The sequence below is a fragment of the Megascapheus bottae genome, unplaced genomic scaffold (assembly GCF_031878675.1).
Source record: "Megascapheus bottae isolate mThoBot1 unplaced genomic scaffold, mThoBot2.hap1 HAP1_SCAFFOLD_37, whole genome shotgun sequence".
NCBI classification, from domain to species: domain Eukaryota; kingdom Metazoa; phylum Chordata; class Mammalia; order Rodentia; family Geomyidae; genus Megascapheus; species Megascapheus bottae.
In genome coordinates this window covers 5644910-5712275 of record NW_028327804.1, presented here as the reverse complement: position 1 = coordinate 5712275, position 67366 = coordinate 5644910, and the positions used below count along the sequence as shown (strand labels likewise).

The 67366-nt window shown below is 39.9% G+C and overlaps 2 protein-coding genes and 2 pseudogenes across 2 annotated transcripts in view; 3 read left to right on the top strand and 1 right to left on the bottom strand.

Annotated features, from left to right (window-relative positions):
- Positions 1 to 4859, top strand: part of LOC150039193 (uncharacterized) — a 16572-nt gene extending 11713 nt beyond the window's left edge. Inside the window, 3 exon segments of the mRNA XM_090327981.1 lie at positions 3081 to 3430; positions 4113 to 4803; positions 4806 to 4859. Coding sequence (XP_090184107.1) covers positions 3081 to 3430; positions 4113 to 4803; positions 4806 to 4859 — 1095 coding nt within the window.
- A 6812-nt stretch (positions 4860 to 11671) lies between these two features.
- LOC150039192 (E3 ubiquitin-protein ligase RNF139 pseudogene) lies at positions 11672 to 13797 on the bottom strand (annotated as a pseudogene).
- Positions 13798 to 15867: 2070 nt separating this feature from the next.
- On the top strand, positions 15868 to 49352 carry LOC150039190 (uncharacterized). Its single transcript, XM_090327980.1, has 13 exons — positions 15868 to 16110; positions 18673 to 18765; positions 20331 to 20424; positions 22163 to 22236; positions 24641 to 24776; positions 27808 to 28003; positions 29905 to 30037; positions 32394 to 32531; positions 35419 to 35492; positions 35853 to 35967; positions 45327 to 45520; positions 47349 to 47577; positions 49088 to 49352. The coding sequence occupies exons 1-10, from the start codon at positions 15868 to 15870 to the stop codon at positions 35914 to 35916; spliced, it is 1245 nt and encodes a 414-aa protein (XP_090184106.1). The 3' UTR covers positions 35917 to 35967; positions 45327 to 45520; positions 47349 to 47577; positions 49088 to 49352.
- Positions 45958 to 47160, top strand: LOC150039191 (mitochondrial carrier homolog 2 pseudogene; annotated as a pseudogene).
- Positions 49353 to 67366: the final 18014 nt, after the last annotated feature.

Here is a 67366-nt window from a genome sequence, read left to right as displayed (position 1 = left end):
TGGATTAGATGTGAGCTACCAGAATTGGGCTTGGTTACATTCTTTCTTTTCTTTTCTTTTGTTTTTGCCAGTCCTGAGGCTTGAACTCAGGGCCTGAGCACTGTCCTTGGGCTTTCTCAAGGCTAGCACATTACCACTTGAGCTGCAGTACCACTTACAGCTTTTTCTATGTATGTGGTACCAACAAATCAAACCTGGGTCTTTGTGCATGCTAGGCAAGCACTCTACCACTAGGCCAAACTCCCAGCCCTTGGTTAGTTCTTAATCTTCATTTTCCTCACCTTGAAACTTTATGTTAGAATTTCAGACTTTTTCTAGCTGGCATAAATTTTAAAAGATATTTGTCACAAATTTTTCTTCCCCTCCCCCACTTTTTTTCTGGTTTCATGGCTGGAACTTATTGTTCTTAGCTCAGTGTGTGTGTGTGTGTTTGTATGTGTGTGTGTGTGTGTGTGTGTGCATGTGTGTGTGTGCATGAGTGTGTGTGTGTGTGTGCGTGTGCATGCGTGCGCGTGCTTGAACTCAGGGCTATCACTTAGTTTTCTCACTTAAGGCAGGAGCTCTACCACTTGAACCACAGCTCCACTTCTAGTTCACCTTGTACATGGCCTTCCCAATCGACATTTGTCTCCAATCTGGCTCATCATCATCATCATCATCATCATCATCATCATCATTATTATTATTGCAGAGAGAGTTTCGTGGATTTTCCTGCCTGGATTGGCTTCAAATTGTAACCCTCCAGGACTAAGCCCCCCAAGTGGCTAGGATGATAGGCATGAGCCCCTGGGGCCTGGTGGCTCAAACAAGGCATTTTTGACTTACAGAATTCTCATTTCATTAATACCTAAATTCCTTGGTGTTAGAAATTAATGGTACTAGCAATTTGCCTGGCACTTGTAAACTATAAAAAATCAGTGCCTTAGAAAAGAAATAAGTAGCTAAAAAATTCCCACGTGGCTGAGTCACTAAACTTTTCCTACTGTTAGGTGTTAATTCCTAGTTGGCTGTAATTTCTGTGGAATGTGTTCTTATACCTGGGAGAAACCTGTGAATTGGTATCCCCACTTCATTTTCATTTCATGTTCTAAGAAGTGCTTTTCTTCTGTATTGCGAATGTTCTTTGGCGATGGGGAGGTAGGATCATTATCCTTATGATAATGGAAGAATGGAAAGAATGAAAGAATTATGGAAAAAAAGAAAAAGAAAAGGAGAAAAACTTCAGCCAGGGGTCTCCATTCCCCTCTGAATTCCAGGATGAACTTGCAAATTCCAGTTGAATTGCTACATTCAGCATTAGCAGCCAGACTTACATATCAGAAAGAAAATAATATAAGGATAGAAATGTATCTCCAAGGTACAGCATGTACTCACTTATGAAAGGCCCTAGGTTCAATCTCTAGCACATCTCCAGCACAGAAGGTTTTTGTTTTCTTTATTTTTTAATTTGAAAAAGGCAATGATGTAAAACATTATATTTGGCTTCTAAATATAAGTTAAATAGTCAAGATTTGGGCCAAATCAAAAGTTAAAACAAAATACCTAATCTCTGCATTAGACCCAATCTTCTAGATGTTTTATAAAGATAAGGAAAATGTCTAGATAAATACCCTACATGGCGTACAGACACATGAAGAAATGCTCAACATCTCTGGCCATAAAAGAAATGCAAATCAAAACAACTCTAAGATTCTACCTCACTCCAGTTAGAATGGCCAGGATCAAGAAATCTAATAACAACAGATGCTGGAGGGGATGTGGCCAGGAGGGATCACTACTATACTGTTGGTGGGAGTGCAAACTCCTTCAACCACTATGGAAAGCAGTATGGCATTCTTCAAAAGATTAAACATAGAGCTCCCCTATGAACCAGAAATTCCACTACTCAGCATTTACCCACTTGTCTAGAAACAAGGACATACTAAATTCACTAGCACAACAATATTCATTGCAGCACTATTTACCATAGCAAAGATATGGAACCAGTCCAGATGCCCCTCAGTTGATGAGTGGATCAACAAGATGTGGTATTTATACACAACGGTATCCTATGCTGCTGTCAGAAAGAGCGACATTGCCCCATTTGTAAAGAAATGGAAAGACTTTGAAAAAATCATATTAAGTGAAGTAAGCCAGACCCAAAGGAACACAGGCTCAATGGTTTGTCTCATTTGTCAGCATCAGTAGTAACCTTGGGCTCACCTAACAGAGATTTACAATAGAGTAAAACCTAGATACATAAGGCCATATAAGATGATGCTAAATGAAAGAACCTCCAGGATATAGAAACAAAAGCCATATAATGAGTGATTGTTGTCCTTAATGTACTATGTTCTCTCTCATCTCTTTTTCTGTCTCTTGGTTAACTCATACTGTTACAGTATTTCACCTGATTGTCTGATATATTATATATATGCATATTTGGTTATTTGAAATAGGATAGGGAAGGGGGTAAAACAAGATGAGGGTTGGGGGTGGGGGGAGGGAACTGGGGACCAAGACATGAGAAAGGGTATCAATGTTTGTGAAGTAATGCATCTTCTATCTGGTGAATATAATGTAACCCTTCTATTAATTACAATAAAAATATATTAAAATAAATATATCCATTCACAGAATAAATAAATAAATAAATAAATACCCTACATGCATTGAAATAACTGAGGCAAGGTAAAGCTTATAAAATGCATATAGGCAGGTCCTGATGGCTCACATCCGTAACTCTAATCAAGAGGTTGAGATCTGAGGAACATGATTTGAAGGTAGCCTAGGTAAGAAGGTCTGTGAGACTTTTATCTTCAATTAACAACCAACCAAAAAAACTGGAAGTGGAGGCCATGACTCAAATGGTTAGAGCACTATCCTAGAGCACAAAAGCTCAGAGACAGAATGCAGGCCCTCAGTTGAAGCCCCCAAACTGGCATCAAAAAAGAAAAAAAATCATACAATGTGTTGGTTATATATATGAGAGGTCCTTCTCTGCTGCCCTGTGGCCCAGGAGGTCACAGCCTTGGCTCTGGGGTCTGGAAGCTGAGCTGCGATCCTGAGCGTGGCCTCTCGGGCTCTTCCCTGGACGCCAGCACCCTCCACCCTGGGCCTCGGCCCCGCTGCTGACCTTTCTCCAGGTTAGACTCCCGCAGACGTCATGGCCTGGGCTGGTTTCAGAGCCGCCCGCGGGTGTGTGGGGTGCAGTGCCTGTGGATCTCCGCGAGGACAGCGGGGTGTGCGGGGAGCGGGAAGTGGAGACTGTGAACTTTGAGGATGTGGCCATCAATTTTACCCTCGAAGAATGGGCTTTACTAAGTCTTTCTCAAAGGAAGCTCTACCGAGATGTGATGGGGGAAATCATTAGAAATCTGGCCTCTATAGAAAAGAAGAAAGAAAAAGAAAAGACTGAAGTTAATTGCAAAAATCCCAGGGAGGAAGTAAGGTAATTGCACTAACCAGAGATAATACTATGCAGAGTGGCAGGAAATTTTTAAACCAAGCTGCTATACAAATGCACACAGGTAGAAATTGATTTTATCTTAGAAAATTTTCCTTGTAAAGTGTATACAAATGGAGCTCCAAAACTGGAAAATTCAGGAAATCTAAAAAAATATGCCAATATTGGGAGCGTTTGGAGAACACCATGAAAGCTCAGGAGAAACTTTCTAATGGTTTCCTAGTTTGCAAGCAGTTCTCAGTTTCTGTGTGTGTGTGTGTGTGTGTGTGTGTGTGTGTGTGTGTGTGTGTGTGTTTCACAGCACTCAATTTGTAGAGAGAGTGTCTGAACATGAACAGGTCAGTCAGTGTGAAGAAGCCTTCCAATAGGATGCGGAAAGCATTTTGAATAAGAAGACTCTACCTGGTGTAGCACCCTTTAATACCCATGTGTTTGGAGAAATCATCCTTACTCCTTCCCCCATGGGTATGCCTTTCAGAGCTCACACAGGACAGACAGCCTTTGTGAATCAGGAATGGGAGAAAATCCCCACCACTCATAAAGAATGTGGGAGAGCCTGCAGGAAATCCCATCAGGATCAAACTGGCCATAGAATGCACCATGAGGAAAATCCATTTGCAGCTATGCAATGTGAAAACTCCTGTAGCCACTCTTGTGTTTTTCACAGACATGAAGAAATTGACACTGAAGTTGAACCCTGCTGTGAATGTCTGCATTGTAGAAGACCCTTCCCTAACTCCACTACCCTCCAGGAGCACAAAAGAACTCCTCCCATGGAGAATCCCTATAAATGTGAGCAATGTGGGAAAACCTTTAGTTTCTCTAGTTATCTTAAAGCACATGAAAGAATTCACACTGGAGAGAAACCCTATGAATGTAGGCAATGTGGAAAAGCATTTGTTTCTAGCAGCACCCTTGGAAGACATGAAAGAGGTCATACTGGAAAGAAACCCTATGGATGCAAGCAATGTGGGAAAACCTTTCTTTTCTCTAGTTATCTTAAAGCACATGAAAGAACTCACACTGGAGAGAAACCCTATGAATGTAGGCAATGTGGGAAAGCATTTATTTCTAGCAGCACCCTCGGAAGACATGAAAGAGGTCATACTGGAAAGAAAACCTATGGATGCAAGCAATGTGGGAAAACCTTCCCTTCCTCTCATTACCTTAAAGCACATGAAAGAATTCACACTGGAGAGAAACTCTATGAGTGTAAGCAATGTGGAAAAACATTTGCTTTTTCCAGTGACCTTCGAAGACATGAAAGATTTCACACTGAAGAGAAGTCCTATAGATGTCTGCAGTGCGGGAAAACATTCATTCTTCCTTATTACCTTGAAAGACATGAAAGAATTCACTCTGGAGGGAAACCTCATGGATGCAAGCAATGTGGAAAAACATTTGCTTTTTCTAGTGACCTTCGAAAACATGAAAAGTCTCATGCTAGAAGCAAACCCAAACCCTGTGGATGTAAACCATGTGGGTAAACCTACTCTTCCTCTAGATCCCTTGAAGTACATGAAAGAATTCACACTGCAGAGAAACGCTGCACACGTGCGTAGTGTGGGAAAACGTTTGCTTTCTCCTGTCTACTTCAAAAACATGAACAAATTCATACTGGAATGAAACCCTATGAATGTAAACAGTGTGAGAAAGCATTTGTTCTTCCCTATCATCTTCAAAGCCATGAAAATATACACTCCAGAGAAACCGTATGAATGTAAGCAGTGTAGAAAAACATTTGTTCTTATTGTCTGGGTATCTAAAGTTCCAGAGTTCTAGGCATGTGTTCTCTGCCTCTGGCTCGTTTTGCTCTTTTGAGACAGCCTCTCACTGTTAGTGTAGTCCTGGGTAGCTTAGAGCTAGTGATTTTTATTTAAGAGGAGAAATTGTTTCCTGTGTATCCTTACAGTTGCCATTACTATTTCAGATCCTGAGATGAGGAGAGCTATAGGCATAGATTGATCTTTTTCAATAATGATAAACCAACCCAGGAATAGTGCCCAATGAACCTCTGTGCCCTGAGATTTAGGAGCATGGGTGGCTGGCTGTTGAAGTACAGGCATCTGCCAAGTCTCCAGCTAGGGATGGGATTCCTGGGTTTTCCAAAAGAAAGTGGACAAATACTAGCAGCCTGCCTGGAAGATACCAGTCTGGCAGCTGGATGAGGGGTGGATGAGGAGGTTCTGGTAGGAATGTGCCTCAATCTTTTATTCACAATGTGTCTCACTGACCCAGGGTGATATGAAACAACAAAAGAAAGCATTAATTTTGTACTACTGAACATGTAACTTTTCTCTCCGTGCGTGTGTAAGTGTGCATTTGTGTGTGAGTGTGTACGTGCACACACAAGTATGTGTTGAGACTTGAATTTAGGAATTGGGCACTGCTCCTTAGCTTTTGAAGTCAGGGCTATAATTCTACCACTTGAGCCACATCTTCAATTCTGGCATGTTTTGCTCATTACATAGTGTTGAAATCAGACTTTTCTCCCCCAGCTGGCTAGGAACCTCAATCTTCAGATCCTGATTATCTGGAATTACATGTGTGAGCCTCAACCACCGGCTTTTGTTTTATGTCTGAATATGAGGTACCCAAAACCATAAGAAGGAAAAGTATTGACTGTTTCAAAACATGAACAGGCTGGGAGCTGGTGGCTCCTATCTGTAATCCTAGCTATGCAGGAGGCTGAGACCTGAGGATGGAGGTTCAAACCCAGCCCTGGCAGGAATGTCATTGAGGGAGGAATTATCTGAATATATTAACATTCAAAGGCATCAGCAAACCATCTGGTTAGTGGTGAATTTTTTGGCTGTTAACAGTTTCTATGACTAGTTTTTCTTTATAGTCATCTCTAATCATCTAAATTTTTCTATGAAATGTTTGTGTAACAATTAAAAGACAAAGTTAGTACTTGGCCTTTCTAGAAAACCCAGTGTCTACAAAAGTAGCCTCACTAATCTTCAGCTCATCTCAATCTTTTAAATTAAGACAGTCAAATATCTATTGCTGAAGAAAGAAAGTACATTTAATATATAGCTTCTTTTTTTTAATATATAGCTTCTTTCTCATGATCTTTCAATCTAATGCAGTTAATAGTATTTCTGGGAATTAGTCCCTTTACTAGCCGCACTTCTCTAGGATTTTGAATCAGCTTTCTTAATTAATGTCTGAAAAAGCAGATTACTTTGAAAGGAAAGGTTGGTTTTTTTTTTTAACATAGTACCTGGGCTTGAACATAGGGCATAAATATCCTTTCCCTCTTTCCATTCAAAGTTAACACTCTACCATTTGAGTCATAACTCAACTTCTGACTCTGCTGCCAGTACTGGCTTCAAATTGATCCTCAGATGTCAGCCTCCCAAGTAGCTAGGATTACAGGCATGAGTCCCTGGTGCCTGGCTCAAAGAAAACCTTTATGTATCAGAATAGAAATTGTCATCATCAGTGTATGGTGCCAAGGGCACATTTTACATCATCTGCATCCTGTAGATGGTAGTGTGATCATGTTATTGGTATAAAATGTTATTTTTTCTTTCACTTTTTGTATTTAATTTGATGCTGAAAATCAAAAGCAAGGGCTTCATACACACTATGCACACTATTAACCTATACTTTATTCTCAAGGAGTAATCCTTTATTCAATACCATATAATTTTCAACCTTCTGGACATACTATTTTCCTACTTCCAGCCAAGCAGTAATCTACTCTGGCCACTAGATTTAGCAGTTCTGAACATTTCATATTTTTTGGCTTCAGACTATCAAGTTCCCCAAACTATTAACCCATTAGCTTCATATTATATTAATACTGTATATCCTATATGTACAGGGTTCATTTGATTACCTTGGTTTTTAAGAAGCTCATTATTAATGTAGAATAAATGTAAGCCATCATCAATTAAAATGTCAGGCTCAAACCACTATACTTCTAGCATGAGAGATAAAATTTAAAAAGCAAACAGTACATGTTATCACCAAGTATACAGAGCAATTGGAATGCTCACACATTATTTTGGGGAGGGTCAAATGATATGTTGGGGGAATATATGACATTTTCTTAAAATTAGCATTTATGTTTTTTGTGCTAGTAATTCCATCACAGTATTTCCCTGAGCAAATGAAAAAAATATCTGTCTATCTATCTATCTATAGAATGTGTAGCCAGGGTCAGCGGATTATACCTATAATCCTAGCTACTCAGAAGGCTGAGATTGAGAGTATCACAGTCCAAGGCTAGAGCAAGCAAAGTGTAACCCTAATCGCAATAATTAAAAGCAGGACATGATGACTCATGCCTGTCATCCCAATTCTGTGAGAACCATAAATATGGAGATAGAGGTCCCGGATGGCCTGGGATAAAGGAAGGCCTATTTAAACAATCACAGAAGCAAAAGTGGCTAGGGGTATGGATCAACTGCTTAAAAAATCACTCCCAAACCTTGGTTGGCAAGCACAAGCCTCTGAGTTCAAACCCCACTAAGGAAACTAAAGAGAGAGAGACAGACAGACAGACACCAGGAAAAAGAAATTATCTGAATTATCCATAACAGTATTGGATCTTGTATTAGATTGGGAAAGACTTATCCATTTCTTTCTGAACAACATTCCATACATTGGTTCTCTTTCACGTTTGAAAATGACACTCATTTGTCATTTAAAACTGATTTAATTCCTGATTTAAGCAATCATGGAAAAATAGACATGCGTGAAGAAATAGGAATTTTTATAAGCAATCTCTTCTGAAAGCAAAAATGGGAAAGGCAAAGGAGTGGAATTTGACATAGTCCACATCCTGCATAGATTATTTTCTTAGAAAGAGCTTCAGGCTGCATGAGCACCTGACTGCAACAACTGCACAGGGTGTGGACCATGGAGTGGTCTTTTCTTCCACTGAAATCATGTTTCAGGACCTCAGTTTCTTCCAACTGCAGGGGCAGCAATGAGAAAACCTCACAGGCCACTATTTGTTATTTTCTATCCAAAAAAGTGTTCAGATAATTTAGTATTTTTTCCATTAGTTTTCCCCTCATTTTCCATGCTAGTGTCTGAAATGTTTTAATAGTCATAGCTCTACTTCTGGCTTTTGGGTTTTGGTTTTTGGAGGGCTTTTTTTGGGGGGGGCTAATGATAATATTATTGAGTTTCCTGTCTGAACTTGCTTCCAATCAGGATCTTTAGTGCCCAATGTCCCAAGTATTAGGTTTACAGATGTGAGACACTAGCAGACAGAAAATATTATTAACCTGATCTAAAATATATTCACAATAGATACAAGTTTTAGGTATGTAGGTATGGACATAGGTAGGTACTTACAGAAATAGATAAATAGATAGATCCTTCAATAACTCTTCACTGAAACACAGAAAAATACATTCTCATTTTTGTGGGGTGTGAAAAAGAAAAATGGAGCTTGTATTTAGGTCACCAAGTTGGATTAGTAGGCATTCTGCTGTTGAGCCATACTTTAAGCCCTTTTTCTGCACTGATTATTTTCTTTGAAAGGTAATAAGATCAATATTAATTGATGCCTAACAGCTTGTTTTGAAGAGAACTCCAAAAATGATTTAAAAATTATATGAAATTGGATACTGTAAGAAACTGGCATTGTTTTCTAATAATTTCACATACATAGTTATTATTTTGATATTCACATTCAAATAGGAATAGACTTACAAAGTGTTATTTAGCTCTCTAAAATAAAAGGTACAGATTGTATCGTATTGTAAGTCATTAAAATGTGTGAGCATAAAAAGCCAGACCATGAACACATTTTATACAAGGGACTTGGCTCTGGGTGGGGAAATGGGGACCAAGACATGAGAAAGGGTATTAATGTATGTGAAGTAATGAACTGTCTCTCTGGCGAATATAATGTAACCCTTCTATTAATTACAATAAAAACATGAAAAAAAACAAGGGACTTGGCTCTACATAGTTCAATTTAGCTGTCCTTTCAGCCAAAGTCTGGAAAAAATGCTTAAAATATCATAGAAAAATTATTCAACCTACATTAATGAAAATAATGATGCTTTTTAAGATTAAATACAACTCAACAGAATGTCTATATAAGAGCAGAAATGGAATTAACAAGTACATGTCTGATGCCAGAATTATCTGTATTTTATTTTCTTTACAGAGTAGACCGACAAATGAAAATATCAGAGGGAACTTCCAAGAGAACATCATGAACGTCAGGCAAATTTTCTAATAAAGACACTTTTGAGGGCCGGGAGATTGACCTAGAAGTAGCGTGCTTGCCTAGCATGCATAAAGTCCTGGGTTCGATTCCCTGGTACCACATACAGAGAAAAGCTGGAACTGATGCTGTGGTTCAAGTGGTAGATGCTAGCTTTGAGAAAGTTCAATGATAGTGCTCAGGCCCTGAGTTCAAGCCACAGGACTGGCCATAAATAAATAAATAAAGAAAAAAAGAAACTTTTGAAGTTCTAGATTTTTGCAGAAACAATATACATGAAAATGTAATATATTGCATATATTGTTCTATCATTCAGTGAAACTTCAATTGTATTTCACACTTGTATTTTCTAATGCTATATGTACCTAATTGCACCAGTTATTTTAAGACAGGGTTTTGGTTTTTGCCCAGGGTGTAGCTGGACAGTGACTCTCCTATTTCATATTCTGCCATTGGCCACAGATGAAAGGAGCATGACACCATGGCTGGCTTTCTCTGTTAAGATGGAGCCTCAGTAACTTTTATGGCATATAGTCTGCAATCATCATCCTCTCAATCTCAATTTCCCACAGAGCTGAGATGGCAGGCATGAGCTACTGCGCTAAACTTTAATGTTTTTCTCTTATACTTCATAAAAGTGAGAACAAACTTCTGGTGTCTAGTTCATTCATGATCCAGTGGTGAAGCTAACAGTTACTGATGCTTATAGTTGAGTGACCTGATGCAAAGACAAACCTTCTGAATCTCAGATACAAAAGAAGCGTCCATGACTCTTACAGTAATAACTCAGTACTTGATAGTCACACCGGGTCACATTTTCTTCCCTTTTACTTTTTACCTTGTTTTCTGCTAGGAACTTGGATTCCTCCCTCTGGTTTTTAAGTTTTGTTTTCATTTCTGCTGCATATAGTATTTTTATTTACTTCAGGAAATTCATTAAGTGGTCAGGTACTGGTGCTCAGGGCCTGTAATCTTAGCTACTCAGGAGGCTGACTTCTGTGTATCATGCATGGAAGTCAGCCCAGGCAGGAATGCCCATCATTCTCTTCAATTATTCAGAAAAAAAGCTGGAAATGGAGGTGTGCTTCAGTTAGTGTGCCAGCCTTGAGCAAAAATAGGCAAACAAGTGAGAAAGGCCCTGAGTTCAACTGCCAGCACAGCCACCCCCCAATATATGTCATGAATAGAAATCCAGAGGTAGCCCAGTGGTAAGCAAGTAAAAGGCCTTGCTTTGATTCCCGGGATGAAACACACACACACACACACACCACTTGAATGGCCCTTAGTTACCATTAGTTCATCTTTGGCTACTGATGCGCTGTAAAATGTAATGACTGGATTTCAGTTATTCCCTTCATATAGAAATTCTTTGATAAAACTGTCTTTGTCTTCATATTCTGCTTTTAGAGTGTGTAAAATAGTATGGGTACAGCTTGTAACACCTCAGGCCTCTTTATAATTTACATGTTATTTACACTCCCTTAGGTGGCCATATTTAATGGTTTAAATAAGATGTAAGAAGTACATTTGGAAAACTTATAGTAGGGTATTTTTTTTGTGGGTCATGGGGCTTGGACTGAGCCTGGGCACTATCCCTAAGTTCTTCAGCTCAAGGCTACCACCCTACTGCTGGGCCTGGACATAGTCCCTGAGCTCTTCAGCTCAAGGCTAATGCCCTACCCAGCTTAGTAGTGCCTTTTTTTTTACATATGATCAAAATTTACACTTTGTAAATTGTGAGAAACTTTACACATATGAGCAGATAGTATTCTACTTTATATTGCAGTATGAGAACATCACCAGGTAACAGTAGTAGCTCACGCCTGTAATTCTAACTACTCAGGAGGATGAGATATGAGGATTGTGGTTCAAAGCCAGCCTGGGCAATAAAATCAACATGACATCTTTTTTTTGTCATAAAAACGTGAAAACATTTTATTCTATGTACAATAATGTACACAAATTTAAATAGGTCACCAAAGAGACCAGAAGTAATTAAAGAGGTATATTTACAGTAGCACATCACAGTAAACAGAAAACCATTCACAGATTCAACATTGATACTGTTTTTTGTGCTTGGTTACACACTGAAGTGAAGCATATTACTTCATTTTGGATGAACTGAATTTTAAACGAATACCTCAATGATTAGTAAATGCTATTTTAATCAGTGTCATCATTAACAAGTTCTTCAGCTGCTGCGCCTGTGGGCCGAATCCCTCCATTTCTTTCTCTTTGAACATCATCATCATCACCATCATCATCACAATCAGTACTGTCATCTTCATTTAATTCTCTGTCAGATTCAGCAGCTTCTTCTCTTATAGCTTCCTCTGGATTTTGATTTTCATTGGGTACAATAAATCCATTGTTGTTAGACACATTTGAATCATCCTTGATATCATCTTCAATGTATACTTTTTGATGGCACATTGGACAAGTATCTTGAATGTACAGCCACTTCCGAAGGCAAAGTGCATGGAAATAATGATTACAAGGTGTAATACGAGCAGATGTTGTAAACTCATGGTAGCAGATTGCACATACATCACCTATTTCTTGCAAGCGGCTCCCTTTTACTTCAAGAAGTGAATTGATTTTCTTAATGGCAGTTCTACGGTTCATGAATGTCTTCCAGCCCTTTTTTGCTTGTAAGGAGATGTTAAAATAAGCATGTAGGCACATCATACAAGCCCGAATTTTACTTCCTGACTCAAACATCATAGTATAAGCCCCATTTTCAAACATCACTACTCCAAATATAAATTCAATAATATTGCCTGTTGAACGAACGTAGTAGACATAATCATCAAGCTTTTCCCAGAGGACATTATAGTAGCCATCAATCATGAATAATGTATAAACAGTGAGAGAAACAATTACTTTTAAGCAGAGTTCCACCCAAAGGCTGTTACTACAAACAACCATGTATTTAGTGCATAGTGATGCCAGAGAACATAACTGAGTAAAACAGGAAGGACAAACAGGCAAGCAGAGACAAACAGCATGGGAAAATGTCTATGAAAAGATGACACATGGGAGGCACTGAGAGACATTAATACAGGATCTGTCATTCCATGGATGAAATGCAGGACTGCAGTTAATAAAAGGCACATGTTTCTACTTAAGCGAATAAGTCTCTCTTCTGGCCTTAACCCACTTAAACCAGTCTGAAGAGCCAAAATAAAACAGGTGCTACAAAGCCAAGCCGCCTGTCATCTTCTTCAGTTGATCCAATAAAGGCCAATATTCCAAGGCCCAAGTAATGGGCTACTGAAGAAATTACAGCACTCATGCCCAGTACAGTTAGGGTAGAATCACATCCACTAATTATAAGGTTACAAATGAGGTCCCAGAAATCATCCCAAGAAATAAAATAGGACTCAGTTTCATTTGCCATCCTTAAAATGTATATTAACACTGTAGCCTGGGCTGTAACTCTTGTTAGCCAGAAGACGCGAAGTAGATCTGGGAAACGAATCCTCTTCCATGTGTCTTCCATCAATAACTGTAATCCATAAATTCGATACATGTGCCTCACTAAAAGATAAACATATCGTGTAGAATAATAAAACCACTTAAGTTTCACTGCCAAGACCAGCACTGTATTTCATATGAGGATCAAGGATGAGGTAAAAACTAAAGTCTCTCTGATGTGTAATGGTAGCTCTGTGATTAAACCTGTTACAGGAACCAGCAGATCCAAAATAATTAATTGTGAATAGATGGACTGAGTCTGGAGTAGTGTGATGTATCCAATCCAGATGTGAGCTGTAGAACAATGAGTGCCGTCCGCAGTGAGGGCCCCTTCCGAGGAAGCAGCTCAACCCGGAGAGCTGACGTGTTGTAGGCACCATAGAAGTCAGTGTGCAAAGCAGCATAATAATTCACCAGCACTGAAGTTGCGGCTCACAGAAAGGCTGCGCTGTGCACGTAAACTTGAAAAGTGATCGCTGTGACAAGATGGGAACAATACTGGATACAAATATCCCGAGGAGCCGGAGGAGGACCTGGAGGCCATACAGAACCGGCTCTGGCTGGAATCGTAGTAGGAGTTGAAGATGGCGTCGATAATGTCAAGGCAGGACACCCGGAGCGCCACCTCGAGCGCTGTCCACATCTGCTGACGGGCCATCCACACCTGCTGCTGCGGGGGCCCCTCCGCCACCCAGAGCCGCTGCCACACCGGGGCCGCGTGGGGCAGGGCCTGGGCCAGCGGCCGGGAGGGGCGGGGCTCGGGCGGCGGCTCCGCCCCGTCACCCTCCTCTCCTCTTGGCGGCCCCATCCCGCTGCCCGCCCGTGTCTCCCCAGCTGGAGCAGGCAGAGGAGGCCGAACATGACATTTTTTTTTTTTTGCCAGTCCTGGGCTTGAGCTCAGGGCCTGAGCACTGTCCTTGGACTTTCTCAAGGCTAGAGCTCTACCACTTGAGCCTCAGCACCACTTCTGGCTTTTATCTATGTATGTGGTACCGAGGAATCGAACCCGGGTCTTCATGCATGCTAGGCAAGCACTTTAACCACTAGGCCAAACTCCCGGCCCCCCGAACATGACATCTTATATACAATAAACTACTCCAAAAAGTCAGAAGAGGCACTGTGACTCAAATGGTAGAGCACTAGCCTTGAAAGCGAAGTGGCTCATGGACAGTGCCAAGGCCCCGATTCACACTTCAGGACTGCAAAAGGGGAGGGGGGGACAGGCCTGGGAGTTTGGCCTAGTGGTACAGTGTTTGACTAGCATGCACTAAGACCTGGGTTCAATTCCTCGGTACCACATACATAGGAAAAATCCAGAAGTGGTGCTGTGGCTCAAATGATGGAGCTCTAGCCCTAGCCTTGAAGAAAACCCAAGGACAGTGCTCATGCCCTGAGCCCAAGCCCAGGAGTGTCAAAAAAGAAAGAGAAAGAAAGAAAGAGAGAGAGAGAGAGAGAGAGAGAGAGAGAGAGAGAGAGAGAGAGAGAGAGAGAGAGAGAGAGCGAACTCATCGTGAAGGGAGATTTGGGTAAAGCAGCTAGATGGGTAGTATAGGTTGGCAGTAGACTAACAGAAACGGAAAAGAAGATTTTAGAATTTCAATGACTGTAGTTTCTTCTCTATATCCCTTCCCCTCTTTCTTTCTCTCCCCGTATTCCTCTCCCTCCTCCTGCTTTTCTCCCTCCTTCTTCCCTTATCTTTTTTTTTATTATGGCATCAATTTAGGGCCTGGGCCTTTTGTTTGACTTTTTTCGCTCCTTATTGGTTGTTCACCCCTGGAGAAACTCCCTCAATTCTGCCTTTGTTGCTGTTATTGTTGTTTTTAATTGGAGATGACAGTCTCGTGGCCTTTTCTGCTGAAGGTGGCTTCCAACCACTATTCTCAGACGTCAGCCTCCAGAGTATTTAGGATTACAGTTGTGAGCCACTAGAACTCTGTAAATGATTGTGTTTTCATACCGAGAATTATAGTCCTAGTATGTAAAATGTTACTGGTCATCATCAACCCCAAGAATGTATCTGATCTCATTTGTTTGAAAGAGAAAAATAAAATTACATTCTGCATTTTGAGGATAATTTGCTTTTAGCCTTTAGGTTCAAAACTACTAGCCACATGCTGGTAGGTCAGGCCTGTTGTCCTAGCTACGCAGGACACTGAGATTTGTGCATCAATGGTTCAAAGCCACAAGGGCAAGACAGTCTGAGAGACTCTTATGTGCAAGTAACTATCTAAGAGCTGGAAGTGGAACAATGGCTAAAGTGATCATGTACTAGCCTTGTGTAAAAAGCTCATGGATAATACCCAGGGCCTGAGTTCAAGTCTCAGCACTGGCACACATGCACAAGTATTAGGACAAGATAAATATGTGTCAGGCAGTCACTACATTATTGGAATTAGCTAGGCAAATCTGTGAAAGCTTTTTAGTGCTTGGTCAACACATGGTTTTCCAATGCTAGATGTTTTGAGTCCATTTTCCACTCATGAAACAAATACCTGAGAATGAACTTCCAAATCAGCGAAATTTATTAGCAGGGCATTGTTGGCTCTCACCTGTAATTCTAGCTACCCAGAAGGCCGAGAAGTGAGGATTGCAGTGCAAATTGAGCTTGGTTTGGAAAGGGTATGAAACTCTTATCTTCAGCTAACAAGAAGATGGAAAGAACCAAAAAGAACAGAAATCCTGGCCAAGTTTGAGAATTCAGTGCTGCAGCTGCAAGAGCTATTTCGTGGCAACCAGCTTCTTCCAGATGGTTTACCAGAGTTTGGCTGGATCTTGCTTAACTGGATCTTCCCTCAGAGCTCAATTGGATGCCCCTACCAACCTGGGGCTGGGAGCCTACCTGTGGGCTGGAGTCTATCCAAGCCCCGCCCCCCGCGGCCCCACCCACCCGCGCTTAGACACGCCCCTCCTGCCCAGAGGACCATGGGAGCTGCTTGCTTGGAATCCCCTTGGAAAGCGCTATGAGAGGCCAACGGACCTACAACTCTTGGTAGACCTACTAATGGAGCATTTGGAGTTTGCTTGTACATTGATTTGGCAGAGCATTACCTACAATTACATATACATACGCCTTATATGTCATACATATAATGTACATGTTATATAATTTTAAATACATAATATTAACATATTTATAAATATATAATGTACATATATTTTTATATAATTTTTGTATGTACTTTTTTTTCCTATACCTGGCTCTTGTACTCAGGATTGCAGCAATGTCACTGGGTTGGTTGCTCATGGCTATTGCTATAGCACTTGAGCCACAAAATGCCACTTCTGGCTTTTTTGGTTAATTGGAGAGAAGCGTCTCATGAACTTTCCTGATCAGGTTGGCTTCAAATGGTCATCCTTAGATCTCAGTCTGCTGAGTATCTAGGGTTACAGGTGTGAGCACTAACAACCGGCTTAAAATATTCTTAATACATAATTTTGTCATTTTCCATATGTGATCAATTACATGCAAATGATAACTTTAACAAAGATGTTAAGATTTACACAGAGTATTGTTTTGACAGTTTATAAGTTAAATTGATGAAGAGGTCACCATTTAAATTTATATGTCATGTTTTCTATCATAAAAGATTAAACTTTCTGAGTATAATCTAAAACTGTAAATGTTTTAAAATAGTCAAGACTCTTCTTTATTACAGTTTTAGATACAGAATATTATATCTTTAAAAAGCTGTGTACTTAGGTACCTCATTCATGTAATCCTAGCTAATCAAGAGACTGGGAACTGGCTTCATGGCTTGAAGCCAGCTTAAGCAGGAAGTCCAGAGTTAGCCAGTAAAAATTCAGTAGTGGAGAAGAGTGGTTCAGCCTTAAGTGACAGTCTAGGGGTAGCCTCCAGGGCCTAAGCTCAAGTTTCCATGCCAGCACCTTCCCTGCCAAAAATCCACCATAAAACAATTTGTATGTTGTCTAGTTACTGTATGGATTTCAAACTCATAATCCTTCTGCCTCCAGAGCAGCTGAGATTAAAAGCATGTGACAGTATACCCAACTTCTCCTTCTTGTCTTCCTCCTTCCTTCCCTTCCTCCTTCTTTCCTTGCTTCCCTCCTTCCCTCTTCCTTTCCCCTCCCTCTTCCCGGTCTCTCTTGTTCATCATATGAATGAAACAATGCATAATGCTCTGTTTCATATAAAAGTTCTTTCATTCTGAGATACTTATTACATAAACCCTCTGCATTCTTTTTGTATTTTGGAGTATTATTTCATCACATTTTATTTATTCATTCTATTCATGGACACTGGGAATGTTTGTATTTTTGGCTGTGATGAATGCAACTGTTATGGATATTCCCTCTTTTTTTCTGTTTTGTTTTGCTTTTGTTATGACTAGTGAGGTTTGAATTCAGAGTCTTGTGCTTGCCAGACAAGATTTGGGGTTGATTTTTTGTTTTTGTTGTTGTTGTTTGGTACATAGTGGGCTTGAACTCTGGGCCTGGGCACTGTGTCTGAGCTCTTCAGCTCAAGCCTAGAGCTCCATCACTTAAGCCATAGGGCCGCTTCCAATTTTCTGGTACTTAATTGGGGCTAAGAATCTCATGGCCTTTTCATGCCCTGGCTGGCTTTGAACTGAGATCCTCAGATCTCAGCCTTCAGAGTAGCTAGGATAACAGGTGTGAGCCACAGGTGCCCAGCTGATATTGATTTTTTTAAACCAGTAGAGCCATACCTCTGGCTAGTTTTGCTTTTGTTATTGTTTAAATAGGCCTTCCTTTATCCCAGGCCATTGTGGACTACTATCCCTCTATTTATGCTTCTCACAGAACTGGGATGACAGGCGTGAATCACTATGTCTAGCTTTTAATTATTGAGATGAGGGTTTTTGAACACTTCATTTTGTCTGGCCCTGTACAATGATACTCTCAATGTCAGCCTCCTGAGTAGCTAGAATTAGAGGTTTGACCTACTGAGCCTGGCCGACACATTCCATTAGTAGTAGTCTTGTTTAGATATATTTTCATTTTTCCCAAGGAAATACTCTAGAATCTAATCTCTGGCTCATAAAACATACATGTTGATTTATTGAAATTGATAGATTTTTCCCCAAATCATATTATTAGACACTCCTTCCCCAAATGTATGAATATTCCACTTGCACTGGCTGATTTTTTGTGTTTTTGGCTTTTTAAGTTTTATCTCTCATGCTAGAAGTATAGTGGTTTTTGCCTTGCATTTTAACTGATGCTGTGTTAATACTGAGCTTCATAGAAGTCAAGGTAATCAAACGAAGGGTATATATGGATGGTATGAGTATGAATAGGAAGTGAAGCTAATGTGTTAGTAGTTTGGGGAATTTGACAAAATCTGAAGCCAAAAATATGAAACACTTGGCTGGGAATAGGAAAATTATCTGTCCAAAAGTTGTAAACTATATGGTATTTGAAGTCAAGATTACTTAAGTGTAGCTTACTAGTGTATACAGTATGTATGAAGCCTTTGGCTTCAATTGCCAGCATCAAATAAAAGACAAAAGGAGGAAGAAAAAATAATAACGTTTTATGCCAATAACATGTTTACACTGCCATTTGTTCACAGGTGCAGATGGTGCAAACTGTGCCCTTGGCACCAGAGACTGGTGATGACAATAGCTGTTCTATTAAAGGAAACATCCCGAACTATGACACTGAGGTAAAAAATTCAGTCCAGTTTTTGTTGTTGTTGTTGTTGTGAGTCACCAGGCTTGTACTAGGCCTGGGCACTGTCCCTGAACTCTTTGGCTCAAGGCTACCACCCTACCCTTGAGCCAAGCCCCACTTCCTGTTCTCTAGAGGTTAATTAGAGATAAGAGTCTCAGGTCCTTTTGTGCCTGGGCTGGCTTCGAACTGTGATTCTCAGATCTCAGCCTCCTAATTAGCTAGGATTATAGGTGTGAGCCACTGTGCCCAGCAAGTTCAGTTTTTTTTAATATTGATCTTTTACTCAGTGGCAAGGCATATGCATATGCACATATTCCTTTTTTGTGGGTCATGGGTTCCTCAGCTCTTCAGCTGTGTCACTTTGAGCCACAGAACCACGCCTAGTTTTCTGGTAGTTAATTGGAGATAAGAATCTCATGGACTTTTTTGCTAGGCTGGCTTTGAACCACAATCCTAGCTCTCAGCCAGTACCCAGCAACATAAAGATTTTGAGCCAGGCACCAGAAACTCATGCCTGTGATCCTAGCTACTCCAGAGGCTGAGATCTGAGGATCACAGTTTGAAGCCAGTAGTGGCAGCAAAGGGTCAGAAGTGGAGCTAATAGTGAAGTGGTAGGATGTTAGCCTAGACTGGAAAAAGGGAATGCATAACATTTAGAGTCTACATTCAAGCCCCAGTACTGTGAAAAAAAAGCCAACCTTGTATTTCAAGTTATCTGCTTTTTGGACTTTAGTTAACTAAGCTGATTTAAACATCTAGAAAAGTTCTATTAGTGAAGAAACTAATTCTCGGCAATAATACTAATTGCATCCAAAGGAAAAATCATGAGAAAATATATGTTTATTTATTATGAATTAGATACTTTCATTCTTTACCTATAGTCATTGGAATGTCTTAAGTTAAAAGATTGAGATTAGCCAAAGACACCTAAGGCTAGTGTTGTAGACTCTGGGTTAGAAATGCCAAGTACTTATTTTTCCTTTTAATTATTACACAAGCATTTTATTAAAATCTTAGAAGAGATTAATAGAAATGAATATAAAGGAAAAAAATCTAAAGTCATACAAATTGTCACCATCCAAACAATTAGGCACTAACTCATATCCTTCTTTAACCATATGGTTTCCTGATGCCTTTGAATTTTAATATGTTCAGCTGATTCCTTCCTATATACAAATATATATGATTTATACTCATTATCTATCTATCTGTCTATCTATGTATCTATCATCTGTCTATTATCTGGACTCTTTCTTTGCTTTTTTTCTCAATGACTCACTTTTTTATCAATGAAATAAGCATCCTAAGTATGATTCTGTACACAGGAAAATATGTCTGGACATGTTTGGATTACTGGTCAGTGCCCTCCACATCCTAAAAAGATATACTGGATATAGAGGGCATATATGAGCCCCTGTATTCATGTGCTTTTGTTTCACATATATACTTCTCACATTTTCCCGTTCCACTCCTTCTAAAAGAGGAAGTTCAAGCATCTCGTCAGAATGTGATTCCCACATCTTCCCACAGCTTATTGTTCATCCCATTATTCTGCAGACTCCTTGCTTTGTTCTTTTAAAGAAGGGTGCTGCTCAATCCTCTGAGGCTGCAGATCTAACAACACGAAGTCCAGTAAAGGCACGAGTACTAAGTAAGAAGTCCAATTTAATTCTAAAAATTTATTTGACAAATTTTCTTTGTAACATATTGGCTGCCATGTTTCATAATCAATAAAAATGATAGCTAACAAAGGTAAATTTAAAAGGTGGATCCAAGGAACAATTACAATGGCATACTTCATTTTTTTTTTTGCCCGTACTGGGACTTGAGCTCAGGGCCTGAGCGCTGTCATTGGGCTTTGTGAAGGCTAGAGCTCTACTATTTGAGCCACAGCACTACTTCTGGATTTTCCTATGTATGTGGCAACAAGGAATCAAACCTGGGTCTTTGTGCATGCTAGGCAAGCACTCTACCACTAGGTCAAATTCCTGGTCCCCCTTTTTCCTCATAGGCCAAAAGTCACTTTGTAAATTGACCAATTTTTTATCATCAAGTTCTTTGAATAGGTTCATTAGAGTATGCCACAGAATTGGATTCCATAATGAGTTTCAATTTAATGTGTTCTTATACAGTAGGAATGTCATGGAATCACTTACAGGGGAGAAGAAGTGATAAGCTCACTTAGACAAGAGACTAGATTTAGGAAAATAAGGTATGGATATAGAAATGGCAATGAGCAGATGAAGAACTTTGTTGGAAAAGGAAAGACACAGTGGACAATTATGAGAAAATATCAATTCACTTTCTAGAACAGCATCTGTTTTAAGAAATATAATAAATCACTCTCTCAGAAATTATGGTTAAAGTTGCGAGAGCTGTTATTAATGGAGAGTCTGATCTGAAACACAATCCTAAAGGTTTATGGTCACAAGGCCGTTCCTCCCTGGTCTTGTCAGAGAAAGTGACACAGTAGGAACCACCTTGCCACTAGGGAAGTGAAAACCATCTAAGGAAATATTGTTCATTCTGAAAGTTTTAGATGCAGCGCAAATTTGATAAAGAAGTAAACTTCACTTCAAAAAATGCCCAATCTGGGCAAGTAGGGAAAAAAGGCATCTTTAATGAATGTTACAAATAGTAGATTAAGTCACAAAAGAGGAAAACTGATTGCCAAATAAGAAAAGAAATAGTTCTTGAAAACACTTGCTGTTGAGGTGAAAACAATTGGAATGAGCTGCTGATAGGTTACTTAAATGAGGCAGATAAGAATAGGGTGATTGTGGTTCTTAATGTACAGTTATTTCTTTTTTCTTTTTTCCCCTTCTGGTTAATCTCATGTAGTTACTATATCTGGCTTTGTTACCTGGTATTTTATATATACATTTATTTGTATATTTGCAACTAGAGAAGAGGGGAACAAGATGATTGGGAGGGGTGGGTGGTGAGAAACGGGACATACATGAGAAGGGTTATCAATGTGCTAAAAGTAATGTACCCACTACCTGACAAGTGTAACTATAACCCCCTATACATTACCCTGACAATAAAATAAAAATAAAAGAATATGCACTTTGAATTTGCTCTTTTTTATTATTTTTTTTTACATTTTATTTTTAGCCTTTATGTGTTGGTTCACTTGTATCAAATAAATTAATCACAGAAATGTTTCCATGTCTTCCTCTCAGATGATATTCAGTATATATTCAATTGATGAAAATCTGGGTCATTAAAGTAATTCCTGAAGGGAGAAATAAAAGTATTTTCCTCAGGGTTACTTTGAACACTTGAGGATAAACTTTTGTTATGTCTAATTTAAGAATAGACTTCTTTCTTTTACTATCATTTATCTGACTTCAGTAGATGACTGGTGAAAAATATGGTTTTCTCAGCAGGCCATGACTCTCAGTCTATTGCAACAGAAGAGCAAGAGAGTTGTGAGGGCAGGGAACATAAACAGCCTTTGGTATGTTCATCATTTACATTCTATCTTCTCCTACAAGTGTATTTTATTTATTCAATAATATAACCAAAGGAATTTATTTACCTCACAGACTACTCTAAACAATCAATAGTTCAAAATAACAAGTGCTCTATAATTATTTTACTAAGTATGAATATTGAGACATTATTGCATCTGAAGGAGATGACTAACAAGGAAGGGTTTATAATATTACAACACAAACAAATTTTTTTGTTGCCAGTCCTGGGCTTGAGCTCAGGGCCTGAGCACTGTCCTTGGACTTTCTCAAGGCTAGAGCTCTACCACTTTAGCCTCAGCACCACTTCTGGCCTTTTCTCTATGTATGTGGTACCGAGGAATCGAACCCCGGTCTTTGTGCATGCTAGGCAAGCACTCTACCACTAGGACAAACTCCCGGCCCAGAATTTTTTACTTTAATGAATGGAATCAGAAAACATAACTAAAAATTTATAGATGGATTTAATGATAACTTAGCATATGTTGATATTGGGTAATCTGCAGTGATTATACACATATGAATGACGTAGAGATTACCAAGTTGAAGAAAACCATTAGCCAATGCATCCTACAGGAACTTAGGGCTTGGTTTTTTTATAGCACATTAAAAATTGTTATGTGTTAGACACTGAATCCATTTCCTTTTCTGAATAATTACCTTTGGAGAGATAGACAGGAAACAAACAGGATGAATATTTACATGAGAGAGAAGGAATCTGTCAGCAAAGAATTTTCATCTCTAGAATCCCTTCCAGTGAAGATGTTAAAAAGGATTTCATTTTCTTGCTTGCGGAAATGGAAGCCATTAGGAAGAAAATTCTATATTCAGACAATGGGTTCCCTAATATGACATTGTATCAGACAAATGAATATCTAGGATACATTATCCAGGGAGACAGAGCAGAGAATGCCTAGGTTCATCATTTTATACTTACAGTCATAGATTGAGCAGTTGATAGTGAGATACTCATTATCCTGGCATCTACATTGTTACAATGAATAAGAAAGGAATGATGGCAGAAAGACAAGACACATTTTTCACATTTAAGAAATAGCTTCTTACCAGATACAGAGGCTGGGAATTGGAAGGTCCAGGTTCAAAGCCAACCCCCACAACAGTCTGGGAGACTCCTGGTCAACAATAAGTAGCCAAAAAGGAGGCAGGCAGTGTACCTCATGGGGTAGAGTCCCCGAGTGGTCTAGAAAGCTGAACAAGAGTAAGAGGGGCCCTCAGTGTAAAGGTTGGAACCAGCTGAATCTGAAAACCAAAGAAACAAAAACTGTCCTATTGCTTTCATTCTTAAAACTTATTATAACTTTTCCTCCTAGGGAAGAGTTGTATATTGTGATAAAACTTTCAGTATTTAAATGTAATGTAAAGAACAAAATTTCCATTGAGCTCTCTGTGATTTACTGCTTTCTTCTCATTGAAAGCTTTTCCTTAATATATAGGTTCTGTACTTCTGTCTTTGTGTATCTAGGACAATACTCTTCTTTTTTCTTTTGATGTTAATTCTGAGTTGTGATCTCAGGGCCCCTGCCCTGAGGGTATTTTTTTTGCTCCAGACTAGCAGTCTCCCACTTGAGCCAGGCTCTATTTCTGGATTTTTAGTGGTTCATTGGAGAAAGAGTCTCACAGACTTTGCTGCCTAAGCTATTTCAAACTGCGATTCTTTGACCTCAGCCTCCTGAGTAGTTAGGATTACAGTTGTGAGCCATTAGAGCCCAGCCGACATTACCTTTTCTTTTGCTTAATTCAGTATTGGGATCTCTCTTTATTATACAAATATCATCTTTTGAGATGTAAGCTATTCTTCTCCTGGAAAGTGTTTTTATATTTAATTCTATCCCAGTGAAAATAGTAGTACTTTTAAAATTATGTATTTGATACCCTATCCTCCAAAGCTCATGGGATATGCACGATTGCTGTCTATGTTCTTGAGTTAGTTGCTTGCTGAAATACTCCCACCAGCCATAGTTCTGTGCATCTGCTGGGTTTTTCTATAGTCACACGCTTGAATGACATGATCAATGACCTGACGACAACCACAGCAGCAACAACAGTTGTTTCACATGCAAATCAGAAAGAAATAGCCACTGCAAATAACAGGGTCCTTTTTAATGAACGGTAGCATTTACCCTTAATATTGAAAAAGTAATTAAATCATAGCTAGTATTCATACTTAAAATAGTATCTTTTTATCTTTATCTTATATATTTGATTCTTGATTTTTCCTCTAACCTTACATGAAATGAGTTCATTTCAGAAGGATCTTTAGTGCAAATATAAAAAGATGAATAATTACCATATTTGTATATTCGATATATGGCATTAGAAGTATTTTCAGAAACACATACACATTTTGAAATACTGTTACTTACTTTATAGACCACAGACCAAATCAATGGAACAGGTGGCACTAATGTCTTCTCTAAGTCATCTGAATCAGTCCCAGAAGAGTCTGCATTGCCTCATTATGAGCATTTCTCCATGCAAAGTAAACAACACAGAATGGAAGGTGAAGGTAGGGCCACGGAATACCTGTAAGGTCCTTTTTTAACAAGTCCTGGGACATGAACCCCAGCTTAGGTACTGTCTCTGAGCTTCTTTTGCTCAAGGCTAGGACTCTACTACTTGAGCCCCAGCCCCATTACTCTTTTTCTGAGATGAGACCATTATGGAACTTCCTGCCTTGACTGGCCTTTAACCAAAATCCTCAGAACTCAGATAGCTTAGAATACAGTTGTTGTGAGTCACCGGCACCTGGCTTCTAAGGTCTTTTAGATTACTTACACTAGCACTGCTTATCACTGTTATACAATACCAATGTGTTATTATTGCATTAGTGTCACAAATATGCCTCAGGTTAAAGTAGAATGAGGGCTACACACTTTGCCATAGAGAGATGATTCCCACTGCATCGCTCTCAGTGGAAAATCCCTCCTGTGTCTTTTTACTGTTCTTCTCCTCTATGCTCTCCCATTCTCACGGAGGGTCACACCTACAATACTACAGGAACTTTAGGTACCTTTCACTTTCACCTCAACTTAGGAGACCCTAGTCAGCTCTGTAAATGCTAATCCCATATTTAGTGCCTACCAGATCTTTTCAAGCCTTGGTTCAAAAGCCAGCTACTGTTTCTCAATGCTACAGATTTCTCTAGATTTCTCATGTACCTTCCCATATCCATACAGTATTCTTGCAGTAGAGCATTTAGTTTTCTTTTGATTTTTTAGGTGTTACTGATGCCTGATGAACTACACATGATATGAAATTTACAGTTTATTTTTTCACTATTGTATTCCATGTATGTTTATTCATGGCCACTAAAGGAGCGAATAAACATCACTCACAAAATCTCTTCATGTTCCTTTATGTGACTTTATTGGGAGCTTTCCAAAAGCCAGGCAGGGTGACATGTATTTGTTTTGTTTTGTTTTTTGGCCAGTCCTGGGCTTGAGCTCAGGGCCTGAGCACTGTCCTTGGACTTTCTCAAGGCTAGAGCTCTACCACTTGAGCCTCAGCACCACTTCCAGCTTTTTTCTATGTATGTGGTACCGAGGAATTGAACCTGGGTCTTCATGCATGCAAGGCAAACACTCTACCACTAGGCCAAACTCCTGGCCCCAGCAACATGTATTTGTAATCCCAGTGCATCTCTGGCTAAGACTGGATTTAAAGTTTCAGACCAGCTGGAACTACATAGTGAGGCCCTGTGTCAAAACAAGTGGGGAGGAGGTGAGTGGCAGAAAGGAAAGATAAAAGTAAGGAAATTTCCAAAGTTATGTAAATTCTCATTGCCATTAGCTATTAACATCAACATTACTGGTTTCCTTTTCTCTGTTTTTATAAGTACACTGTAATGTGACATTGGTTGTGAGTTTTAGCATTTTAGCTGGTCCCTGCCCTGCTGCATATCCAAGTCCTTTCATTGCATCACAGACGCATGCTGATGGTTGCTATCCTGCCAGGGCCAATTCTATTTGTGTATCATCTCTGGTGAATTGTCTTTCCACAGCTCATCCTGAAGAGTTCAGATCACCGTTACTCTAACAGCTTTCATTTTCGAGAGGATACATTTTTGGCTTTATTTTTAAGCTCTTAATATGATCACTGTGTGTGTGTGTGTGTGTGTGTGTGTGTGTGTGTGTACACATGTGTACGCACATGTGCAGAAAGTCTGGAAGTCTGAGGCTCAAATGCTTGGCATTTTGCTTTTGGTTGGTTCTGTACCACTCGAGTCTAGGCTCAACCCTCTGGGGGTTTGCTAACTAACTGAAGATAAGGGCCTCCTCTATTTATTTACTTGCCCATCCTGATCCTGTGAGCCTCCTGAGTATCTAGGATTATAGGGTTGAGCTACAGCATCCAGATCTATCAGCATATGATTTCTTTCTTTTATTAAGTTCTCCCAAGTGCAGAATAAAATGTATCAGTTGGGACTACTGAGAAAACTACAGAGTAATCACGGTGGTTAATAGATGATTAGTTATGCTCATCAACCTTCTGTATGATTTCTGTAATGTACAACTTAATTTCTTGAGCCCTATTTTTGGAAGCAAGTCACTTTCAGATAAAGTTGGTTCTTTCTGTCTTGGTTTCATAAATTGTTAAGATATTTCAGGACAAGATTTATTGAGGGTTAATTCTGACCTGTTGAAGCAAGGCCTTTCTGATGTCCTCTGTTCTATAAAGACATCAGTTCCTGGCAGTGTGTGAACAATAGGTAATTTTCTGTCATCTCTTCATGTGTTTTATTCCTCAATGCCAGGCCCCTTTCTGAACACACGTGATCCACTGCTCTGCTACATATGCAAGGGGGTCCTGTGTAGCTCTCCTGAATTCCCCTTGTTCCTCTCTGAACTCTCCAGTGCGCTGTCACATGACACTCATCCTCCTCGCTTCCATCAGCCTGTTTTCCTCACCGTTGGATCTTGGGAACCTGGAGTATGCACCACCTAGCTCTCTTCTTTCTGTGCCTTGGTCTGTACCCCTCTCACAGAAGGGCCTGGGCACTGGGAATATTTTCTTCACTGTCTCTCAAGGACACCCCTCTGCAATAGTTTAGCAGTGCATTCACTGACTCCATTCTCTCAAATATGTTATCTTCAAAGTGCTTTAGTGTGGTTTGCTTGAATATTTTTGGATTGGCTTCAGGCAGAAGCATAGCTCAACACAGTTTACTCCATCTTAGGTAGAAACAGACTGCCATGAAGCATCAATAACTATTGTAGATTGGATAAATATCAGCTCATAGTCTCTCTTCCTGTCTCCTTTTTAGTGTTTAATTATCAGGGTAGCTATTTTCTTCTGGAAAGTACTCCTGTGCCTAATAAATTCCTAGAACAAGGAGAAAATGCATCTAGTTAATCGACAGTGGTCATTTTTCTGCCTTTCCACTGCCCTAGGCTCTAAGCTAACCCAGAACAGGGATGTAACCTGCAGAGCTTTGTACAGTGGTTTCATATGGGGTAGAGTGTCCAGAGTGAGAATGAGAGATTATGGGTACATCTGGTCCTTTATGTGCCCAAAGAATTTTTTCTGTTTTCTTTCAGGTCAGCTATTTCAGACCCAGGATGCAATTCACTCATATAAAATATCTTCACAACTTAAAAAAAGACAGCGTAAAATACATATAAGAATATGTTTGGAAAATGTATTGAAATGCCAGGAAAAGGAGCGAGCAGAAAGCAAAGTATTATCACAGTTACAGTGTGAAGAAGAACAGGAAAGAGAATTTTGTCATTGGAGGTATGTATCTAGTTGTGTGGAAACATTTGAGCTCCATTTAAATACATACAGAAAAGAACTTTTGCTGTGACTGACTTCCCTCTCACTTTCTTCAGGGTTTTGTTTTGTGGTGCTTGATATTTTTTGATGAGTTATTTACCATTGATACATGAAGTAATTAAAGGAATATTTTTATTGCCAGTCCTGGGGCTTGAATTCAGAGCCTGGACACTGTCCTTGGGCTTTTTCCTCAAGGCTACCCTCTACCTCTCAAGCGACAGTACCACTTCTGGCTTTTCTATGTATATGGCACTGAGGAATCAAACCCAGGTGTTCATGCATGCTAGGCAAGCACTCTACCACTAGGCCAAACTCCCTGCTCCAGGAATATTTCCTGAACCTCAATTTTAATGATGTAAACAAAGTAGAACAGACATCTCAGTATATTGCAAAAACTATTTTTCCAGTCCTGTAGCTTGAATTCGGCCTGGACATTGTCACTGAACTTTCTCAAGGCTAGCACTCAGCACCACTTCCAACATTTTTTCTGTGCATTTGGAACTGTGAAATCAAACCCAAGATTTCTTCCATGCTAGGCCACTTCCATACTCTACCTCTAGGCCACACTCCCAGGCTGCAAACTCTTTTTGAACCTTAATTTTTTAAATTAAAACTGATGCTGATGAAGAATATTCTTCATATAAGTAATTTTATATATTTCTAATTATTTACTTTCAATAAATGTTATGTGTAGCAAATATGTCTACCTGTGTAAAATATGAGTAGATAAAGACTTTGATCAATATTTCAAAAATGCTCATAGAATGTTTCTATGAGTATGAAATTGTCATTTCTACTCAGTAAAATGTTTTTAAAAATTATATATTTATTTTTCTACAGCTGGTTCTGGGGATTAAATCCAGTGCTTCAACTGTGTTAGATTCTTCTGTTTCTCTGAGGCTGACAGGAGCAGTCACTTATTCTCACTCAACAACAATGAAAGAAAAAGTTGATTAGAAAGTAGTTCTTTGGGGTGGGCGGGAGTGTGACTTAGTGGTAGAGTACTTGTCTAGCATGCAGGAAGCCCTAGGTTTGATTCCTCGGTGCCATATATATAGAAAAACCAGAAGTGGTGCTGTCGCTTGAGAGGTAGAGGGCTAGCCTTGAGGAAAAAGCCCAAGGACAGTGCCCAGGCCCTGAGTTCAAGCCCCAGGACTGGCCAAAAAAGAATTCTTTAATTATTTTATCTACTATCCCTATTATATATGCATATCTAAAATTAATCTATGCTAGAAAAGTTACTGTTTTATTTTAGTAACTATTGTATTATTTAAGTTTATCATTTAAGTTCTTCCTAGTATTCATACTGATATTAATCAGTGACACTGTTACATAAAGGAAACATGGAAGTGTGGTTGCAGATATTAGAAAACTTAGCTTGGCTTGGGGTTCTGGTACTGGGTAGATACATGTTGTGTGAAAATATCTTAAGGGGCTACCTTACACTGCAAGTCATTCTTTGAATCATTGGAAAGATTGTATAAAGATAAAACTTTTTTGTAGAAAATGTATGCACATTTGTGCACATTAACCTTCAAACTTATGAGCTACATTGTGTTACCTAGTTTAGTTGAGAGAACAGTAGGATTATATAAAAATGACTTTCATCTCTTATGAAAAATATTAGAGTTTCATTTTCATATTTTATGCTAGTAAAAGTAGCTTCCTAAGTAACAGAATTATCTTTAATTGTTCCTTTTCTACTGTGGTAGCTTTTGGAAGAGATTTAAGTGACATACTACATAAGGCTAGAAAGGAAGGGATCATAAAAGTTTTATTGTGGTAACATGTGAAGAGATATCGGCCAATGAGCTTTACATTTTCTAACAAAAGAAATTTTACAACTGTATTCATGTCTTAAGACTAGATGACAAGAAGACAAATGCACATTGCTCATCTGAACAAAACAAGGAAAGACAAGATAATAAAGAAGGCAATCAGCAACCTTGTTCATGTGTTATGGAATTAGAAACTTTACGAAATGCCTTGATTCAGGTAAATAAATCTGCTACAGACATCCAATTGCTATGTTTATTTCATTTATTTCATTGCCAATATTATTTTTTGTATCCCTTTGATTTAGTATATTCAGCAGGCACCTGCACAAGGAACTGCATGATTAGGCAATTTCATCACTGCAAAACCATCAGAAGGATGCACTTCCACACACTTAACACACCTGCTTCATCAGTAGACTTGCTATCCTGTGGGTCCACCTTTGTATGCCTGGCCTGTGTTTGACCAAAGCTCTGTTTATGTGATTTGTTATTGTTTCACTTAGGCAGGACACAGTGTGTCTCCTTCTAGAAATAATGATATTTAAAACAAATAATTGGGACTAATTCTTAACATCTAACATATGTTTAGTATATATTGTCCCTTCCTTCTTTCCTTCCTTCTTTCCTTCTTTCTTTTATTCTTTCTTTCCTTTTTCATCCTCTGCTCCCCTCTCCTTACTTTCCCTCCTTTCTTTTTTCTTCTTCTTCCCTTCCTTTTCCCTTCTTTTTTTTGCACTACTTCTGGCTTTCTTCTATGTATGTGGTACCGAGGAATCGAACCTAGGTCTTTGTGGATGCTAGGCAACCACTCTACCACTAGGCCAAACTCCTGGCCCCTCCCCTCTTTTTTTGAGCAACTGAAATTGAATTTAGAGTTCGAATTTGTTGGACAAGTACTCCACTGCTTCACTCACATTACCAATCCTTTCTTTTGTTTTTTGCGTGATTGTCCTGAGGCTTGAACTCAAAGCCTATTCACTGTCCCTGATCTTTTTGCTCAAATCTAGCACTTTATCACTGAGCCACAGCTCCATCTCTGGTGAGGTGTGTGTGTGTGTGTGTGTGTGTGTGTGTGTGTGTGTGTGTGTGTGTGTGTGTGTGTAATTGGAGAGAAATATCTCACAGACTTCTATGCTATGGCTGGCTTTGAACTATAATCTTCAGGTTTCATCTACATGAATTGCTAAGATTGCAGGACGATCCACCAGTGCCTAGCTGCCAGTCCTTTATGTGATTTAGTTGCTTTTCTCTTGGCATCCATCTTGCACAGAGATGGCCACAGACTATGGTCCTTCTTATCCTTGCCTATCATGTTCTGGGATCTCGAGTACATTCCAACATGCCTGGCTTGCTGGGTGATAAGGGAGACTCATCACATTCCCTCCTACACCTCCTTCCAAAGTCTACCTCTTACATACCTAGTGTGACCTCCTGTGGCAGACCCTCGTGTTCTATGTTCTTTCTTTCTTTTTCATTTTATTATCAGGGTGACGTATAGAGAGGTTGTGTTTAGATTTGTAAGGTAGTGAGTACATTACCTCTTGAACATTTTCCCTCTTCCCATGTTTTTCTCCCATTTCCCATACCTCCACCACATCCCAAGTTGTAAAGTTCATTTGCAACGTATTTTCTTGTGAATATTCCTTTTACACTGCTTCATCCTTTGGCCTTTGTCTCAGCATCTTGCTTTTCCCCTTTCCTTCCCTGATTCAAATAAATAAATAAATATATGTATAATACATCAGGTACCAAAGTCAGATACAGCAACAACAGGTGATAAACAATAAGGGAAAAAAGAAAAAATAGAACAATAAAAATAAAAAAGCAGAGTAAAGAAACAGCTTCACATAATACATTAAAGGTATCAACCACAAGGACATATCTCTTTTTTCCATATCCTGGAGTTCATTTCGCTTAGACTTATATTTCCCTCCTTCAGTGTATATGTTCTAAAGGAAGGAGTAGAAGGCATATTGATTTTAATCACTGGAATAAATATTAATATAGGTATTTTAATGTTAAAGCTTTGAAAGTATAATTACACTAGTCAAATATTTTGTGAGGTGATTATGTTTCACAGTAGAATCTCATCTCTGACCGTATTAAAGAATTATTTTTGATTGTTGTCAACATTTTGTCATAGGAGAAATTAAAGTCTATGTAAAGTATATTGGACAAAGGACCTTAAATTGTCAGATGCGCAGGTTAATACTTGTAATTTCTGTTAGTCAGAAAGCAGAGATGAATAAATCACAGCCTGGTAAAAATCAGGAAGCCCCAATCCCAGGAAATAACTGGGGCCTGGTGAAGCTTTCCTTTAATGTAAGCAACACAGGAAATATCAGTAGGAATATCATGGCCCGAGCCGTGCTCCCCCCAAAAAAAACAAAATAGCTTAAAAGTAGAGATGTGGCTCAAATGGTTGAGCAATTACCTAGCAATCAAGAGGCTTTGAATTTGAGCCACATTACAAGCAACAAAATGGTGAATTAAAATAAGCACTGTTTCAAATTTAAGATCTGCTCCTCCAAGTTATAGTATGACACCAAAAAATTAAGAAAATGTATTTCTAGCTTTCAGAAGAACAAAAAGAAATCAAGAGGGAACTTTCCAAACTAGCAAAAGAGAGAAGACTAGAAACTGAAATCTCATCAAATTGTCTTTGCCTGCCCAAGGAGATACAAATGGAGCAACAAAAACTGAATTCTGAGGTATTCCCTTTAGTCATTTCCAAATATTGTATGATTGTGCAGATGGACACATTTTAAGAACCAGCTTGGTGTGTTATGGAATTGCATGTGTGTATGCAATTGTTGGTCTCATCACATGAGGTATAGTGCAACAATGACAGGATGACATTCCCAGTGGCCTCAGCCAAACAAGAGGTTTTTTGGGGGGAAGGGGGAGGGGGAGAGCCATCCAGGGTTCCCTTGCCCAGCAAGTCACAGGCTATGTTCCAAATACCGCTATTGCCAAAATCCAAAGACAGCCAGGCACAAGTGGCTCATGGCTGAAATCTTAGCTACTCAGAAGACTGAGATTTGAGGATCGTTGAGGATCGTAGTTTAACGTCAGCCTGTCAGAAAAGTCCCCATTAGACTCATCTCTAATTAATGACTCAAAACTAGAAATGGAGTTGTGGCTCAAAGTGTAGAGAGCAAAAGAGCTCAGAGACAGTGCTCAGGCCCCAAGTTCAAAGCTCAAAAAAAATCCAAAGAGAAAAGAGAAATTTGTAAATATTTTCCAAGAAGAAAATGGGTATTTTATCTTTTGTATCAAAACTCTTGAAATCAACCACTTGTATTCTAAGTTTTGATGTGTGGATGTGGACGTTAATTTCTTCCTTCACTTGTAGATAAGAGAACAGGGAGCTGGGATGAAACCCTACTGTAAAAGTCATTTCCTTCCTTTGAGAAGAGCCAGCCTCTACCTCACATAACCTCCTATTTCAGTCAGAGAGCTTTTGGGAAGTGATGTGTCACAACAAACCCTCAAGCTGAGTCCCTTCCACAAAACCTCATTCTCATCCCCGACTCCATATTCATTTGTTTCAGTATTTCAAGATAACTTGTAAAGAAATGATGTATGAATTTCCCCTGAATTGCAAATATATCACATTAATTTTTCTCTCATTTTACACCTAGAATAAAAGGCCTGAAATGTTAAGCATATGTAAAATCTATAAGTAGTTGATAAAATATCTACATTATGCTATTAGATTTCTTTTTAAAAGAATATTTATGTTAGCTGGGCTCAGTGGCTCACACCTGTAATCCTACTCAGGAGGCTGAGATCTGAGGATCGCAGTTTAAACAGCCTGGGAACTAAAGACCATGAGACTATTATCTCCAATTAACCACCAGAAAACCGGATATAGCACTGTGGTTCAAGGGGTATGGCAGTAGTCTTGAGCTGAAGAGCTCAGGGACAGAGCCCAGGTCCAGAGGTAGGAGAGTAGCCTTGAGCCAAAGAGCTCAGGGACAACACCCAGGCCTAGAGTTCAAGTCCCACAACTGACAAAAAAACATACTTTTACTGAACAGTTGTCATTATTAAGGAATTGTTACTAATGGAATTATTTATTCTCAAAAAATTGACAGACCAAGGTTTTTAAGCAATAACTCTTAAGCAATTATATATCAAAACCACATAAGGTAGTATAGGGTACCTATACTGTAACTGTACTAAGATAGCTTTTTAAATAAATGCGCATGGTTTTCTCACAGTGGTAAATAGAGAGCTTGTTTCCTTTACTAGATATTACCATATCATCTCACCTACAGAAAGAACTGCCAAAAAAAGGACTGCCTCTCCATTTTCTGCTAGGTCCCATTTTACTTTGCACCTTTGCATCTGAGTGCTTGCTAAAGTTGCCCGTCATGAGCCCTGTCTTAGAATGAATTGCTTTGAGGGGAATCTTGACTTTAGAGTAGAGTTCAGCATTTCAGGTGCATGGCTTTCCCCTGCCTCTGATTGTCAGCTCCATTACTTGCCGTCCAATGGAGAAGTGCCATTGTGCTTTCTGCTGCATGATCATGACCCCCTGAATAGCACTGAGAACAAGACATCTATCTCTTGCTTCCTGTGCCTAAAACCACTGCTGCCTATGGCACCTGTAGATACTTGCTTTAGCCATGGGGATTGATTCTGAAACCTTGTGCTCTCCACTTTCTGTCACTGTTACTGCTGTGAAGAAGGATTAGTCTCCTGAAGACTTCTCCCACCCACATGCCACTTCCTAAAGGATGGCATGTTATCAGAATATAAAATGTGATCATATGCAAATGCAGACAGTTCTCTGTGCTACTGGCCCTTTCTGGATGTTTCCTAGCTTAACATTTCCAAAGCCAGTGAATTCTATACTGTTCTGATTTTCATGGCACCAATGGAGAATTGAAGACACAGGCATTACCTTGCATGATAACACATACTAATTAGCTGAGGAGTGTGGTTCAGAGGCAGGCACTGTGCATACTATGAACATGCTACCACTCACACTCTGAGATGCAGAGCCCATTTATTACAGAATAACATGCTATTCCATCCCAAGCGTAGCCTAGTTCTGCATATTTGTATATGTGAAAGTTTCATATTCTATACAATGTGTTAGTGCTTTAAATTCCAAATATAAATGTTTTCCACAAACACTTCCCCATTTTGCCAATTAGAATGTCTGATAAAAAAACAAACCTTAAAAATAATGTTTGAGCAAGAAGTAAAAGGAGAATCTCTTAAAGGAGGAGGACTGGGATCATGTAGAGAGTAATAGGAGAAGCTAATAGAAGATATGACTAACATAAAATATGTGCAAAGAAACCCATTGTTCTAATGCACACTCAAAACATTTTTAAACTGCAAAAGTTCTAGAACAGGGTCATAATTATGTCTGTACAAGGCTAGCCAGTATAATTGTAGGCTCTGTGGACCATGTGAATTCCTTGAAACTGCCTTAGCGAAGTACACAGTATGAGCCCTAAAGTGGACCAGAACAGCATGGGGATGAAGGGGTCTCACAATGCTTGAAACATGCCAGCACAAAAACAGTTGGTGTACAAAAGTGTACCAGAATGTTGCTAAAATGTTTCTCATCTCTTTTAGTTGCAAGAAGGAAAGGAGGAAGGATGCACAGAAGCTGTACCAAAGGCAAAGGAAATGGAAGATGAAATGCAAAAGTATAAATTGAAGCAGCATAAATTACATACATCTGTGTGAAGCTAAGGAACCTGCATTCTGAGTTCCTAAAATGCATATCCAGGGGTTTGGGAAGTAGTTCAGTGGTTGGGAAGATGGTTGGCTGAATGGGGGCTTTTATAGGATCCACAACAGAACAAGAAGAGAAACATGATATGTGTATAACATCTCAAGTTAATCCTAATTTTGCACATTTTTATATGAAACAAAAGTATAATTACTAAAATCTTTTGAGGCATTTCAGAATATCTATAATCATTTATTTAGAACCTTGTTTAAAATTATATGAAACATTTAAAACTGGATACGTGGAAATAATTATTTTAAAACCTGCTTTGTAGGCTTGTACTTCAAAATTTCCTATTGAAAGCTACCATAGAAAAGAAAACAAAGAAAATTGAATGACTTCAACAAAAGCTGAAAAGACAAGGGGCAAAACTGGCAAGCTCTCCTTTGGTGAATCTCTTCCCAAAGTCTACCAAACTAAAGAGGAAGACTTCTTTTTCCATTGTTAGAGTAAGGAATGTTTAAGTCAATTTGACAAAGGTTATTGATGGCCGTATTTCTTTTCTCATCGGTTGTGGGGCTTGAACTCTGGGCCTGGCCACCGTCCATATCCAGCTCAAAGCTACAGCTCTACCCTTTCAGCCATAGTGCCAATTCCGTTTTTTTACTGGTTAATTGAAGATAAGAGTCTCACAGGACTTTTTGCCAGGGCTGGCTCTGAACCTTGTTCCTAAGATCTCAGCCTCCTTAGTAGCTAGGATTACAGGCATGAGCCACTGGTGTAGTATTTCTTGTATTCACATTGGTGCGTCATCCTCTTTACAGCTGTTGTGTTGACTTGATGGCACTTGAATTCAAAAAAGTTGATGAAGTTTGTAATAAGATGCCAAGGAAACTATATCATTGTAAATGAAACTTTTATGCTCACTTAATTTTATCAATGGTTAAATTTTGCCATCTAGAAATTGGTGTAATATCGGTATCAGAGAGTATTTTTAAATTAAAAAAAATAAATTTATTGTAAAGATGATGTACAGATGAGTTACAGTTACATAAATCAGGTGATGAATACATTTGTTTTTGAACAGTGTTACTCTCTCCTTCATTTTCTCACAAGTTGTTCCCTCCAGATCTCCTGACCCTCCCCGTAGTTTAGTACATTTACAACATACAGTTTTTGATATTACAAGAAATTTAAGTAAAAAACAAACTTGTACTAGAGTCCTGAGTTTGTCTTTATAATCTAATATTTCAGTGATGTTTTGCAGAGGAATCATTTGTAATCTGAATTCCTCATGAAGAATGCATGGTATGTCCCTAGGGAACACTTTTCCCTCTAGAATGTTTTTCTCTCTGGCATCTGAAAAGAAAACCTAGCTGAGCATGATGCTACATACCTACATGAACTCAGCCCATGGGAGCCAAAGTGAGGGCAGCTTCTGTAGGTGGCTGTGGGTGCATAGGGAATTAACATTTCCCTATCTCAAAACAAACTGGGCATGCTCATAATCATGTTCATAATCTCATGTCTAAAATCTCAGCTACTTAGCATTGTTTAAGCATTGTTGCTTAAAAAGTATTCCCAGGTTTTATTCTTTGTTGTTGTTTTTGTTTCCTTTTTTTTGTCTGTTGATTTATCTGTCTTTGTGTGGATAAAGGAGAACATAAAGATAGGGAACAAAGAGTAAACAAATGTAGCAGTGGTACACAGTAGATTGTATGTTGAAAATGAGTTGTACAACTTGTGGGTGGGAACGGGAAGGAGTGACATTGTCCAAGAAGAAATGTACTCATTACCTGACTTATGTAATCCCAAGCATTCTGTACTTCCCCTTTCTAATAACAATTAAAACTGAATATTAAAAACTAAAACATGAAGAAACTATTTCACTTGGTTCATCAGACTTTCCAGGTCTTCCTTAAACAGCTCATCTCAGTAGAAATTTTTGAATCATTCAAGATGCCGATGTGTGGAGAGAACTGAAAGCTACATAAGAATTTAGCAGAACCAGAGCTCCTGAAACTCTCAATCCCCAGTCCCTTGCCTTGGGGCGGCCCCTGGAAGCAGCACAGGAAAACGTCCGCCAACTGCGCTCAGAGGGAAGCTCGCAGATCCATCCCATGGTCCACTGTGAGGCCACTGGCTGGGCTAAGAGCTAGTCGCGCAGCAACACATAAGTTTTCTTCTAACACTTTCCAAACGTTGTACTCAAATACTCTACCTACTTACCCCCCTGACCTCTCTCATTCTATTTTTCTATCTCTGGACGTCTGCTCCTCTTTCAACCCTTATACTGCATGGATCTACACTTGATGGCTGTTGAGCAACATTGTATATCTAGGTGTTTAATCATTCTCTAGGCTCAGAGGGACTTAAAGACAATAGAGATTGGATTGAGAGGCTTATTGTTTTGGATATAAATCGCTTATCAGTAAATAATTAGACTAGTCGGTAACTGCATGAAAAGAAAGAGTGATAACACCAACCAAAACTTGTGAACATCTAGAGTCTGCCAGCTACAGAGGTCTAGGTTGGTAATATCTGAAAAACTATAATCGTGTTTAGTATTAATCTTGCTCCCATTTTCAAATGGGCAGAACAAGAAACTCAAGAAAAATGTCAAATCAAGAAACAACAACTCCCACCTCCCCCACCCAATGTAAACAGCCAATGGAACAGTCATTGGCAAGCCTAGAGGAGAGTCTTCCAAGTGCTGTACAAATGCAATTGATAAACATCATTAATGAAAAATGTGAAAATATAAAGAAAGAGATAAGGGAGGAAGCCATATCTGAACAAGAGGAAACCATAAACAAGGTGATAAGTGAAAAAGAAGGAGCCATAAAGGAAGCCATAATAAAGGCTGTTCAAAGAAAGATGGATGAATTCATAGAATCCACAAATAAAAACGTGACCAAACTCCAGCAAATGTTCAAAGAAAATAAAGCTACTGAGCTAACCACTCAAATGGAAATCAAGGAGCTAATGAAATCCATACATGATCTAAAAGAAGAGATGCAAGGCATCAAAAATTAGCAATTAGTAGCAAGGGAGATGAAAAATAAAGTAGATAGCTTTGATAGCAGGTTAGACAATGCAGAGGAGAGAATTTCCGGGGCTGAAGATAATTTAGTTATTATAGAGAAAGAACAGAAAATGAGTCAATCAAAATCTAAGAAAAATGAGAGAGCGCTTCAGGAGGTCCAAGATACAATTAGGAAGCCTAATTTAAGGCTAATTGGTATTGAGGAGGGTCTGGAGAAAGAGGTCAATGGTATTGGAAATATACTTCAGGGAATCATCTCAGAGAATTTCCCAAATATCCAGAAGGGCAGACCCATCCAGATACAAGAAGCTATTAGAACCCCAAACAGACCTGACCAGAAAAGAACATCTCACCGCCACATCGTAATCCGAACTGGATCAGTAGAAACCAAACAAAGGATCCTAAAGGCAGCCAGGAAAAGGGTTCAGTAACCTATAAAGGAAAACCAATCAGAATAACCCCAGATTACTCAGCAGAGACCATGCAAGCAAGAAGTGACTGGTAGCATATATGTCATGCCCTGAAGTCAAATAACTACCAACCAAGAGTACTGTACCCAGCTAAGCTCTCATTCATAAGTGAGGGAACAATAAAAACATTCCATTCCAGGGAAAAGCTGCAACAATATGTCGCAACAAAACCAACACTACAGAGAATTCTGAAAGATGTTCTATACATAGAAAACCAAAATAAAGGCAATATAGGGAAAGAAATGGCACCTAAACAGCATACCACCTAAGGACCACAAGAACTGTCAAGACACAAGCCCAAATAAAATCTTTTAAAAATGGTAGGACCTAATAAATATCTCTCAATCCTAACTCTCAATATCAATGGACTCAACTCTCCAATTAAACAGCATAGGCTGTCTAGTTGGATCAAAAAGCAAGAGCCATCGTTCTGCTGTCTTCAAGAGACACATCTTACCCAAAAAAACAAGCATCTTTTGAAAGTGAGAGGTTGGAATAAACTCTATCAAGCTAACGGCCCCCATAAACAGGCTGGAGTTGCCATCCTCATATCAGATAAAATAGACTTCAAACTAAAATTAGTAAAAAAAAAAAGACAAAGAAGGTTACTACATACTACTAAAGGGATCTTTCCTCCAGGAAGACATAACGATCCTAAATATTTACACACCCAATCCCGGAGCTCCAAACTTCATCAAGCAAACTTTACTTACACTGAAACCATACATAGATCGAAATACAGTGATTGTCGGTGACTTTAACACACCACTTTCACCTATGGACAGATCAACAAGGCAAAAACTCAACAGAGAAACCTTAGAACTGAACAACTATATAGACCAAGTAGATCTAACAGACATCTGCAGAATATTCCACCCAGCAACAACACAATATACGTTTTTCTCAGCAGCACATGGAACATTTTCCAAAATAGATCACATCTTAGGCCATAAAACAAACCTGGACAGATTCAGAAACAATGAAATTATTCCATGCACACTCTCAGACCACAAAGGCATCAAATTGGAACTGAACACACATCTCCACCAACGAAAACCCTGTAACTTATGGAGACTGTACAACACATTGTTGAATCACCAATGGGTCATGGAAGAGATCAGAACAGAAATCCAACAGTTTATGAAATTTAACAGTAAGGAGCACACAAAATACAAACTCCTTTGGGACACAGCAAAGGCAGTACTCAGAGGAAAATTGATAGCGCTGAGTGCCTACAACAGCAAGTTGGAAATATTGCAAACCAACAAGTTAATGTCTCACCTTAAGCTCCTGGAAAAACAGCAACAACCAACCCTAATCCCAGTAGAAGAAAGCAAATAATTAAAATCAAAGCAGAATTAAATGATTTGGAATCCAAAAAAACTATAGAAAGAATCAACAAAACAAGGACTTGGTTCTTTGAAAGAATTAACAAAATTGACAAGCCCTTAGCAAATCTTACCAAAAAAGGAAGAGAGCATATCGAAATAAACAAAATCGCAGATGAAAATGGTAATATCACGACAGAAATTACCAAGATCCAGAATATCATGAGGGAATACTTCTCAAACCTTTATGCCAACAAATTTGAGAATCTAGATGAAATGGATGAATTCCTAGCCAATATTAACATACCCACACTGAACCAAGAAGAACTAACCCAACTCAACAGGCCTATTTCAAGCTCTGAAATAGAAATGGCAATTAGAGAACTTCCACCTAAGGAAAGCCCAGGGCCAGATGGATTCACAGCTGAATTCTATAAGGTCTTCAAAGCAGAGCTCACAGCAATACTCCTCAAGCTCTTCAACGAAATTTAAAATGAAGGTTCCTTGCCAAACTCACTCTATGAAGCCAGTATAACCTTCATCCCCAAACCAGACAGAGATTCATCAAAGAAAGAGAACTGTAGACCTATATCTTTGATGAACATCGATGCAAAACTTCTCAACAAAATACTGGCCAACCGTCTACAACAACTCATCAAAAAAATTATACACTATGATCAAACTGGATTCATCACAGGGAGGCAAAGCTGGTTCAACATACACAAATCAATTAATATAATTCAACACATCAACAGGAGCAAGGACAAAAATCACATGATTGTCTCAATAGACGCGGAAAAAGCATTTGACAAGATCCAACACCCCTTTATGTTAAAAGCTCTGGAGAAACTAGGAATCCATGGAACATTCCTCAATGTAATAAAGGCTGTGTATGAGAAACCTACTGCTCGTATTACACTTAATGGTGAAAATCTAAAGGCATTCCCTCTAAAATCAGGAACGAGACAAGGATGCCCACTCTCTCCACTCCTCTTTAACATAGTACTAGAATTCCTAGCCAGTGCAATAAGGCAAGAAGCAAGCATAAAGGGGATCAAAGGAGGGAAAGAGGAAATAAAACTATCCCTCTTTGCATATGACATGATTCTGTATTTAAAGAATCCTATAGACTCTACTCCCAAGCTCCTTGAGCTGATTCAATGCTTTGGAAGAGTAGTAGGCTATAAAATCAACCCTCAAAAATCAACTGCCTTCCTTTAAGCCAACAGTGAGAGGAACGAGGCAATAATCAGGAAAGAAACTCCTTTCACAATAGCCTCAAAGTAAATAAAGTACCTAGCAATTAGCTTAACTAAGAATGTAAAGGACCTTTTTGACGAAAACTTTAAAACCCTAAAAAAGGAAATTAAAGCAGAACTAAGGAAATGGAAAAACCTCCCATGCTCCTGGATTGGAAGAATCAACATTGTAAAAATGACAATCTTGCCAAGAGCTATCTACAAATTCATTGCAATACCCATCAACATCCCAATGTCATTCTTTAAAGAAATAGAAGAGGCAATCCAAAATTTCATATGGAATAATAAAAGACCCCGTATAGCAAAAACACTTCTTAGCAGAAAGAACAGCGCTGGAGGAATTTCAATACCAAACTTTAGACTCTATTACAGAGCTATAATTCTCAAAACAGCTTGGTACTGGCACAGGAACAGGCCTGAAGACCAATGGAATAGAACTGAGGACCCGGATATTAAACCACAGACCTATGGCCACCTAATCTTTGACAAGGGAGCCAAAAAAATAGAATGGAAGAAAGTCAGCCTCTTCAACAAGTAGTGTTGGCAGAACTGGTTAAGCACCTGCAGAAAACTAAAGCTGGATCCTTCTTTGTCACCTTGCACTAGAATTAACTCCAAATGGATCAAAGACCTGGAGGTAAAAGCCGACACACTGAAAAGTTTACAGGAAGGAATAGGAGATACACTAGGCCTCCTTGGCACAGGTCGAAACTTTCTTAATAAGGACCAAGAATCACAACAAATCAGAGAAAGGCTGGATAAGTGGGACTGCATTAAACTGCAGAGCTTTTGTATGGCAAAGGAGATACCTAGTAAACTAATCAGGAAGCCTACAGAGTGGGAGAAGATCTTCACCAACCAAACAACGGACAAAGGCCTCATATCTAAAATATATCAACAACTCAAAAAATTGAATCACTCCAAAACTAACCTCCAAAGTAACAACCATCCCATTAAAAAATGGGCCAAAGACTTAAAGAGAGTCTTCTCCAAAGAAGAAACAAAAATGGCCTATAGACACATGAAGAAATGCTCAACATCTCTGGTCATAAAAGAAATGCAAATCAAAACAACTCTAAGATTCCACCTCACTCCAGCTAGAATGGCCAGGATCAGGAAAACGAATAACAACAGATGCTGGAGGGGATGTGGCCAGGAGGGATCACTACTACACTGTTGGTGGGAATGCAAACTAATTCAACCACTATGGAAAGCAGTGTGGCAGTGCCTCAAAAGGCTAAACATAGAACTCCCCTATGACCCAGCAATTGCACTACTTGGCATTTACCCAACCACCCAGAAACAAGGACATACTAAACCCACTAACACAACCGTGTTCATTGCAGCACTATTCACCATAGCAAAGATATGGAACCAACCTAGATGTCCCTCAGTTGATGAGTGGATCAACAAGTTGTGGTATTTTTACACAATGGAATTCTATGCTGCTGTCAGAAAGAATGACATTGCCCCATTTTTAGGAAATGGAAAGACTTAGAAAAAATCATATTAAGTGAAGTAAGCCAGACTCAAAGGAACTTAGGCTCAATGGTTTCCCTCATTCGTCATAATCTGTAGAAACCTTGGGCTCTATTAGCAGAGATTTGCAATAGAGCAAAATCTTGATACATAAGGACATATAATGTGAAGCTAATTGAAAGGACTTCCAGGATAGTGAAACAAAAGCCATATAATGAATGATTGTTGTCCTTAATGTACTATGTTGTCTGTCATCTCCTTTGCTGTCCCTTGGTTATCTCATATTGGTATAGTATCTCACCTTGTTATCTGATTTATTGATGTTATTTGTATTTGGATATTTGAAATTTGATAGGGAAGGGGGGAAAACCAAGACGGGTGGGGGATGTGGGCGGGGAGGGATACGGGTACCAAGACATGTGAAAGGGCATCAATGTATGTGAATTAATGCACCTTCTATCTGGCAAATATCATGTAACCCTTTTACTAATTACAATAAAAAAATAAAAAAAAAAAGAAATTAGGACTCGAAGGAAAATTCCATGGAATTATATTGCCACAGTTGGAAACATTGAAAAATATTTGGAAACACTGAAAAACATTAAGGATATGATTTTTTAAAATAAAAAATAGGAGTTTTTTTGTGTTCAAAAAAAATAGAATTTAGCAGGAGAAAGTGTCAACCATCACCCATGCTTGCTCCTGTAATGATCAAGAACACAAGATGGCATGGGGAGGACTCGATGCGAGTAGTGAGGTAGTGTCTCCAGGAACTGATTCTGGATATAGTAGCTGTTTGCATGTAGTTCCATTATACACGTAGACATTTGTGATGACTGATCTCTCTGAAGGCTGAAGAAACACTGAAACATATTAATTAGTGCTATTTAAGTGGCATACTTTGATACACAGGACAGATAAATACACTGATAAAAGGTTCTCCAAACCAGGCACTGATGGCTCACTCCTGTAATCCTAGCTACTCGATCAAGGTTCAAAGCCAGCCCTGGCACAAAAGTCTGTGAGATTCTTATCTCCAACTAACCACTAGAAAGCTGGAAGTGCGCCATAGCCTTGAGCTGAAGAGCTCAGGGACACCGCCCAAGCCCAGAGTTCACGTCCCATGACCAACAAAAAAAGAAAGAAGGAAAAAAGAATAAAAAAGTGTCCTCCATGAAAGAGACTGCCAGGTTACATCAGATACATCAGGTTCTTAGAGAAGTGTATTAAGGAATTGAATGTTATAAAACTTGTAGTTCTACTAGTCATGTTCAAAAATAATAAGGGATTTGTTTTTGGTAATTCCCAAAGATGTGAAGTAGACATGTGGCCTAGGTTTATTAGCCACTTTGATCTCTTCTAAGATTCAAAAGTTCAATCTGAGATCTATCCAGCTGTATCCCTAACTCCTCCAGAGGTGCTCATGTCAGAGCCCATTAGCCAGGGATTCTGGGTGAATTTATTTCACAGGCACTGGGTTAACATGGAAAAACCAATCAAGAATAGGCTCTAGATATCCAACCCTGCAAATAATGCGGTTGAATATATGTCTGAAAGAAGCTTTAGAACAAGACCATGGCAAAAATAGGTCTCTAGAAAACTGCTCACCAAACAGAATAGGGGCAAGTCCTATAAAAAAGTCAGGGATTGTGGGTGAAAGCCAGACAAAGAATGATATTCAGCATCTTCAGGAAGTTTGTCCTCCTACACACGAGACCAGAAAATCACTGCTCAGAGCAACATGAGTTAGAATGAACAAGCAACATGTGACACCATCTACAGAAGAGACCTCGGCATGTAAAGGATTTTGTAGGTTTGTCTACAAGTACAATGGCAGGAACAAATACCATAGAAATATAAATGATCTCCTTAAATAGGTAAGGGCTGGAAATGTACATGAGGGAAATGAGTTTAGCCTTGAAAGGCTATGGAAACCGGAAGGGGTGGGACCAAATGTCAGAGATTGCTGCAAGTTCAATAGGAGTGGCCAGACGCACAAGGGAAAGGTGTGGCCACTGTTTGTAAGTGGAAGTGATGAGCAAAGCCAGACGATTCCTCTGCTTGGGATGGCTTTCCACGCATGCTCCTCAGAACTCAGCCTCCTGATTGTCTGGGCTTACAGAAGTGAGCCATTGAAATCATTGTTACAGTAGCTGTTTTCATGAAGTTCTGGGCTTTGCATGGCCAATGCTGTAATGCTTAAATATGTATTTTAATTTGATTTAGAGCCAAGGGCATGTTCAAAAGGGTTCAGAAAATTTAATAGAAAATCAGATTGAATGCAGGCTTAAAATGTTGGAATCTCAAGTTTCTCAACTAAAACAAGGACAAGAGATGCACAAAATAGAGATTCAACATTCCAAGGAGTTCTGTGTAGAGAGAGTAACCCATAGAGAGACTCAACAATATGAACTCAGCAAGTAAGTAATAAAATGAGAATGACAGAACATAATCCAAGGTCAGTGACTGTGTCTCTAGAGAAATGGTTGATGAGATTAGTAGGCTATGAGACATAAGTACTATGACTTTGGAATATAATTGTTAGTAAATTAACTTGTAAAATGTTACTCAAAAATGGGTACTATTATTTTCTTTATATGGATTTTCCCACTTAACTCTCTTATATGATGAATTTATTCTCTTAAATTATCTGCTACATATTCAACGTTAGTAATTAAGAAAGATACGTTGTTGTAAAATTCCTTTGCAGATTTGATATAAATAGAAATGTTGAATACAACTGGTTTTTTTTGCAAGATTCTACCCTAATTATTTCTCATGGGGATGTAGCAGAAAAATGCTATTAACTCCAAGGTGACAGACACTAGGGTTAGTCTTCTAAACTAAGACTGGAATTGGTCAATTCAGCGGCTGCATTTTTGTGTGTGGCCACTTGAGGGAGGCTGGAGATAAAATGCCTTTAGTGTCGCTCATCTGGGTGGGATATGTGCCTCTTCTTTCAACAATAGGACAAAATATTTTTGGGCAGCAAGTACGTCAGCTTCCTGGTCTCTTTTGTTATGCTCAGCACATTGGAAGCATCAACAGGAAGCATGGCTTGTTCACAGGCTTAACCCCAAGACTGTGTTCAGGAGCCCTTGGAACTGTGGTCCGTAGACACAGGAACTGGAAGTTTCCATAGAGAAGCCTCATGTTCCTTTGACCAAGTTATCAAAGAGACAACTCGAGAGATGATGACTCATTGTGCTGCTACCTTCATTACACATCCCCTTCACGTGATCACTCTGAGATGTATGATACAATCCATTGGCAGAGAATCCAAATACTTTGGACTTTATGACTCCATAATAACTATCTTTCGGGAAGAGGGCTTGCTGGGATTCTTTTTGGGTCTCATTCCTCACTGCCTAGGTGACATCATTTCTCTGTGGTTCTGTAACTCCCTGGCCTACCTCGTGAACACCTATGCACTGGACAGTGGGGTTTCTACCATGAATGAAATGAAAAGTGATTCCCAAGCTGTCACAGCATTCTTTGCCGTATGTTGACCTATCCCTTTATGCTTGTATCTAATCTTATGGCTGTCAACAACTGCAGGCTTGCTGGTGGATCCCCTCCTTACTCCCCACTGTATACTTCCTGGATAGATTGCTGGTACATGCTGCAAAAACAGGGAAATATGAGCCAAGGAAATAGCTTGTTTTTCTGGAAGGTCTCCTGTGGGAACTCTTATTATTATGACCTGAGAATGTTAATTTGAAGATGTGAGGCAGGGACAGTGACATTTCTATAGTCCCAGATGCACAGAATTATGGGAGAGAATGTTGATTTCTATACAGTGTGGCATGCTTTTTAAATAATCATTTAATCTTGGGAAAATGGAAAAAATGCCTTTGGTGTTTCTCTACTGCACTGAAAGGAGAAATGAAGAAGGGGTTAAAATATTTCCTTGTTCAGTGTGAAAGCAAGGGGAAGACAGAAGGGGCAAGTCCTGTCAGGCCTCATTGAAGATAGATAAAAGGAAGAAACTGCTCAAGAGCTTTTAAAATGATTTCTGATCCTGCATTCAGCTCTTATTCGTCCCAGAGGTTGTGACTGAATTATAATTCAGTGACAAATGCTTGTTTCCGCTCATAATATATAGATAGATGATGAGACTGAATGTTTTCTAGTTCTTGGGAATATTATCTAGAAACTTTTAAGTTGATTTGCTAAAAGGAAATTGTTCCTTAGGCGTTCTTTATTGACTAACGAAATGCTGGTATTTGTCCTTGGCAAACTTCACAGGACTGTGGACAGCATGAAGGAGGCCATTGAAGGAATTTCCTTGGTGATTGCCCACACTCAGTCTCTTGCCCATACTCCTGTCACAAGGCCTAGCAGCGAGGGCTCTTTTATGGAAAACTTTCCACATGATGCAGAATTGAAGGGAAGTTTCCCTCCTCGAGAAAACCATGTGACTTCTTCGTCAAATGCATACACTTCAGTTGAGAGCCTGGACCAGTACCTGAGCAGGGTCAGTTGCATTTCAATATGTTCCACTGGCTTGCAGTATTTGAATGATTGTTCTTCAGTTTTTGAAATCCTGACTTGTTTGACTGCTTTGTGTTCAGTTAATATTGCTACCATTCAGTGTTCATAATAGAATTGGAGATCTGGGCATTTTTTAAAACTTCAAGCTCTCATGCTGAATCTCTACAGTTATTTTGTTGTTGTTGGTGGTGGTATGTCTTTGTTGTTTACAGTGGTGCTTCCAATATCCTCCATACCTGTGCTCTCCACTCTCAGAATAATTTCAACAGTTGTTCTGGTTTCATTCATAGTTATCAAATAGTATACTTAAGAGCATTTCATACATGTCCCATACCTTCTTCTGTCATGTCCTCACTCCCCACTGCTGTCCCTTCCCCCAAAAGTTCCTCTTGTACATTCCTATTATTCATCTTTAAAGTCTAGATTTACAAGATAGAAAGAACCAATGACATTTGATTCTCTCAGTCTGGTATATTTGGCTTAACATGATAAGCTCTACTTCTACTTTCCTGCAAATGATATTATTTCATTCTTTATAGCTGAATGATTTTCTGTTTTGGCCACATATTGTATTTATGCATGTGATCCTTGATGAACAGGTACTTGTTTTGATTCTGTGTTTTAACTCTTTTGAAGAGTACTAATAAAAGCACAAAGGTACAGTGAGAAAAGTTATGTTTTGTGTAACTTGCCTCCATAAGGATATGGAAATTGGCATTTTAACTTTCTGTGGAAGCTGCATCTGAATTGGTTTGGAAATGAACACTGCTGTCTAGACACATCACTGACCATGCTTACTACCTGCGTGATTTCACCTCACAGAACCTGATTGTCCTGCACCATCTCAAGCTTACCATCCACTCTTGAACTCATATGCTTACAATGTCAGCAGAGAATTTTATAGACCTGTAAACTTAAAAACTGAACTTTGTTTCATGGATAAAATTGTGTCACTTGTTGACCTACATTTTTTGTTGTTGTCAGTTGTGGGACTTAATATCTAGGCCTGGGCGTAGTCCCTGAGCTCTTTAGCTCAAGGCTACTGCCATATCCCAGTCACAGTGCTACTTCCAGTTTTCTGGTGGTTAATTGGAAATGAACAACTCACAAACTTTAGTGCCCAGGTGGCTTTGAACTGCAATCCTCAGATCTCAGCCTCCTGAATAAGTAGGATTGCAGGAGTGAGCTATGGCACCCAGCTACAAAATTTCATAATTACAATGTTCTTGACAAGAACAAGTTTTCCTAAATAACATTTATTATTCTCATTCTTTTGGAAGTGATGATGTATTTCCAATGAATTTTAAGGAAATAAGTAAATTTTACTATACTCTATTTCCAACTTCCTGTGCCACATTTGTGAGCTCTATTCTTTGTCTTTAAATTCTCAGTCATACCATCACTAGAATGCCTGATGGATAAGTGAGTAGTAATAAATAACGTCCATGTTAGGGATGGCGAGCTTAAATTATCAATTTGTTTCTCCTATTCAGATTCTGCGCTTACTGTCCTCCTCTCATCTATAGGTGTCATGTAACCATTTCATCCCACCTTGTGATACAGACCCGGTAAGTCCCCGTGTGTGCACCCCTGGAAATGTGCAAACTGTGACACATGCCAGTCACTGCTGAGTGTGTGAGAGTACATTGATGACAGTTTTGCTATTTATCCACTGTTTGAATATTTCTAGACCAAGATTAAAAATTACAGAAGCAAAATATTTATTGGAACACATAGACAAATATGTCATGTGACCCAGCTGTTTAGCCGTTTACATCAGTGAGCCTTGGCTCAGAGCTCTGATGGGATACTCTAGATGTTTGAACACACAAAGAAGTCACACAGGTCTGGGTTAAAAATGAAATTCAGCCACATCTTCCTGTTCAGCTCCTGCCCAAATAGGCTTATAGAAGGAAAAAAATGAAAGATGCCCAAACATGTTTTAATATATAATTCATGATATCCTAGCTGGATAGTGTTTGTTTTGTTTTGTTTCAGAGTTTTTCATCTAAAAAAAAACGAGGCTCCAGGTATTCATGATACACAGTCATTTACTGGGCTCATCTGGCACAAATGAGGAGCACACAAAAGCTTTCTACTTCCCCATTGTTAGGCTTAGCACAAATGTGGAATATTCTCCTTAGCACTTAGCAGAAAGATTACAGAATTATTTTTCAAGAAAATGATGATTGAGTATGAAAAATGAATATATTGACCCAAGCAAGATGTAGGGGAAAATAATTTACATAGTTGGAGGCAAGTAGGTTTTTGCTGATTTTTAATGGTATACAAATCATAGAATGTTTACATAGAATCTAACGGATATCATGTATGCATGATTATGCTGTGTGGAATTTGACTTTTGACTTTGAGTCTTTGATATTCTTTTATTGTTGGGATAATGTATAGAAGGGTTACAGTTACATTCATCAGTTAGTAGGTGCATTACTTCTCACACATTGATACCCCTTCTTGTTTTTTTGTTTCCATTTCCCTCTCCCCACCTCCTCCCAATCATCTTGTTTTCCTCTTCCCTTTCCTATTTCAAATAAACAAATAAACATATATATATATATATATAATATACCAGGCAATGAAGTCAGATACAGTAACAATATGAGATTAACCAAAGGGCAAAAAAGAAAAGAGAAATAGTACATTAAGAACAACAGTCACACAAGATAAAGCTCTTGTTTCCATATCCTAGAGATCCTTTCATTTAGTCTCATCCTATATGACTTTAGGTACCTAGGTTTTACACTATTGTAATCATCTGCTAGGAGAGTCCTAGATGTGTACTAATTATTACAAATGAGGGAAACCATTGAGCCTATAGATTCCTTTGGGTCTGGATAACTTCACTTAATGTGATTGAGTCTTTGATTTTCTTATTCTTTGAAATATCAGATTTCACGAGTCCTGATCTAGGAAGAGTTCAATACTCTTTTAGAATCTCTCTCTCTCTCTCTCTCTCTCTCTCTCTCTCTCTCTCTCTCTCTCTCTCTCTCTCTCTCTCTCTCTCTCTCTCTGTGTGTGTGTGTGTGTGTGTCTCTCTCTATCTCACAGACTCATACACACACAGGTACACACACACACACACACACACAAATGGGTTTAAGGTTCAGAGTTAATTCATCTGTTTTAAATATTTTAAACTATAGTCCTCCTTTGTTCCTAGAAACAAGAAGAATGCCCAAGAGAAGTAAAAGATTACTGTGATGCCAGAAATCTTTAAGAGAAAAGCAAAGGAATATCACAGAGCCTCATGTAAAATGTGACAAAAAGAAACTGTTTGCCCAAAGGATGCTGTGGAAGGCAAAGAGGAAGGTGTTCATGAGTACCCAGGAATGTCCCAAACTGAGATCTGAATGCCTGGTACAGCACAAGAACCTGGCCAACTTCTAGATACCTGGGCAATACCAAATTGGCCTTTCACATCAGAATCAGAAATTTCAATGTAGTAAGCCTAGAGTTCCTAAAGGTTTTACAATATGTCTGTTTTGATAGATTCCAATAACACTTTTGTTACGCTCAATAAAGCTTCCATTATCATGCTTGTTACACAACAAAAGACTTTTAATTTCTACTTCTTGTTATTACTGCTCTTACTCCTCGGTAGAAAGATGGTCAGAGGTGGTAGACGAGTTTGGGAATAGGTGGAGAAAAGTGAGATAAGATGATGTTGGGTTATTAATAGAAGAGAGGAACATTGTTTTCGTTGGTGGTGGTGGTTGGTGGGGCTGGAACTCTGGGCCCGGCCATGGTTTCTGAGCTCTTTTCTCTCAAGGATAGTTCTCTACTTTGAGTCATAGCACCACTTCCAGTTTTCCCAAGCCCTAGGTTTAAGCACTGGGACTGGCAAAAAAAAAGTTGGGACTGGCACTATCATTTTTTCCTCTGGAAGCACAGATGATAGTTTAAGTCTATAGTTTTCAAGAATACAATTCTAATTAATCCCAAATAACTACAAAACCAAACAACAACTAAAACTTCAAGCCTATCAAGTTCAATTAAGTTTTGGGGGGCTTTGGGGGGCTTATTTATTTTTTGGTTGGTCATCGGGCTTGAACTCTGGGCTTGGACCTGGTTTTGTCCCTGAGCTCTTCAGCTCAAGGCTAGCTCTCTACCACAATGCCACTTCCAGTTTTCTGATGGGTTTAATAGGAAATAAGAATCTCATGGACTTTCCTGCCTGGGCTAGCTTTGAACCTTGATCCTTAGATCTCAGCCTCCTGAGTAGCTATGATTACAGGTGTGAACCGCCAGCATCCAACAAGTTCAGTTTAGTTTATCTTGACTTTTCAGATTTATCTCCTACTCTTTTGAGGAAAGAGTATGGTGAGCAGTTATGATGGGACAGTTGGGTAGATGGACTCAACAGTTCTTGTTCTCTAGTGTGTGGGGGAACTCTGGTTACCAATAATTATACGTATCAATACAGATAATAGAAAAAATTGGGGGTTTGTACTGATGGATATGCTATTTATACAGTAGGCCACAACTATTTACAACTATGTACCAAATAAAACACTTAACATTGTTGTAAATTGGTGAGTCTATTGGATAAATCCCACAGTTTGATGATCGTAGCCCAGTGACCACTGATTTCTCAACTGCAGTTGAGGTTGGAGGTGGTGGGAGTCTAGGTTTGTTTCATTTCTGCTTTTAGGAAGCAGCCCTTTGCTGTTTTGAACTGTGATCTTCAGATAACATCCTTCTGAGAAGCCAGAATTACAGGCTTGAGCCACCAGTCCCCAGAATACTGTTTTTGATGCAAACCCCAGAGCCTAGAGTTAAACAGACCTAGTTGTGATCATAGCTCAAATCTCCCTGGAAGGCCCAACCTTCTGTCTCCTTGATGCTTTCTCTCTGGTGATCTCAGCCAGACACTGTGTAGAGTGCATCCCTGTTTCTATCCTGTGAAGAACAAGACAACAACTTCAGCCTCTGGAAACACACAGGCTCCTTTTTTGAGGCTTCTTCAGTTCCTCTTGTATCCCCATGAGTCAAAACAGAGGAGTGCCATGTACAGAGAAACTTGAAGGTCTTTTATTGAAGACAGTGGGCCTAGAGCTGGCTATTTCCAAAAAGATTCTCTCAGCCAGGAAGGGAAGTTGAGCTGGGTTTTGAAAGTCAGCAAAGCTTAATTGGCAGCGAGGCTAACTTCTGACCAATTAAGCAGACAACTGGGGCAATGAGGAACCAGCAAGAGGTGTGCTTTAACTCCAGGTGGCCAGAGGCCAGGACTGGGTTAGATAGTTCATCCCCCCCCCCCTTAGTGGTAACTAATGGAAGCATTGGTTTAGTTTGAAGTCATTCTCAGTTGTTAGGGAAGGTGGTATAATGGCTGAGGAGGTACCCTGGGGTAAAATTTGTCCTGGGTAGTCACAGCTGCTTTTGCCACACAGTTTCCATTTTTGTACCACACAGCTCCCGTCCCTGTAGAGGCTGACATCCACACATGGCCATGTGGTTCTTGCAGGCCAGGGTGAGTTGGCTGGCTAAGGTCTAGCAGGGCTGGACAGTCATGAATGGGAGCCTCTGGGTTGTCATCAGGAAGAAGAGGGGCTGGGTTTAGACATCACCTGGGTGCAAACTGGAGCTGAGGCTGGTACTACATGTATAATCATGAATCACCTAAGTCTCTATGGTATGAGGGGTGATCGGTGTCAGCTTTTTTTTTTGGCTGATCCTAGGGCTTAAACTTTGGGCCTGGGTGCTGTCCCTTAACTTCTTTTGCTCAAGGTGAGCACTCTATCACTTGAGCCATAGTACCGCTTCTGGATTTTTGAGTAGTTTACTGGAGTGAGAGTCTCATGGAGTTTCCTTCCCAGGTTGGGTTTGAACTGCAATCATCAGATCTCAGCCTCCTGAGGAGCTAGGATGAGAGGTGTGAGCTACCAGTGCCCAGCTAAGACACATTTCAGGTATAATCACTGCATATTTCTAATACAGATTGGTTTACCCAAGAAAGTAAAGAATAAACTACAGCGCAGCTCCATTAACCTAAGAGTTAAATTTTAGTATCAAAGATGTAGCCAGCAATGAGCATGCAGGTAACCATCAAAGACATTGTAAAGGTAAGTCCCAAACTGCTCCTCTCAGTGAAGTCCTTTGTTGAGTCATAGCACAAAAGACTACTGGGACCTAACCTAAGAGTGTGCTCTCTAATTTAGGATGGAAATCCCTTCTGTAGTGGTCATGAGACCTGTAGTCTTCTCATCTAGTTGGTTTTCCATTTCATTGACTGCATCTCCATCATAATGCCTCCAGACAACTGTTCACAATGCTTGTATCTGGAACCCAAGAGGCACTGCAGCTTTCCACCTGAAATACACCAGCTTGTGTCTGTAAAGAAATTTAGCTGTGGAAGGCCAAATAACGGTTAAAAGAACATCAAATGCAGAACCACATTGGAAACAGAGTCCACTGAAAATACACTAGCTATAGTTTCATTATATTATTTCCTCATTTTCAACAATTTTCTGTTACCAATCATCTTATGCCTGCATCTTTTGTTTTTTTTTTGTCAGTTGTGGGCTTGAACTCAGGGCCGAGGTGCTGTGCCTCTTTGTGTTTGAGGATAGTACTCTGCCACTTGAGCTACAGTGCCACTTCCCCTTTTTGAGTGATTAATTGGAGATCAGTATTTCATGGGTATTTTTTCTGTCCAAACTGGCTTTGAACCATGATCCTCAGATCTCAACTTCTTGAGTAGCGAGGATTACAGGTGTGAGCCACTTGCATGGCAGATAAGAGGTCAATGATAGAAAATAAAATTTTGCCATTCTCCCCCACACTACTCCAAAATAGGAAAATTATTTTTATTCATGATTGATAGTACTGCACGTGAAGTTCACTGGGTGAATATAGTGGGAAGGAAATGCCAAAAGTAACCACAGATTGTTTCTATTTATGTGATTCCAGACATGTCAGAATAGAAAATACTTCTTCCAAAAGCAAAAGAGCAGAGCAACACAGGATAAGAGGAGAGGAAATAGAGATGATGGGAGCCAAGAGAACATTCTAGTAATTAATGCTACATTTCAGAGACATTTTTACATGAAATGAATATCTAAAAGCACTACCATCAATAAGCACATTTCAGTTTTCTTTCTTTATCCTGTTTCATAAGAATATTGTACTTTTTATACAAAAAAGAAACTAAAGTCATATCATAGTAATGAATTGGGTATATGGTAGTTTAGGATAATATTTTACAGTTTACTGATCATAAGCTGAATCTATATAATAGTGATATTTCTGATTCCTGACTCCATTTTGAAACCCACTAAAGTGCAAGAGTATAACTCTTTTTATTTGCCTCAAATTTTCTTCCTTTTTTTGCCAGGCTTGGGCTTGAGTTGAGGGCCTGGGCACTGTCCGTGAACTTTCTCAAGGCTAGAGCTCTACCACTTGAGCCTCAGCACCACTTTCAGCTTTTTTCTACGTATGTGGTACCGAGGAATCGAACCCAGGTTTTTGTGCATGCTAGGCAAGCACTCAACCACTAGGCCAAGCTCCCGGCCCAAATTTTCTTCCTTTTAAGTAGAAAAGAATCAAGTCTCAAAAACTCTGAAATTCAATTGTGTTACAGTACTTGCTCCAACAGATGTGTGAGGATATTTGTGAAAAGCAGTTGAACCTCAAATTATAACACTTTCAGAAGCTTGTTTCCAAAATGAAGGGTTGCTGCAGTGGTAACAAGTAATATTAGCAATCTCAAGTCATTTTGTCTGAAGCCAAATCTAAGGAAGACAGAATTGTAAGGAAAAACAGTTCATGGGACTCTTTTCTTCAATACATTATCGTCTTTCTATACATATAACATGTCTAATTCACCATCATGAACTTTCTGAAATTGACCCATGTTTTAAAAAAATGGTTTAAAAATCACACCTTTCATCCTTTTTCTTTAGTTAAAAGTTTTGAACTGAAATGTTATGTGTGACAAGTAGCTGGCCCAACTGATATAAACAACTAAATCATATTAAACTTCTTTGTCAATATAAAGAGCTACATCATTCTATCATACTTGCCTTGAATTTAGGCATGAGAAAAACTTATCATAGCAATTCAAAAGGAGCGGATCAAAGAAAAGGAAAACTGTAGAAGAAGCAAAGACTTGATGAAAGCAATATTTGTAAAACACTCAGATCTGATAGTCAAGTATTAAAGATGCTCTAAAGGAGATAATGAACAAGGTCTACTATAACAGTCAGAAAATAAGACAATCTCACAAAAAAGAAATGGCATTGATAGGCTCTCTGCTGTTAAATGTAAAGACTAATGATTCAGTCCACAATTCCTTTTGGATTCTCAAAGGGGTTCATTTGAACATTATAAATCTCTTACTCTATTTTTCTCTTGGTTCTTTTCAGGGAATAGTTAGAGGTAGCGGAGAGGGAGAGACAGAGAGAAAGAGAGAGGAAGGGAGGGAGAGAGAGAGGGAGAAAGAGAGGGAGATAGAGAAGTTTCCAGTATCCTTCAAGAGCATAAAGTAACTCATCTTGCAGAGAAACACAATGGTTATAACCAATGTGAGAAAGCCTACCCTTCCTCTACTTACCTTAAAAGCCCAGGAAAGAATTCACACTGGAGAGAAATCCTAGGAATGTAAACAATATGAAAAAACATTCCCCTTTTCCAGGGTCCTTTAATGAACTTACACTGGAGAGAAGCTCTATGGATGTAAGCAATGTGGGAAAACCTTCATTCTTCCCCATTTCCTTAAAAGACAGGAAAGAATGTACACCAGAGAGAAACTCTGTAGATATATGCTGTTGGGAGCCAGAGTGGAATCAAACTGTACCTTGACTTGCATCAGACGATGGCTATATTGTCTTATTGCTTTCTGGCCCTATTCTATGTAAATGACCTGAGAATTACCATATGAATGTAACACCTGGAGGTTCCCTGGGAGGGGAGGAGGGAAGAAGGGGGAGGGGAAAATAAACGAGCAGTCTAGTCAGTCTTTGCCTGGACTGCGGACATCCCGGACCTAGTGTGTCTGTCTCTCTTCTTTTTCTTCCTAGTCCTTGTCTCCTATTTCAGGAACCCCAATCTGCGAACCCTGGTTTGCTGCCGGTTGGCCCCGGCATCTGGCGCCCGAACAGGGACCCTGAAAATCTGGGACGAAGGTGAAGGACCCTCCCTGTGGTGAGTAACACATCGTAGGACTATTAAGAGAGTATAGTCAGGAGTAAAAATTATGGGTCAAGCTAATAGCCATGGGTTATTTCTACCGATCTTAACAGGCCTATTTGAAGCCCACGGAACGTGGGTGGAAGAGGGGGTGCTTCAGAGCTTCCTACAGTTTCTCAAGGAGGCATGCCCGAGGTCTATAGAGGAGGAATTCCAAAAAGCCTGGCAGCGGATAGGAAAAAGAATTCAAGATTATTATGATGTATATGGCCCCGAAAAGACCCCAGTAGAGGCTACTACTGTATGGAATTTAGTAAGTAATACATAGATCCTCTACATGAAGATGCTGAACTTAATCTTGAATTAAGGGAACTTTATGAGTTAAAGGACCCTTCTGAAGAACCTGAGGCTGAGCCATATGCCGCAGCCCAAGAGAGTCTAAGTGAGATTTTGAAAAGGGAACAACAACCAGTAGATATTGAGTATCAGAATTCAGGTTTGAATATCAAGGAGGAAAGTTATGATGAGTCAATGGAGGGCCGAATGGCTACGATGGAGAAGAAGTTAGAAGAAATCCTACATTTTCTATCGAAAATGGGGACAGAGCAGAGAGCCCCCCCAGAAGTAGGAAAGAAATATGACCCTCAGGCCACTATGGTGTCTGATTCTAAACCTTACCCCTCACACCCACCGCCTCCGGCTGCAGCCTTACGGCCTCAATCCCTTTCTCAACCTTTAGGCAAGCCTAAAGGCCCTAGCAACAAGTCCCTTTTAACAGGCACTACAACCAGGCACAGTGAATCGCAATTAAACCTGACTCAGGCTGCTAGAGAGAGGGAAGGTATTTCAGGGCCTCGATGCTTCCCTAGTTTAGTTGATCATGATGAACAAGTATACCATCAACCTGTTCCTGTTAAACTATTACAGGATTTAAAAAATGCCTGCTCCCAATATGGGCCAACTGCCCCTTTTACTCAAGTAATATTGGAGGCCGCGTGTGCTGGTATTGCATGCCCAAATGACTGGAAGCGGCTTGCCAGAGCATGCCTTAGTGCGGGAGAGTACTTATTATGGGAGACAGAGTTCACTGCACAGTGTCGGGCTAAAATTGAAACAAATAGGTCTAAGAACCTGCCTTACACTGTTGATCAGTTGTTAGGAGAGGGAACCTATAAAAACACCAAAGATCAATTGGGTTATGCAAAGGAGGCCTATTTACAAATAAATGCTGCGGCGAGAGAGGCTTGGAAAAAGTTACGCAATTCCAATCGTACAAAAAATCTAGTAGAAGTTAAACAGGGACCAAATGAGCCTTATCTAGAATTTTTGTCTCGATTAATGGAGACTGCAGACCGCCTAGTACAAGATGAGAATGCAAGGGAGATTATAGTTAGACACATAGCCTATGAAAATGCCAACGCCGCCTGTCAGGCAGCTATCAAACCCCATAGGAATAAGGGAGGAATCACGGACTTTATTTCACTGTGTGCTGATATTGGACCCTCCCATGTACAAGGCCTTACTTTAGCCGCCACTCCTCAAGGAAAGACTGTTAGTGAGTCTCTAAAATATAGAGGTCAGCGGCATTCTCGGGATGCTAGACCCCCAGGGCGTTGCTTCTCTTGTGGACAAATAGGACATTGGATGACGCAATGCCCACGCCAGGCCAGGCAAAAGAGAGAAAAATCACCTGGCACATGTCCACGCTGTGGTAAAGGGAAGCACTGGGCTAAAGATTGCAGGTCAAGAACAGATCGCAATGGCCGCCCGCTTTCGGGAAACTGGAGGAGGGGCCAGCCCCTGGCCCCGCAAAACCATGGGGCAGTCCCTCCCTCTTCTCGGCCACAAGTGCATCTTCTAACAACCCCCCAAGATCAGTCTCCGGCCTCCTCCGTGCCACCCCAGGAAGTGCAGGATTGGACCTCTGTTCCTCCACCTGCTCAGTATTGACCCCAGAGATGGGGACACAAGCTCTCCCCACGGGGGTCTTCGGCCCCCTTCCCCCGGGAGTGGCTGGATTGCTGTTAGGGCGAAGTAGCTCAGCCCTTAAAGGGATACAGATTACACCTGGCAAAATTGACCAGGATTTTACTGGAGAAATCAAAGTTATGGCCTCTGCCCCGAAACACATGGTATCGATCCCAGCCGGTCAAAAATTAGCACAATTAATACTTGTGCCTTTACCTCCCGGGGAGACTGCTAATTCCCCATGTGGACAGAGAGGATTTAGATCTTCTGATATCTATTGGGTACAAAGCATAAAACAAGAGAGGCCTGAGATGACTATATTTATACAAGAAAAGCCCTTTAAAGGAATATTAGACACTGGAGCAGATGTGTCTGTGATATCTAAAAAACATTGGCCAGCCCAATGGCCCCTGACAACCTCTATGACTTCCCTACAGGGGGTTGGGCAAGCAACTGACCCACAGCAGAGCAGTGCGATCCTTGTTTGGAGAGATGAGGAAGGGCACTCTGGTCATTTTCAGCCATTTGTCTTGGATCATCTGCCAATTAATTTATGGGGTCGTGATATCATGGAAAAAATGGGAGTGTATATGTTTAGTCCTAGTGCTGCGGTCACTAAGCAGTTACTTGATCAAGGCCTCCTCCCCTTTAGGGGACTAGGCCGAGCAGCACAGGGGGAGCTAGAGCCACTCCAACCCCAGTCTCACCCTACGAGACAAGGATTGGGGTATCCCTTGACGGGAGCTGTCGTTTGCCCTCCCCCTCATGCTGATCCCATAAATTGGCTCTCTGAACAACCGGTATGGGTTGAACAGTGGCCTCTTTCTCTAGAAAAGATCATTGCAGCTCAGCAGCTGGTACAGGAACAGCTGGACTTGGGACATGTGGCCGCTTCTAACTCTCCATGGAATTCTCCAATTTTTGTTATAAAGAAAAAGTCAGGTAAATGGAGGCTGTTACAGGATTTGAGAAAGGTTAACGCGACAATGGAACTGATGGGGGCCCTACAGCCTGGCTTGCCTTCACCCATGGCAATCCCAAAGGATACTTATAAGATTATTATAGATTTGAAGGATTGTTTCTATACTATACCCCTGGCGCCTCAAGACTGTAAGCGCTTTGCCTTCAGTGTCCCCTCTGTTAATTTTAAAGAACCCATGAAGCGATATCACTGGCTTGTGCTCCCACAGGGCATGGCAAATAGCCCAACTTTATGTCAAAGTTTTGTAGCTAGAGCCATTTCTTCCACTCGTGAAAAATTTTCTTCTGTTTATATTGTTCATTATATGGATGACATCTTGTTGGCTTGTTCTGACCCTATCGTCGTACGACAAGCCTTTGGACAACTAAAGCAAGATCTGAGCCTCTTTGGCCTTATAATAGCAGCTGAAAAGGTTCAGGAACACCCCCCTTTTACATATCTAGGCCATATATTAGGCCCACACTATTTTAAAAGCCAAAAAATACAATTAAAAACTTCACACTTAAGAACTCTTCATGATTTTCAGCAATTCTTAGGAGATATAAATTGGCTTCGGCCTTATCTAAAGCTCTCAACAGGAGAGTTAAAACCCCTTTTTGATCTCTTAAAAGGAGATACCAACCCTACATCCTTGTGTGAATTAAATCCTGATGCCAGGAGGGCCATCCAAATTGTAGAAAAGGCAATTTCCCAGCAACAAGTGACCTATTGTGACTATTCTAAACCATGGGGAGTTTATATTTTAGCTACTTCTCACTCCCCAACTGCTGTATTGTGGCAGGATGGCCCACTTTTATGGCTTTATCTACCATCAACACCCGGCAAAGTGCTGACCCCCTACTACGAATTGGTAGCTAATCTGATACACATGTGCCGAGTGGATTCCCGTAAATATTTAGGTCAGGAACCTCATTTTATCTGTGTCCCATATAATTTACAACAACAAGATTGGCTATTCGCCCATTGCGATTCTTGGGCCATTGCTTGGGCCAATTATACGGGAAAAATTTTGCATCACTACCCGTCTAACAAACTTCTACAATTTGCTGCGTGTCATACGTTTCTATTTCCTTCCATAGTACAGGCCTCGCCTTTATCTTCTGCCGCTTTGGTATTTACAGATGGATCCTCAAATGGAACGGCTGCTCTGACCATTAATGGGAAAACTCAATCTTGGGTTACAGGTTTTTCCTCCGCCCAAGAGGTGGAATTAGAGGCTGTTTTACAAGCACTCGTCCTGTTACAAGACGAGCCCTTTAACTTATACTCAGACAGTCAATATGTAATTCGTGCTCTTCAAGTCATAGAAACTGTTCCCTTTATTGGAACTACTAACTCCAATATTCAGACCCAATTTCGCCAAATACAAACTTTGCTTTGTTCTCGCAACCACCCCTGTTTTTTTGGCTTTGTTCGAGCTCACACTAATCTTCCTGGCCCTTTAAGTGAGGGCAATGCAGTTACTGACTCTGCCACCAGAGTTTACTTAACTCAGGTTGAACTTGCTAAGCAGTCACATGCCATCCATCATCAAAACAGTCGAGCCTTGCGCCGACAGTTTAAATTATCTAGAGAAGCCGCGCGGCAAATAGTTAAGACTTGCTCCAACTGTGTCCCTTTTTCACCAGCCCCCCATTTAGGCATAAATCCACGAGGACTGCTTTCTAATCACATTTGGCAGATGGATGTCACGCATGTTTCATCATTTGGCCGATTAAAATATGTTCATGTTACTGTAGATACTTATTCTAATTTTATCTTGGCCACCCCCCTTGCTGGGGAAGCCACTAAACATTGTATCTCTCACTGCATTCGATGCTTTGCTGAGATGGGGATTCCCTCGCAAATAAAAACAGATAATGGCCCTGGCTATGCAAGCCGAGCATTTCAATCCTTCTGCCATTCCTATAATATCACTCATATTACAGGCATTCCTTACAATCCTCAAGGTCAATGCATCGTGGAGAGAGCTAATGGATTATTAAAACATCAAATTGCTAAAATACAGAAAGGAGAGTCTTATCCCGCTACCCCTGTGAATATACTTAATCATGCTTTATTTGTTTTAAATTTTTTGAATTTGGATTCAAATAATTTATCTGCTGCTCAGCGATTCTGGGAAAAAAGAGCGCAGCGTCCTTTTGCCTTAGTAAAATGGAAGGATCCCCTAACTGGTGCTTGGCATGGACCCGATCCTGTTCTAACCTGGGGTCGAGGGCATGTATGTGTTTTTTCACAAGGAGAAAATGACGCCCGCTGGCTGCCTGAACGCTGCGTTCGGATCGTGGAGAGTGACAGTGGCCATCCAAGCAGTGACTCACTGGGCCTACACCCCCAACCCTCCAGTGGTGCATCCTGCGACGTGGGAAGGACCTGAGTTATTTGTGCATGTCAATCGGGACTGCTACTGATCCACTTGTTCCACACATTCATATGAGCTGTGTTTCTCCTCCTTTTACTATTATGTAGGGACCTTTTAACATATTTATTGACTCTACACAATTTAATATGTGACATTATTTTGTCTTTACCAGCCCTCTTCTTAATAACCTTTTTTGTAAAAGATGCCCAGGTGAAAAGCAAAGGCCTCCAGAGGTAAGTAGAAGTCGGCCGACCCCCTTGTATGTCAGCGTTTTATTTTATTTTATTTTATTTTATTTTATTTTATTTTATTTTTGTTTGTTTGTTTGAAAAGGTGCACTGTGGGCCTAAAACAGAGGCCTGGGTGGTCAAGGGACGCCTTGACCCCCCCTCCCCTTCTGAGTTTCTTGTCAATAACAAGGCATACCTGAGAGTCCCACCAGCAAGACATGTCTAAATCTAAAAATAACTGTTTAGTGAAAACATTCATTTGAGCTCATGTTTTTTGTGTTAAGTGTATCTGATTGAGTCCAATTTTCTTGTTATATGTCAATGTCTGATTATTTAAAAGTCTCCGTTTGTCTTGTTCGTGTTACATATTTTTCCTTGTCCAGTTTTGTCTTTAAAATTGGTACCATTTCTAAGTATGGATCCTTATGGTTTTTCTGTGCGTACTCAAGCACACATCCTTGTTATTTATTTGAACATTTCTGGGCCTGGTATGGCCCCTCCCAATCCGCTGCAGCTGAGGTGAGCAGAGGCCAGACAAAGCAGCTGCAGGCTTCGTTCAGTTTCCTTTTTCCTACAACCTGCTGAAGTGACAGTCTAGAGACACTTGGTGACAGGACACAGACTTGTCTTAGTTCTCCTAGGTTTAAGACTCCCACCCAACTTTCATCTGCAAAAAGTAATATGTCTGATATCAGAAACAAACTCTGGAAGAATAAATTTCAGCTAAGTTGCCTTGTTAGAAAGCTTTGTTTAAAAACAAAAACAACAACAACAACAACAAAAAACCTGGTTGTCACCTCCAAGAATAAGCTTTGCAAAAACAACAACAACAAAAACAACAAAAAACAAGAACAACAAAAAAACCCTCATGGTACTAAAATTTCCGGAAAATGAACGGCCGATATTAATTTTGCACGCTTTAAGATCTTTGAGTATGAATGTGTGTACGAATGGGTGTGAGTGAACATGTTCAAGGTTAAATTGTCAGCATGCTGTATAAAACAATGGTTGAGCTCATTTGAAACACAAAAGCAATTGGGTAAATCTAAGTCTAAACTTCAAGAAAATTAGTAGGTTTGAATGTTTCCTATGTCTCAAAGGATTATTGCATTGTCTTAAAGAAAAACTGGTAAATATTTTTCTAGATCCTGAAATCTGCATTTTATTGCAAGGCATACAACTGTTCACATTGTAAACATTGTATCCTGTTTAGCACAGAGATGTTAGGGAATTTGGGATTTATTACTTTAAGTTAAAGTTTGGAAACATGTATTAGAGATTTAAATGTGAAATTGTTCATTAACGTCAGAAATTTTGCCTGTCTGTCTTTTCTTGCAAATCTGATGGTAAAATGTGGATAATGTGATTAGTATTTTAAAGGAATGTTTAAAGGTTTATCTCCATGCTATTGGGTGTATTTAAAAAAAAAAAGCCCTTTTCTAAAAGGCAAGAGGAGTGACTTGAGCCCTAGGGGGCCTGAAGGCAGAAGGAGTTCTTTGTGCCCTTAAAGGTTTTTCAATTGCAAATAAAGGCTAAGGTGTTGATTGTTTAAGCCAGTATCAGCAAAAGTTTTAAGAACATTGGAAATGGGTTTCTAAACAATATTTGAAAGTGAAATTGTCTTAAATGTTTAAAGAAAGAGAAAAAAGGAAAATCAGGACTACCAAAGTAATTGCTTAATTGCTATTTCAGCTTACTCTTGTAAGTTACTTTATAGCAATCTCCAGAAGGCCCATGGAGAAGGACAGCAGATCCTCATTCAGATGTAAGTTTGGCCCTCACCAAGTTCCAGGTAAGATCATGCTTAGAGACTATTTCTGTATTGACCACCTTGTTGCTTCTAATTAGAGTAACGTGGCCTTTTGTAGACTCATTGATCTGAAAGCCACAGTTTTGAGCCTGCCCGGGCAAAGCAAAGTCCCTGTGAGACTGTGGTGTCTAATCTGCCAGCAGGATGCTGGGACAGAGTTGCTTTGGAGCTCGAAGTGGCAGAGTGCTAGCTCTGAGCTGAAAAGCTGGGGGGAAGCACTCAAGCACCAAGCTCGGGACTCACAGTGGCAGGGCGCTAGCCTTGAGCTGGAGAGCTGACAGACAGCGCCCAGACCCTGAGTTCAAATCCAGCAACCAACAAAGTGAAATGCCAATGGGATGTTTATCCCTGTGTGGAGAGACACTACCGGGACAGGAAAGCCTCTGCTTGGATGGCAGAGTTGGTGTCAGATCTTAGAGTCACTTGTGCTTGGCCATTCAAATTAATCAGAGCCGGGAGGTCATAGAATAGTTTGTAAGCATGCCTTACTAATGCCCGTGCCTTTCATAACTGGGCAGGAACTTGTCAATCTTCTGTGATAGTGGGTAGTTTAAAGTCCTAATTGAGCGAATTTTTTTATTTTTGACACCAGCCACAAATTCAGGAAAAGTTTGTGGATCTGAAGCTTGTGTCTCTATTAATCTGTTTAGATCTGACAACTGAAGCATTGTTAAGGTTGCAGAAATTTAGTTCCCCAGACAATCAAGAAAAAGCCTTTGCAAATGGGTGCTAGGTAGGCTGCGCTGTTGTGGCCAAGGATGGTTTGTGCAGTTGTTGAATGTCAAGTATGATTTCTAGTTTGGAGTAGATTGTTGTTCCTGGTGTCTAATCCTTGCAACCCCTTGATAAAACAGGCTAGGCTTCTTAAGGTCCCTGGTCAAGCGTGGAGACGGCGCCCCTGAGTCAGCTTGAAGAAGTCACGGAAGTTGAATCTCCGCCCATCAAATCCCCGTTGGACCAAGGGACCAAAGTCATTTTTGGAAAATGTGACAGGATAAATTAGGGGTATAGAAAAGAGTAAAAATTGCAGTTGTGTTTCTTTTAAAATAAAAAACGGGGGACATGTTGGGAGCCAGAGTGGAATCAAACTGTACCTTGACTTGCATCAGACGATGGCTATATTGTCTTATTGCTTTCTGGCCCTATTCTATGTAAATGACCTGAGAATTACCATATGAATGTAACACCTGGAGGTTCCCTGGGAGAGGAGGAGGGAAGAAGGGGGAGGGGAAAATAAACGAGCAGTCTAGTCAGTCTTTGCCTGGACTGCGGACATCCCGGACCTAGTGTGTCTGTCTCTCTTCTTTTTCTTCCTAGTCCTTGTCCCCTATTTCAGGAACCCCAATCTGCGAACCCTGGTTTGCTGCCGGTTGGCCCTGGCAATATGCAATGTGGAAAAACATTCTCTCTGTCTTGTTAACTTGAGGCACAATAAAGTAGTAACACTAGAGAGAAACCCTTCAATGTGAGTGATGTGGGAAAACATTATTTCTGGTTATCTTTGAAGACATGAAAAATCTCACACTGGAGAGAAATCCTAAGGATGTAAGCAGTGTGGAATAATATTTATTCATCCCTGCTATCTTCAAAAACATGAGAGAACTCAGACAAAAAACCCTATATGTGTAAGCAGAGTGGGATTTTCTTCACACAACTCTCTCACCATTAGAGACATGAAAGAATTCACACTAAAGAGAAAAACCTATTTGCATAAACATTGTGTGAATAGTGTCTCTGGTCTAAGTGCCTTGCGAATCAATCTATACATGATGGTGAGAAACCATGTGGACATAAACAATATGGGGAAGAATTCACTCCTTGTCATTCCCTGTAAATCCTCCTCTTGTTTTTTTGTTTGTTTGTTTATTTGGGTTTTTTGTCATGAGGCAGAGCAGGAACCAGAGCACTGAACAGTGACCCTGCAGGTCAACCAGCTGCCCTTTGCCTCCTGTCAGGCCCTCTTCTGTGATGATGTATTAGGCAGTAATCCTTTCAGGGAGGAAATTTCATTTATTTGGTTATTTTTAAGTTTTATTTGTTATTGTTATTATAAAGGTGATATACACAAGGTTACAGCTGCGAAAGTCAGATAATGAATGCATTTATTTTTCTTTTCAAACTTTTACTAGTCAGGGGGCTTGGGCACTGCCTTTGTGCTCTTTCGCTCAAACATTTTACCACTTTGAGCCACAGCACCATTTCTGGTTTTCCGGTCGTTCGTTGGAGATGAGTCTCATGGACTTTACTAATTGGGCTGGCTTTGAACTGTGATCCTCAATTTCCGCCTCCCGAGTACAAGGATGACAGGCATTCGCCACTAGTGCCCAGCTGTCACAGGTTCACTTCTTTTTAGACAGTGTCAGTCTGCCCTTTCTCTCTCCATTTATTGTTTGTGCTCATATTTGTATTTGAAATCAGCCTTTGGCATTGTCCCTTAGTTTTTGTTATCAAGGATAGTGCTTTACTCCTTGTGTCACAGCTCCACTTCTGGGTTTTGGATATTTTGGTCTTATGGTCTTTTCCTTCTGGCTGTCCTCAGATATCAGCATTCTAAGTAGCTAGGACACTTGGCACTCTAGAGCACAAATCTTATCTCAGAAGCATGGATGGGCATGGAGGAATCTTTCTCCTCTGGGTCTTGGTGTACCAACACAGGAAGGTTGGCTCATAGGTGGTGATCACCTGATGCCAGGGCACCAGAATGTGATTACCTGTAATGCAGAAGGGCCTGCGGGGCCATATCTGGGAACACTTTGGCTGCCACACCTAAGGTAGGTGCTTCTTACATGAAGATGGAGGCCCCGGATGGTGTTCAGCACACTACAGTGCCCATGACAACCACACAGAGAATGATCCCATCCCAGTGTCCACAGTGTTTCCTATAAAGCGGGTGCAGGAACAGAAGCCCATAGACCAATAAGGAGCTGGGTCAGACCCTTCAGAAAGCCACAGAGACCAGGAAGCTTAATAGGAAGCAACGCTGTTAATCCCTGCCACCTGAATTGTTACTTCTTTTCTCTGTGCCTCAGTTTCCAAATGTGCAATATGGATATCCCAGTTCCCGGTTTGAAGTCTTTAGAAGGACGACTAGGTGAAGTAGTCTGTTAAAAATTCAAACATCCAGTTCCCAGTGCCTGAAATCTGAGCTAGTTTGGGGCTTGAGATTTGAGGATTGTGTGTTAAAGCCAGTCTAGACCAAAAAAAAAGGAAGCTCAGGGACAGAGTTCAAGCCTTAGGACACACGTGCACACACACACGAAAACAGAGTTTGAGAGA

Coding starts and splice junctions, on each gene's coding strand:
- LOC150039190 (XM_090327980.1), top strand. CDS start 15,868: ATGGTTTACCAGAGTTTGGCTGGATCTTGCTTAACTGGATCTTCCCTC. Junction 16,111..18,672: donor CAACGGACCTACAACTCTTG/GTAGACCTACTA, acceptor ATTTGTTCACAG/GTGCAGATGGTGCAAACTGT. Junction 28,004..29,904: donor AGAGAATTTTGTCATTGGAG/GTATGTATCTAG, acceptor TCATGTCTTAAG/ACTAGATGACAAGAAGACAA.